This window comes from Rhipicephalus microplus, chromosome 8, assembly GCF_043290135.1.
Source record: "Rhipicephalus microplus isolate Deutch F79 chromosome 8, USDA_Rmic, whole genome shotgun sequence".
NCBI classification, from domain to species: Eukaryota; Metazoa; Arthropoda; class Arachnida; order Ixodida; family Ixodidae; genus Rhipicephalus; species Rhipicephalus microplus.
This window is the reverse complement of record NC_134707.1, coordinates 91,722,286-91,794,374: the sequence shown is the minus strand read 5'-3', so window position 1 is coordinate 91,794,374 and position 72,089 is coordinate 91,722,286. Positions and strand designations below refer to the sequence as shown.

Genomic DNA, 72,089 nt, shown 5'->3' with positions numbered 1-72,089 from the left:
AGTGATAAACGGTTATTCAAAAAACAAGTTACAACTTATGAGTATTTTCCAGGTCTTTGTTCTGTTTTTGTTCTAGCAGACGACAGCTTCCTACTGCTTCTACGACAGACGTAGTGCGGTTTCACGTTCGGTGCGTGTCGCCGACGAAAAGCTCTACAGTAGTGATATCAGAGTTATCAATTCTCAATGAATCATAGGATGGCCACAAAGCAGTAACATTTTGACATAGTGCAGTACGCAATCTTTCAAGGTATGACATTTCTTTGCTCTGAAGCAAATCGAAGCAAGCCGGCCGGCGCTATCAGCTGATGTCGCCACTACGCGAGGCATGGTCGTGCGCAATAGCGTCGCGCCCCGCACTCGATTTGTCATCAAGCGATAGAGCTACTAAGTGGAATACAGCTAGATGCAGGGATTAATGGCGTATCACTCTAATTCCCTGTGGTGGCCGACTCAATCGCAAGAGAGCCCCGGGAAACAACCTTCAACTGCTCAAGCTTGTGTGTGGGTGTAAAAATACTTGTTTGCATCCGCGGCGGGGCAGCAATCCATAGTTGAAAGACATGCGAAAAGCATGTGACGTATATAAAATATACCAACACATAGCGTGTAAAAAGCAAATTTATATACATAACTTAAAGCAACTGCACGCCCCAGCGCGAATAGCTCAGCAAGCTAACGCACTCACTTCACGTACGCGAGTACAACTGAGTGGCGCAGGTTCGAGTCCCGCCAAGTCAAATTTTTTTTTGTTTTTTTTTCAACGTTTTTATTGTACTGCTATCTATTCTAATGCCTTAGGTTCTAAAACAAAATAAAAGCAATATTGCGTTCAAGTACGTATGTGGGACTGTGTTTTTTGCACAACAGTTATTAGTATTTTTATTTTCATTATTAATTTTTTATTTATTTCATAATACAACAAAATTAAGGACTAAGGGGAACATTGGGTCTGCTTGATTGTGAAGGGACTCGAGAAGTGAGAAAACTCAAACCAAAAAAATTTATTTGAGAAAAAAAAACTGAGCATTTCACAGCCGGACCAGTTTCTTCAAGGGTAGGCCCTAGGTATGCGCGAGAGTTGCTATATGGCTCATCTCAAGCTGTGGCAGTTGAGGGAAGGCAATATCACCGAGAAGCAGTTCCAAAATTTTGTTTGATGTTTTTTGATTCAGCCCTTATTTTTGAAAATAAGGGCTGCACAATTGTGATCGAGCCAAACCAAGAATGGCGGGCACGAAGTCATGAGACAGAAAATGAATAATGTTGATTGTTTGAAAAATTGCCCTTAATAAAAGGAAGAGTTATGGAGTGCTACGTAGCTTAACTCGCAGTAGGAATTTTATATATACATATAGATAGTTTAAAATGGACAATGTTGCACACACAGACATTGGTTAAATTTCTTTGCAGCACAGTTGAAGCATCTATGTAGAACAGAAGCATCAAGAGAAGCTCACGCGTCCTCACTTTATGCGCTTTACATAGCTTGTATGCGTCCATGCAGCCATGATATGATATATTTTAAAGCATTTGTTTAACCTATACTCTTCTTATTTATTAAAGCTGGCCCATAAGTTGTGTCTTATGTAGCACTACAATTGAAGTGTAATCTGCATGGTGGTCTGAAACAATGCTTTTGAAAATCTCAAAACGACCCAGCTCTACACACGACCATCCGTGCATCAATGATAAGCACCATTATGTGTTTGTACATATCAGTTGTGCTCCCATACTTAATTATTTTTCTGACCACTCCCTCTGCCCCTACCTCGTTTCTGTCGGGAAGCTATGGCAAGTTGTGTATAGCTGTATTTATATTGTAGGAGCACATACAATCAATAAAAAATTATTTTTAGGCTACATGCCATTAGTTTTCATAGATTTTCATTTCTTTTGTCGGTGCTCAGGAGAGCTAAGCTCATGGTCGATATTTTAAAATGCCATTTTTCTTTGCCAATGTTAATGAGAACAATTTCACTAATATTGACAAGTTCATTCACATTGAATTTAGTTCTCATTATTATTGTTTCTACCAAAAAACGAGCCCTTGAAGTTATGCTTTTTCGCTTGATTTGTTTTGGTGTGACAGCATGCAAGTAAAATGACAGTTATTGTCATTCCTTGTGAATAACACATTTTCCGTGTGACAGACTTTAGCACCTGGTCATCTGCAGAAGTTGTATTCATTCTGGAAAAGGGCTAACAGCGGTGACTGACAACACAGACTAGCCTGCGTTATTCTTTTGTACTATATATGTCACTGTGCATTCATTTATAACTTTATAGAGCTCGGATTTCATGCTGAAAATGTGACAACAACTGTAGAGTTTCCACATTTTTGCAACAATCCACATGCCTTTCATACACTATTGCACATTTTCGTAAGCACCTTACACAATCTGTATATTTCCGTAAGACCTTACATTCTGCATTTTCCATATGCAAGCTTCTGTACACTCCATACACTTTCCTTATCCTTCCATATCTTCAATCATGAACTCTCCGTATGCTCCATAAGTTTCCTTATCTTTCCTTATCCTTCCATATACTCCATAAAAAGCTTTCCATATATGCCATACATTTTCCTTATCTTTCCGTATACTCCATAAAAAGCTTTCCGTATACGCCATACCATTTCCTTATCCTTCCTTATACTCCATAAGAAGCTTTCCGTAAATGCCATACAACTTCCGTATATTTCCATAAAACTCCATATGTTTTCCGTATGTAGCATAAGGAAATGTTACGGAGTCCATATACTTTCCGTAAGATTTCATACGGAACGTTTCAGTAGGGAGTCCACGCCGGAAAACTAAAAGCAGTGACCCTAAGAAGAAAGTTTGCGAAATGCCGAAGAGTTGATAATCTCCCATTATCGCTGCACGAAGCACCGCACATTTCGAATGAATCGACGAAAGACGAGATTGTCAGCACCGACATTACACTTTCAATTGACGGTCACGATATGACGGCATTGGTCGACACTGGTGCGGACTTTTCAATAAGGAGTGCAAATCTGGCCGACGGACTCAAGAAGGTGAAAATGGAATGGACGGGGCCGCAAATCAGAGGAGCTGGAGGCCAGCTGCTGACGCCTACTGTAAAGTACACCGCACGAATCAAGACCCGGGATTCATCATTCGTCGCATCTTTCGTTGTTCTTTCTGAATGTTGTAAACAGATCATCATGGGTATGGGTTTCTTGCGGGAGTATGGTGCCATCATTAATATTTCGGACGGTGTACTGACATTTTAGGCGGACCATAGAGCAGCGCTGCAGCTCAAGCCCATGCGCGTCATTGACGACATGACCATGCCACCGCTGTCATGCCGCTTTTTATATGTCACGTGCAACACGCAGCATACTGGAGAAGGTATCGTGGAACAAGTATTGGCACTTTTACTCTCTCAAGAAATTGCTATTACCAGAAGCTTCGTCAGTGTAGTGTCTGGGCAAGCAGAAATCCTGTTGACGAACTTCAGCAGGGAGCGTCGACACATTACAGTGGGTGCCACAGTTGCATACATCGAAGAAATTGTAGAATTTCGCGAGTGCTTCGCAGTGCAAATGGCAGAGACGCCGGCCGCTTCAACACCACTACCTGTCAACGCGAGCACAGATTTATCGGCAGCGCAGAGGCAGAGTATTCTAGATGTTCTGCGCCAGTTCGAAGATCGTTTTTCATCGACCTCAAGGGTAAATCAAAGGCCACTGACAAAGCACCGAATTATAACGGAAGCGACGGCAAACCAATTCGACAAAACCTATACCACGTGGCGCCGAAAGAACGCAAAGCAATCCAAGAACAAGTCCAGGAAATGCTCGATTATGACATCATTCAGCCATCATAAAGCCCTTGGGCATCACCGGTAGTGTTAGTTAAGAAGAAAGAGGGGGCAGTTTACTCTTCTGTGTGAACCACGCGACAAAGAAAGAAAATACCCCTTATCGCGTATTGACGATTCACTTGACAGGCTGAGGCATGCACGCTTCTTCTTGTCGATGGACCTGAAAAGCGGATATTGGGAAATCGGTGTCGATGTTCGAGACAGAGAAAAGACTGCTTTTGTTACGCCTGACGGGCTTTACGAGTTTAAAGACTTCGGATTGTGCTCAGCCCCAGCAACATTTCAGAGACTGATGGATACAATCCTATCAGGCCTTAAGTGTCAGATGTGTCTAGTTTACCCCCACGACGTCATTGTTTTCTCAGCAACATTCGAAGAACATATAGGACGGCTGCTATTAGTATTTAGAGCAATACGGTCCACTGGCTTAACACTGAAACCTGAGAAATGTCATTTCGGTTTCAAGGAACTCCGATTCTTAGGACATGTGGTGAGCCATGAAGGTGTTCATCTGGACCCCGACAAAATTGATGCCGTCCAAAAATTTCAAGTGCCAACGGATAAGAAGGCCGTGAGACGTTTTCTCGGCCTTTGCGCCTACTACCGTAGGTTTATCACAATTTCTCGCACATAGCGTCGCCTTCGACACGAATAACGAGAGAGGATGTTCCATTTTTATGGGGCGAAGTGGAGCAAGCAGCATTTGACGATTTACGACAGCGCCTGCAGACACCACCTGTGCTTGCTCACTTTGACGAGGACGCTCCTACCATGATCCACACTCATGTCAGCAACGTGGGTTTAGGCGCTGTACTCGTCCAGTGGCAAGACTCAGCCGAGCGAGGGATTGCATATGCAAGTAGGCCGCTTTGCCGTGCCGATTTACATAATTTCACAACAAAAAGGAATGTCTTGCTGTGGTATGGGGAGTTATGAAGTTTAGCCCATACCTCTACGGCCGTCCCTTCTACGTAGTCAGCGGCCACTACTCTTTTTGCTGGCTGAACAACTTGAAGGAGCCATCTGGTCAGCTAGCGCGATGGAGCTTACGCCTACGAGAATTCGATATGACGGTCGTCAAAAGTCGGAACGGCAGCACTCTGATGCCAATTGCTTATGCAGGTCGCCTATAAAGCAAGACGATGTCTCATAAGAGGATGACATGGCGTTTTTTAGGAGTGGTCGACACGGTCACCATTTCGTCTAAGCAGAAAGAAGACAGCGAGTTGCTTCCCCTTATTAATTTTCTTAACGACCAGTCTACAAGCGTTCGCAAGATATTTGCAAGGAGGCTGCCAATATTCTGCTTGCGCAGTGGTGTCCTATATAAGAAGAACTTTTGCTCCAGCGGAAATGCCCACTTACTTGTCGTCCCAATATCAATTCGTGATGAGATCCTGAGCGCTTGCCACGATGATCTTACCTCTGGCCACCTTGGATACACGCGCACATTGGCCAGTATCCAACAGAAGTACTACTGGCCGAAGCTTTCAGGCGCTGTAAAGCATTGCGTCCGCACGTGCCTCGATTGTCAGCGAAGAAAACCGCCGCCTTTAAAACCAGCCGTATTGTTGCTGCCAGTTCAAGTGCCCACCATGCCTTTTGCACAAATCGAAATGGACCTCCTTGGACCATTTTTGACTTCGCACACTAGAAACAAGTGGGTAATTGTCACTACCGACTATCTTAATGACTACGCAGAAACAAAGGCTTTATCAACCGGAACCGCAGTAGAAGCGGCACAATTTTTCAGTAAAAATAACGTTCTGAGGCATGGTGCTCCTAGAATTATAAGAACGAAGAGAGGTACCGCTTTCACGGCCATGCTCCTTAAGTCAGTGCTTGAGCTGAGTGGAACAGCGCATTGAAAAACCACCTCCTACCACCCACAAACCAATGGCTTAACAGAACGCCTCAACAAGACAATTGCCGATATGCTGAGTATGTGCATCGACGTATATCATAAAAATTGGGACGACGTTCAACCACACGTGACGCTTGCCTATAATACGACGCAGCAGGAAACTACCCCAAGCACGCCAATTAGTCTTCTTTATGGCCATGAAGTGACGACAATGCTTGAAGCCATGTTGCTGCACGACTGCGACGATTCAGACACGGATGTTCAAGCTTTTACTGAACAAGCTGAAGAGGCACGGCCGCTAGCACGCATGCGAATCGCCCGGCAGCAGAGTTACGGCGCACAACGTTATAAGCTGCAACACCGATACGTCACTTATCAACCAGGTGAGAAAGTGTGGGTCTGGAGCCCTATTCGCCGACACGTTCTTTCTGAAAAGTTACTGAAGAACTACTTTGGCCCCAAAAATACTGTAAGGCGCCTAAGTGACGTTAATTATGAGGACATCCCTGACAGTTCCTCGCGAACTCGCCAGCTGAAATCAGAAATCGTACATGTTGTGCGGATGAAGCCATATTGCAGTAAGCCAGTTGCATAATACGTGAACTACATACACCGCGCATTTCATAGCAGAGCATCATCCCGATGCTCTGCTACAAATCACGCGGTGTATGCGAAGGCTGTATTCGAAGGGAGTTCCTGGGCCCTTCCAGGAACTCCCTTCGAAGCTCATAATCTACAACGAATACCCGACATGTACAATTAGGTTTTAATGAAGCGATAGTGTACTTATCGAAGGAAGCATAATTTTTTCTTGGTGATCTAGCGCACTTGAAACCCTACTTTTGCCCTTATAGCACACGGTCGACTGGAGAGTGGAAGATTCTTTACACACGTACTAATTATGGTCGACAAATGATGTGCTACTCACTGTCACTAATATAAAAAAGTTGCGTGCAGAAAAACATTCCTACTTTTCGTTTCGTACGTAGTGTTTTGTTGCTATATTGTGTAATGACTGTGGCTGTTGCTTCGTTCTCTATAGGTGCGAAAGCCTCTATCGAGCCTTAATGGCTTTTTGATTTTATCCCACAGCATTACTCTTGTTTCTTTTGAAATGTCTCCCTTGATGATCAAATTTGAACTGTTGGGAAATAAATATGTGCAAATAAATTGAGGAATGCTTCGGGTAAGGTATAACTTATAACTAAACGCTGACAACTGGCCAATGTACTTAATACTCTCACTTTAGATATATATATATATATATATATATATATATATATATAGGAGTGTAACAATAAGTGAATTCTGAATGCTTTCCGTACCTTAACACACAAGACTAACTCTCTTTCCAGATTTTCAAAAGTGCGAAATGTACATAAGGAACAGTCATTTCAAAATGGGACCCACACAAGGTTGTAAGAAGTTTTTTGAGAAAAAATGCACAGGCAGACGATATAAGCCTTGCAATACACATTGTACCAATAAAGGCAACAAAAATATCTTGCTAAAATAAAAAAAGTAGCAATCATGCGTCTGCACTAAATCCTATGACATCTGATTGGTACACATGTTTTCCTAGCTGTGTTGCCCCACCTGTAATTTTTATTCATTTTATTTGTAGCTTTCCCCAGTGTTCAACACGTGCCCCGCCGCGGTGGTCTAGTGGCTAAGGTACTCGGCTACTGACCCGCAGGTCGCGGGTTCGAATCCCAGCTCCGGCGGCTGCATTTCCGATGGAGGCGGAAATGTTGTAGGCCCGTGTGCTCAGATTCGGGTGCACGTTAAAGAACCCCAGGTGGTCGAAATTTCCGGAGCCCTCCACTACGGCGTCTCTCATAATCATATGGTGGTTTTGGGACATTAAACCCCACGTATCAATCAATCAACCAGTGTTCAACATGCTATTATAGGATACAATAGAAATATACCGGGCCGTTGTGGGGCCCGCAGCACAGTTGTAGCGAAGGCTGGCAGAGTGGCCCTTCAAGAGTCTGTTGTAGACTGTTACTACGTCTTTATTCATCATAGGCTGAAACTCACAATATTCGTAACCTTCTGCTGAATCATAATAATTTTCATTAAGCAGAGAACAATCGCGATTGTCACTATTGTTTCTTCTGTGGAGAACACATTTTCAGGGAATCTGTGATCGGTTTGCTCTTCGAGTGGCTAATTACGTTAAAGAGTTATGGCTGAGCTTTCAGTAGCAGCAACCGACGCATTGCGCAATTCGCAGTTTAGGACAAATAGGGCAGAACTGGGCAAATCATTGATGGTGCAGTGTGAGAGGTATTTTTGTGTGCATTTTTATTAGAATAATATTCGAAGGACATGAAAGATCCCGGCAGATTGAGCAAGAAGTCATTTGATTCGGTGTTCAGTTGTCGAAGAGGCTGGTGTAAAAAGCGCCTGCAAAAAACCGAATTCCTGATTGGCGGAGAAGGTGAAGCTTCTTGAGAGTGTTCGCTGCCGCAAACTGATCAACGATGGCACCGCTATGTCAACGTGTGCCTTTGAGGCTTCCTGTATATTCGCCAGGCACTTCCTGTCACTACGCTAAGCAGTGCTTGAAAAACATTAAGAATATTCACAGTTGTAATACACTGCTTTTTGTACAGTTGAAGCTTTTCAAAGATAGATAAATCAAGAACACAGGCAGGGTCAACACTCGCACCTCGTGAAGAGTGGCCTTCGCTTCCACGAACATGGCCTGATTCAGGGGTGCAACGCATTTCACCAATCTCGATACCCTCACAAACCGATGATCGCCAAATAATTAGCTTCTTGTAGACCCTTATCAGTGCAATGCGCATGCTCCTAAGTAGCATGACGACCCCGTTGGCGCAGAGCACGCTGAATGTGCTGGACACGTTGAGCCTGGCACTTGACGCCTTACGATAAAAATATGGATTCCTACATGATATCCTTTTGAGAGGATGTTAAGAACCCATCTGTCTTTCAGTGGAATGCCAGAAGTCTTAGGCCATGCATGTCCAACTTCCGACAATATGTATTCACGAACGAGTTCTCCATAACTGCGATATGGGAACGCAACCTCTCAGCTCCCATGACACTGTCGGGATATGTGTGCTCTATGTCCTCCTCCCACGAAAAAAGCAGCAAGGTTGTTCTGTGTACATACGGCGCGGCTTTCCTTCACCGTGTACCACCTGACGAAGAGAACCAGTGCGTTTGCTTAAAAGTAAAAAAGAAAGACCACGTTTATAATAATCGGAGCATACTTATATCTAATAAGTCGTCCATACTGCTAGCGTTTGCGAGGAATGATCTTTCTAGCCGTGGTGGTAACTGGAGGCGTCAATATCCACTATTACTTGTGAGGAAGCTCCAGGGTCAACATTACAGGTAAAAAGTTGGTCTGCTTCACTTTGATTGTGAACTTGGTTTCATGAGTGATGGCAGCCATACTTATATGCGTGGATAAGCGTATAGAAGTTGCCTAGACCTTACTTTCATGCCATGCTCATTCGGCAGATGAGTGCAATGGGTTTCGCATTGGGAAACAAGGGGTAGTTACTACATCTCAAAATGCCTGAAAACTGACGGTTTTCTGAATATCAAGTCTTCCAGAGCCGTCCACCGATAGGCCGAAATGCAAGGTAATCATGGCAGACTGTGTTGGTGCTCACCCTTCTACCTAGAGGACGCAATAAAGAGTGCCCTACAGTCAACCACACATTAGCTGTCGGTGAGCTCACCACGCACCAATATGGACATTGAACTAGAAAATCTTCGAGCGATTCGTCGTCGTGCAGAACGATGGTATAGACGAACTAAGTGCATTCATGACTTGAGATCGGCCAGACGTACACAAAAAATTACAGATTCACACGGACAAGCTGGATAAGCGACAATGGGTATCTTTCTGCGAGTCGTTGGATCCAAGAAAACCTCTGTAAAATATCTGGAGAACTGTCTGTTTTCATACAACCGTTGGTCTGCGCTGCACACTTATATTTCTGATACTTCACATACGCTGCAAAGATTGACTTCGCAGAATCATTCTGCGAAATAATTGTCCGTGGGGCAAATTCAACTGGGACGAGAACGACTGTTCATTATTTTCACGTGATCTATGAATAGAGTTTTCATATTCCATGCAAGAACTGAATGCTGCGCTTGATTTTTGCTCACGTTCTTGAGCGCCAGGACCTCACGGTGTCACCTACTGCGCTTTGTGCCACCTAGTAGATCACGCTCCGAAAGCACTCTTCCTGCTATAGGACGACTCCTGGCAAACTGGCACTACTTCACATGAATGGAATTGAAGCCACCTGTTTCCTCTTTTCAAAGCCAACTAGCCACGTTTGGGCATTTCGACCTACCAGCCAATCGATCTCGCGAGCTTTGTGGAAAAAGTTTGGAGGAAATGATTCTAACGCGCCTTCATTCGTACATATATCCGGATGTCATGTCCGGATTCCGGTGAAGCCGATCATCTAACGACAAGTAGTTTACATCGACAGAGTCTCATAAGGCCTGTAAACGAATATCCGCTGCTCAGTTGCCTCACATAAAGGGTCTTACGACAATGTCACTCACGAAGCCATCCTCAGCGCATTACTAGTAGTAGGACGAGTTGGACTAGTCGACAAGTAGCCAAGAAGTTTACAACTTTCCAATTAAGCTGAATAAATCTTTGTATGAACGTCAGGTGTGACTAAATTTGATCTTCACTCTCGACTTCAGAAGGCAGTATCAGTGACATCGCACTATCTACGTATACAAGGGCTCAAGATCGCAAGTGTGCAGTCGTGGCGTTTACCAGAATTGCAATAACCACTTAAGGCTTATCAATTCACGGGCAATTGATATCATCCAGCCAGAGTCACGGGTTCTTGCGAGTCGTAAGTGACCGAGACCTGTCCTCGACTCCACACTTAAACTTCTTAAAAGAGCGGCTGCCTGCTATTTGTCACTTGTTTAAGTTCCATTCCGGGAAAGTCTGGGGAGTGTTCGTCGAGTCCATGTTACAGCCCTACAAGGTAATATTGCTTCGATTGCTGTGGTAGAACCTACCTGTAATATGTAACATATCACCCTGCGCGCAATCCAAAACCTACAAGCCGAGGCTCTTAGGATATGCTTTGGTTTACCCCGCGGTGCATCGACGGCTCGAACCATTGCTGCTGTGCAGGACTACCCAATCAAGACGCCCATCACCGTTGAAACGATGCCTACTTACCAAGAAAATATGCTAGGAACCATTCTCACCACTTGGTTAGCCTCGCCACTGAAGAGCCCGTACGGCATTTAGTTCAGTTGTCTTTGCACATCGTGCATGATTTGCCCCGCCGCGGTGGTCTAGTGGCTAAGGTACTCGGCTGCTGACCCGCAGGTCGCGGGTTCAAATCCCGGCTGCGGCGGCTGCATTTCTGACGGAGGCGGAAATGTTGTAGGCCCATGTGCTCAGATTTCGGTGCACGTTAAAGAACCCCAGGTGATCAAAATTTCCGGAGCCCTCTACTACGGTGTCTCTCATAATCATATGGTGGTTTTGGGACGTTAAACCCCACATATTAATCAATCAATCATCGTGCATAATTTAGGCTAGGTTACAGGCCTGCAGTCAGGCACCGCGATGCATCCTCCGTGGTGCCTGACCAATGCCACCACAAAAAATATTTTCAGGCCTGCTCGCTGCCGCCGTGACGTCACTCATCATGCCGGAACGAGCGCATGAACGGGAGGCTGTGAATTGATTGCATCCGTCGTCTCCCGTTAAGAGATAAAGCGTTCGCAGCGACTTTTACAAACTTAACATATTTATTCTACCTTCTGCGCCAAAAGTCACTGGTTAAGCAATGTATTACGCTTGAAAACGTTTGGAGATTTGTATGCGGGTCATTTGGTCTATGGAAATGTCGAAAAATGTGTGCTATGAAACGTTTGGTTGATCCATAGGAGCAAATTTGATGTACCAACAAAGTGACGAAATAAAAAAAGGCATACTTTATTCACCATTATTTATTTAAACACACACACACCCATGCACACAGACACTATCTGGAACACGCGGAGAAAGTGTTCCTACTCATTTGCAAAGTTTCTACAGTTTTATTTGTACTCCTTTGAACACCCGTTTTTGTAGACACGTTTTGTAGAACGCCCGTTTTGTAGAACACCCGTTTTTGTAGACACAGAGGAGAGCGTGTGCTTCTGCCACAAGTATGTTATTCAGAACAAAATAAGGTTGATCATTTCCGCAAAAGTAGAAACATCTTTTGTTTTACAAAAATTTTTTGGGACCGTCACAAGGAGCGGCTTTTTCTCTTTTGCTCTGGTTCCTCTCTCGCTGTTGCGTATACAGTGGCTAATATGGCTTAGGGCACTGAAAAAGTGTTAATGCTGAATCTAGATTGATTCGTGTAGCCCCCGTATGTACTGCTACTGCGCTGCTGGTACTTATATCTGCATACTTGATCGAGATTTTTATGTTTTTAGCTTCAAGTAGAACGAGAACAGCTGAAAACCATTTAAAAAAGCGGTTTACTGTAAGCGTCTTCACGAAATTCAATTTCAAGGAGACATATTAGACTAAGAGTCTGGCAAGGCTGGCCCAAAATTATAATGCCGAATGAAAGTGGTTTAAACACCGGTAATAAAATGTCATGCACAAAACTGATGCACTAAGCAATTCAACAGCATTCCTTCTATTTTTCTCAACGAAGTAAACGTATATGTAATACAAGAAGCCCGCAGTGCTAATTGGCACTAGCAATTTGTTTACCGACCCTGAAAAAAAAAACGCCTGTTCGGAAACTGTACTGCCACGCGCGTTTATTATTTTAATGCAATCGCTCTTAGGCGAACAAGTCAGAAGCACACATGACCTCTCCATTTATGTGCAAGTACGGAACATGTTGTCTCCACTATAGTGCCACGATTTAAAAATATTTAGTACGCACGCACGTACCTCCGTGTCACGAAGAAAACGGATGTAGACGTCAGCTCTACGAACGACACGTTCCAAATCAACACTCGCAACTTTCGTTCTTTTGCCGCGGCAATTCACTGCGCAGAATAGCCCAACCACTAAGATTTGCAGCCGTACAGATTACGAATATCCAAAACAAAGGCGAATTACATATCTACGCTACAGTTCACGAACACCGGAAAACGCGCTCGTGAGTCACCAACAATCGTGCCAGCACGCCACGAAAACTTTCATCAGGCTTAGTAATCCATGTCCGTCGAGCCACGATAGCAAGCGTAGGCTGATCTATGTAGCGAAACGCACCAGTTTAAACTTAGTTACGTCAGAGACCACTGCAGAAACAATGAGCAGGCCTGAAATTATCTAGGTGGAATCGGCCTGGCCGTTCCACAAGTACGTCGTACAATTCCAGGAATGCAGAAGAAGTCACAGTTGTCTTCGGCAGGTATAAAAAAATTAGTCTGATCCTCTTGCTCGAAATTTACAGTAACCGCGTGCACATATACTATGATGGTTCAACCACAACGTCTGGTTGTGGTGGTGCGGTGGTTATGACCGCAAAAGGATAACCCTGCGAACCAAGCTGTCACATGTTACTACATTTACGGCGGTAGAACTTGCAGCTCTGTGCAGTGCCCTAGAGTATCGCATCCCAGAGACGAAGCTAGTGGGCTGTATTTTCCACTGGAAACTGGCCTTACAGTGCATGCGCTCAGTTATTCGATAGGGTTGCCATGAATAGCTAACGTACGATATTGTCCTGCCGCGGTCGTTTAGTGGTTAATGGACACGGCTGCTGACCCGCAAGTAGCGGGATCGAATCCTGGTTGTGGCATCTGCATTTCCAATGACGGCGGAAACGTTGTAGGCCCGTGTGCTCAGATTTGGGTGCTCGTTAGAACCCCAGGTGGTCTGAATATCTGGAGCCCTCCACTACGGAACCTTTCATACTCATATGGTGGTTTATGGACGCTAAAACCTACAAATTGATCAGTCAATTAACGTACAATATTGTCAAGTTTTCTCAACACGTCACAAACACAGGTCACGAGGCCAATTTTAAGTGGCTACCTAGTCACTGTGGGATCAGTGGCAATGGTTCCGCACACAATGCAGTTCGCACAACTCACCAAGAAGAGCACAGCCTTGCGATTTCTTTATCAAGGACAGACGCTGCAAGGCAACGCCTGGTGGATTTCAGGCTTCTGCCAAGCACTAGTACGTGCGTTGAAGACTCCTTCCGCAATGTGCCGTTCGTATAGTGTTCTTCTTTCTTCTAAGCAGTTTCGTAAAATAGTGGTGCTCTGTAATCGTTCTATTGGCCGAGGTTCTATTGACAGAGGCTCAATGAACTAGCGATCGTAAAGCTGGAAGCTCTATTGGGATCGGGCGCAGAATCGAGAGAAGCAGGTTGCCTTCGTATACATTTGAGTGAGCAGAAAATCTGCAGTCCAGGCCAGCAACCATGGGAATAATTTCGATGCATAGTGCCACTTCCTCGGGGTTAGCCCTTTTGTGATTCCCTACTTCGTATTATTTTGATGCTTTGTGGGCATAGGAGAAGTGGCGTAGCCAAGGGCTGTCACACCAGACCCGTGCTCCCAACCCAAAACTGTTTCAGTTATGACATGCATACCTCAAGAAAAAAAAACCATTCGCCTGGCTGCTCACTCTGCCAATTTTGGAAGCGTCCCCACCTGTTCCTGATAATTTTTTGCATCCACTCCCCCCCTCCTAGAAGCACTAAAAGTGTTATAATACATAGAGACTTTATCGGAAACATGAATTTTTACATTCATTGCGGTAACACAGCATACCAACACATCCTGTACGTGTGTCGCCAGATTTGCTACAACATTGATTCTACAAATGTTTGGCGCCGTAATGTTCCTTAGAGGTAGGGTGTGCTGGCACCAAGCGCACGAGAAATACGTGCTGAATTCGTGATTCTTTTTACGTGGAGTGTGCTGCAATTGTCGTTACCGTAATTCTTCTTGATGCCTTAACGACGGCAACAAAGTGCTAGTCCATGATCGTACAGGTGGCCGACATAACGGCCTGACACACTAGACAGTTCACAGGGCTCCACTCGTGATCTGAGTGCAGTGGCCCGGTGAACCCAGTCAACGCTGGTTCACACCCAGGACGAGACAGCGATGTATGGAAGGAAGTGCAGAATGAAGCCGATAGAACTCTTTGAGGTCCACCACAGGATGCAAAGATGACCACCACAATGAATCAACAGCCGCCTTGCTCTACATCAGGACAATTTTACCTGCCTCTGTCATATCTTTTTGAGTCTGCAAGTCATCGAACAAGTACCACACTTTCACACACTACAAGCCTGACTCCCCCGTGAGCCATCGCGGACATTTCATCGTCTGGTGAGCCTGTCACATATTTTAGAGCAAACCTGTCCCCAATAAAGGCGGTCAGGTAACGAGAAGCTGATAATATTTTTATTGCAGCTGTTATTCAATTAGCTGTCTCGTGGAATGGCAGTCACGTATGCGACACCACGCACCACCCGGCTAGTACCCAGCAGTTTCCGCCAAGTGTGAATGATATTTAACACCAAGATGCTGCAAACTGCGTTCCAAATTAGCTCAGCTGATCTCTAATTCACAAGAACTTCTGATAAAGGGACGATGACCTGTTAAGGAAGTATGTTGCCGATACGAGATACTATTTGGTTAACAGAGGAAACGTTGATTTGGTGTGGTAAGTATCGCAATAGCGAAATTCACAACTGAATAATGCAATTCACTCTTGTTCCTTACGTAATATTTCACTGAAGTCAGAATTTTTTTCTGGAGAGTTATAATTAGATGTATTTTACTACTGTTTCTCACGTATATATTTGTTTGTATTCTGGGCTGCTTATCCTGATTGATTTGATTTAACCTACATGTTACTTTTTATCATCTATTATTTATCATTTGATCTGTATACTGCTTATTTGACCTTTAATTTATTATAACTTTGTGTGATGAATTTTGTATTTCCATTTGTACCGCTGATGCTGAATGCCAACCGGAGTGGGAGCCGTTTGTTAGGCCTTCGCAGCCTTTTGCTCCTGCTCCTTCTTTCTGTAATAAAACCACAAATAATCTTCACAACTGAAAAAAACTTCAAAACTTTATTTAGTGCCAGTGAATCATCATTTTCTTATGTTCAACAACTTTTTTAGACATTTATTTTTATCAAAAAGATTCCTGGTTGTGCTGTTGTCTTTCACAGTCACTCATGTTGAATTGCATGGGTTGGTCGCATTTGCACACCTTTAGGTATTGTTTCTTGCAGAACTCAGAGCTGGTGTTGAACAGATTGTTTACCCATAGCTCCCAGCTTGAAACTACACCTGTAAGAGGAAAAACAAATACATACTTAGCAGATTAAGTGAGGTTAACATGACCAATAAAATTATTTATTAAGCACTATAACATGTGAGAGGACAAAGCACCATAAAACTTCAGATAAAAATATCCGGATTTGAAGCACGCAAAACAAAGTACGAAGATTACGGTGCCAAGGTGCTTGTGATACATAACATCTATTGAAACCATCGGTTACGTCATCGGTGAGAGAAAAATAAATTGGCAGGTCCCACGAACTATAAGAACCCAAGTTATTTTGAGCCCGAAGAGAAAAGGTGCCTCTGATCGCAATTTTAGCCCTAGTGAAACGCCAAAGATGTGTCCAAATTATGCAGACATACAGAACGTACAGATATGCACGTTCAAAAGCCATATATGCTTTATAATACCAGTTGTTTACAGCTGCGTAACATTGCCGGCATCAACATGTGGTGCTTCCTTTCATAAATATTGACAGTGTACCTACAATTTCGTGCAGTGCGCGCTAGAATATCTAGGAGCACTCCACAATATTCAGCAACCATTTGTTATGCTTGAGCACGCGAACAAAATTGGCTGAATTCCTTGGCCTCCAGCGATATTGTTCTAATATTCATCGTCGCGTGTATGAAGTCCGATGCGTTTTAGCGCGGATCATTTTATCAATAACCGATGCTTTGAACCCCGATAACACTGACGCGCACTCAGAATAACTCGTAACACTGACTAGGCTACCACTCGCTCGCGAAGCGCACCGGCGGATAAATACAGGCAAGGGCTGCGCATGCGCTGTATACCTAGCGAGCAAGTTTATCGACCCAGTGCATCTGGTTTGGCGCTCTCTTGTTTCAAATGAGTAGCGCTCGGTGCTCTTCAGTGATGCGATAGCGAGGGCGGGACGGATAAAGACTTATTGCATGCCGCGCTCATTATTTCTTGAGTATGAAAACTTTTCAATTCCTTCTGGCTTGTTCTCATGATTTTTTGCATCAATTCTGGGAGACTGCGTGATAGTAAGGCGGCATGGCTGCAACTGTATTGTTTCTTCAGACCTCATTCTTCAGTTTTCATTCATTGTCCTTTGATCAGTAGTAGGATACATTGCTAGTCAGTGATAGTCAGTCTCAACTACGAGCACCATAACACTATATGGCGCTACATCAAAGTAGCTATATATTATTAAGAGGAAGAACATGGTTTATTTTCTCATACAAAGCAAATAATATAGACGTAGCTGTGTTTGGTCGATGTACTCATAGTTGCATCAAACAAAAACACCCCCATTTGCCAGTTCTGTCACAGTCACTGCCTGTAAATATCCTGATAAAACGTTAAATAAGGCCGCGCGTAAGAAAAAAAAAGAAATAAAAAATTACAGCATATCCACGGGGTGGATGATAGAGAGTGGGGCGAAGCATCAGTCCATTTATTCGTTCTTGCTTCCGCCCGTCCATGCGTCCATCCATGCGTCCACCCATGCGTCCATCCGCCCGTCCGTGCGTGCGCCTGTACGTGCGTCCGCACGTCCATCCATGCGTCCGTCCATGCGATCGTCCGTGCATCCACCCTGCGTCCGCCCATGCGTCCATCCGTTCGTGCAGCCATCCGTGCGTCCGTCCTTGCATCTGCCTGTGTGTCCATTCGTCCATCTAGTCAACACTCCAAGTACAACAATCTCACATCTTTTCATTATATATTCCGCATATAGAAGCACCGCCATCCAGCAGACATTCCAAGGACTAAACGAGAGGTGGCACACGCACACTTTCTTACGGCTGGCGCTTCGTGTCTACTTCCCACCTTTAACCACCTCGAGTTCATGGTATATACTAGTTCACTGTATTCATGGCACTGCGGCCCAACGCTCGCTAAACCTTTCTAAAACAAAGGAGGTTACGTCTAGCAAGTATAACGTAGCAACCTTTTCTTGTCAGATACTGCCTAATGTACATGCCAATGGCTGCTAATGGGGAATGAGAAACAGAAGTATTTGGCTTTTAGTTAACGCAAACGCTGCAATTTTTTATTGTTCAACAACGCACAGGAGAAATCTTCCACCGGCACCCCCTTGGAGGTCAAAGCGTAAGACATGTTACGTACTACGAGGGACGAACGGGTGCCGCTTTAAGGAGCTTCGCCCCTAAAACACTGACTCACACAAACACACATGCACGCTGCACGCTCAAAGGCTTGTGCTCTAGCGCAACACATGCAAACCCTGGCGTGCCCTCGCCTGGCAATTTAGCAAGGACATGACTGGAGGATAAAGAACAGCCGCACCAGCCTGCTTACTTTACCACAATTGTGAAGTTGACGAAGACGAAGTATTAAGTCTCCGTTTCCTCGTGCATGGCGCCCGCTAAGCAAGAGCCGCAGTAATCTTTTATGTGACGACGGCGTCCATGCCTCCCCGGCACCTATTCACTTGCCGCAACTGCCATCACTGTTGTGGTACAGCGTCTAGGCATCATCGGTGGCTCCACACCACTGCACCTCTACTAGTTCACGACAAGGGACGCCGTGCACGCATCCATAGCATTGAACCCCGCTGCCATGTGCACAAGGACCACCGCGTACTATACGAACTACCCCCACCGGGCACCGGGCACCTCATTTGACAATGCTGGGGAAACCATTCGTGTCCTCACAGTGCCATTTTGTCATCGCGACCACTTGTGGAACTCCAGGCTCTCGACTATCAATTTATTGTAGTTGCCTGTTTGGGCGGTACGTTTGTTCTGCGGCTTATGGGACGACATGTTTAGGTGAATTAAGACCGTCAACTCTCTCGCCACCCTCCATAGCTGTCTGAAAAATAAAAGATTGCTATTGGCCAGCAACTGCCTTCCGCTCGTGGATGGAATGATGTGCAAGACAGACAAGTGTGTTTTGAGCACTTAAAGATACTTGAGAGTTCCTTCTTGATGACCAAGCATCTGCCGCGCATCAGAGATGCTAGTCTCACAACTTCGGTGATGCAGCTCGGGTGACCACGAATCTGCCCCTCAATAACTATCAAGCTTTTGTTGGCAGCTCTAGATGTGCCATACATGCCCTTAAGCCACCCAACAGAGAGCTTTTCTGACTGCACTTCAAAAAACGTCGGAAGTATGCGCTGCTGCCCGCTGCATGTCTCCCTGTCTGTGCCCTTAGCAGACACTATTACGTCAATAAGGTTGAGTAGTTCGAAGAGTGGTACCAGGTTTACCATCGCAAGTAAACATGCAGGTATCGGCTCCTGTCGGGCTTGTCACTCCTCCAGTACAGTAATTAAAGAGCCCATACAATTGTCTTGCTCACCAACAATCTTGAGCCGCTTCCACGGCTTTGAGAGCTGTCTGAAAAGTAGTCGATGGCACAAGATCACGTCACGCTAGCGGCATGTTTTTTACCGGGGAAGCGCAAGGAAGTTTCCTCGTCGATAATACCACTACCCGTTTAGGCGCCCTATGAGTCCTCTATTATGACGCACAATTGACGCCATGAAGAGCTTCGCCCCTAAAACATGGCTACCTGCTGCGCTCATGATGCGCTCGCGGCCGTCTCACCAGCTTCACATATACCAAATTTCATGTTACGTGACGTCTATAGATGACGAAGGTAAATGACTGGTGCAAAATTGATAATCATCACATGAATGTTATGTAAGAAGAAGACTACACGCCACGGTCATAATGCGTTCACTGGCGTTCTCTAGCTAGACATATACCAAATTTGCTACTACGTGACGTGAATGGATGACGAAGGTATATGACTGGTGCAAAATTGATAATCATGACATTCATGTCATGTAAGAACGTAACTACACGCCACGGTCATATTGCGCTCACGGCCATTCATTAGCTTCACATATACCAAATTCGGTATTATGAGACGTAAATTGATGACGAAGGTGTATGACTGGTGCAAACATGATAACCATGACACGCATGTCTTGTAAGAACATGGAAACATGCCACGCAATATAATGTTGATCTCGCGGCCTTGTCGATCGCTAGCCTCACAAATACTAAATTTGGTATTGCATGACGCGAACAGATGACGAAGGTAAGGGACACGACCAAACATGATAATGATGACATGCGTTTTATGAAAAACATGACTACATACTTCGCTCATAGCATGCCCGCGGCCATTTCGCTAGCTCCACATATACCGAAATTTCTTATCACGTGACGATAATAGACAACGAAGGTATATGACACGTGAAAACATAATAATCATGACATAGAAGTCATGTACCGCAGACTTTACCACTACCTTGTAACGTTGTGCGGGTGTTAGTGACATATCCACCTTCCTTATTCGTGCTTCGTGTATTATCGATTCTCACTGTACGCGGGGTCTGCCTTTTTTTGGCAGAGAGAGAGAGCCGAAGGGAAAATTAATTTATTACGTTCGAAGAGAAAAGAAGGAGGTTTATACAACCAACTCCTGGCTTGACCTTTCTAGTGATGGGAAGGCTGAGCCTCTCCACCCTTTCACGGTCCTTCCGGTCAGTGAGGAGATGGACACCAAAAAAAAAACTGTACAGCTGCACAATGCACACTGATATCAAACAGAAACACGCTCGCCGTCTGTACTGAAGTGCCTCCAATGGTTGTTCGACTGATACCTATTCTTGCCTATCCAATTATTCGGCGTTTTTAGTGCTAGATATGACGCCACGCTGTGGTCTCGGAAAGTATATTTCGGCTGTTCGTTTTCTTTCCTCCTTTTGCTGTTCTTTGTGTATTGTAGTGAATTGGACTTAGTCTATTTCACAGCCCTACTTTTCTTATCTTCTTTCTTTCTCTCGCACTACAAAGAGCAAGCAGAGCAATTGAAATCATGTTCGTGTTTGTTCTAAGAGTACGTTTCCTATTGGACCGTGTTTTATTATTTATATAATGTTGTAATGACCCTTCTAGGGCTGACAGCACGACTAAAAACACATACATGCATGGCTGCACCACAAATATGGTCATAGTGTTGGGTACGTATACGTGTGCGTTTGTCTGCATGTCTATAGCAACTGTTTTCTGTGGAAATTCTATTACACTACAAAATGCTTTGGCATATTTTGTTGGTTTTTACAGATTTTACGTGGAACACCCTAAGCATTGCGTAATATTGGCCTTAAAAGCATTACCTGTTTTGTTCTTTTCTTTTTCCTTGAAAACAGTAGCGCAGTCCCTAATCACACGACGAAACGTGTAGTTAGTAACAGCCTGGGCATCTAAAACAAAGAAAAAAAACAAGATGGCATTTATGATAATATTCTGACCATGAATACGAGCTGCAAGGAGCCCTTTTTTATTTTTGTGACGACTTTTAATGCAGTCTGAACAACTATCACAGTGCAATGCACTAATGAATAACATGTACAATTTTACTGAACATGACATGATAAATATCAAGGAAGCTACTGATATATGATTGCGTAAGGTATACCTTAATAAAATTGAGGCTGTCTCATTCCTTTTAGTAGAACATTGACTCTCTCGATGATTGGCTACAACTACCTTCAAGAACGTTATCCTCATTTTGAGATATCGCTTCATAAACAAAAGTCTGCATGAATCGCCCATAGGGACATGCTTGTCAATATATTGTTGAATATTTAGCAATTGTTCTGTCAGGATTTCACACTCGTTGGTATGGCTTGATTACGAAAGAGAGGCGAAAAGTTGTGTCGAACTGTATGTGACGCTGAAATCTAATCTCAAAGACCAGTATAGACCAATGAAATGCTGAGCCCTTTCGCGTGAGAGACCTATATAAAGCTGTGCAGTATATTTATGACCCAGAATGAGATATACAATGGAGGTCTAGCTTCAATGTCTTATTAGACAGTATATTCCTGTTCACAGCGTATAGGTATCCATCAGAATAGAGGTTCACCGACATGTATGGTAGAAGTGACCAGGGACGAGTTTGAGAAGAGAGAGGAAGGGGTAATAAAATGATGCAACACGCAGCGCGAAATGGCTGGCTTAAATTTCTCCTTATCAAAAAAGGCTCGATCTAAAGTGACATGACACTACAATCTCAATAGCATGTAAACAACTGCTCAGGTCTGCAGCCACATTGAACATTTTCGAAGCCCCGTTTGCTTTTGATTATGCAAGCATAGGCAAAGTACGCTCACCTACATGTGCCGTAGAGAACTACATCGAAATGCTTTGGTACGATTCGTACTTGGTTGACGATATTTTTAAATGAGGAGCATTTATTAGTCGCTCGGTGTCACGCTTTGGCGACGGCGCCGTACACATCCCCTCTGCGCATGCACCTTCCATCTCGTGCCTCGAGCCTCGTCTCGTCTCTCTTTAACGTGGGCGATGTGTATATAGACCCTTTCACTGTTTACAAACACGCGCCTTGATGACATTCGGTTTCGTTCACTGGTGTGCTTATTTAGCATCGGTGGGCTACAACAGCTTTAGGAAATAGCCCGCTGATGTATTGCACTTTTCTTCCTCTATTCGGCAAAATATATTCGAATGAATGTTCTTTTGAACTACTACAAAACTATAAGAAGTTCAAAAACACAAAAAAAGAAGAAGTTAACTTCTTTGGCGCAAACAATACGGAAAAAGGAAAAAAAGAAGGCGAGGAAAGAAACAGATTGACGCCAAACTAACAACTGCTTTATTCTTCACACAGCAACGCATATATATGCCGAAACCACATACATTGCATGCGCACGCACAGCTTCGTATCGTATACGTAAAAATGAAAATTCCTTAAACCTTAATACATCACACCACACACCTGAAAGTACACGCGTGTTGTCAAATTACACTTGTAGAACACGATATCTTAACCAAGATGTGTACGCAAAAATTCATATTCGATGGCATGCAAAGAAACGGAAGTATCACTGATACAGTCAGCTCCGCTTTTCTTAATATGATAAGCCTCCAAAGCAAGTCTTGCATCTTCATTCCTGCTCCTGCCCAGAATCATCGTATCATGAAACCGTGGCGAACATCCAATGCAGGACTGCAAGTGAGCAACAAGATGTGCCCCTTTGTCTACCTTGTTAACTATTTTTTGCGCATGTTCCCTAAGACGCTCGTTTATGCAACGTCCCGTTTGCCCGATGTAGATCCTGCCACATACCAGAGGAATGCCATAAACCACACAGGTGATGCAAGAAATAAAGCAGACACCGTGTTTTATTTTGCACCCAGTTTTGCTACTACCGCAGGTGCGGGAGCACAACTTCAAGAGTTTGTTGGGCGCAGAGAATACCAAGGAGACCCCATGCCTGTTAGCAACTCTCTTGAGTTGATGTGTGACCTTATGTAAATAAGGTATCACAACAGGCCTGAACGTATCACGTTCACATGTCGCCTTCTTTCTTGTTTTCCTTTTCTGAAGCAGGGCTTCAGCTACGGCTGTAAGGAGCGTCATAGGGTAACCTGCAGCCAAAATACGGCGTACCTGATTTTCAAAACTCTCCTGCATTTTATGAGCGCACGACTTTCTGAGAGCTGAATCTATGCAGGTTGAGACTATTCCTCTTTTAACCACTTTCGAGTGGGCCGACTTAAAATGTAACAGCTCTTTCTGTACACGGGGACTGTAAGCCCAACACACATGCCGGTAACATACCTCTAGACTAAGGTCAAGAGCTTGTAAGACATTTTCCTGGGGCAGCTCATGCGTGAAAGTGAGCCCTTGTCCATGTTGCTTAAAAGCATTTAAAACATCAGTCACCGTATCACTGTAGTCAGAGCCAAAATTTAAAAACACAATAAAATCATCTACATATCTAAAAACTCTTAAAACCTTAAAAACTTTAAACACATTTTGTAGAGACCTATCGACATGGGCTAAAAAAATGTTGACAAGTACAGGAGCAACACAGGATTCTGGGCAGGAGCAGGAATGAAGATGCAAGACTTGCTTTGGAGGCTTATCATATTAAGAAAAGCGGAGCTGACTGTATCAGTGATACTTCCGTTTCTTTGCATGCCATCGAATATGAATTTTTGCGTACACATCTTGGTTAAGATATCGTGTTCTACAAGTGTAATTTGACAACACGCGTGTACTTTCAGGTGTGTGGTGTGATGTATTAAGGTTTAAGGAATTTTCATTTTTACGTATACGATACGAAGCTGTGCGTGCGCATGCAATGTATGTGGTTTCGGCATATATATGCGTTGCTGTGTGAAGAATAAAGCAGTTGTTAGTTTGGCGTCAATCTGTTTCTTTCCTCGCCTTCTTTTTTTCCTTTTTCCGTATTGTTTGCGCCAAAGAAGTTAACTTCTTCTTTTTTTGTGCTATGTACCAACTAGACCCAACGCAAGTTTTACTATAAGAAGTTCCCCTGAACTTTACGCCCGTTCCTTTTATTGCAAAAAATAGAGAAAGATTTTCCTTACTTTTGCAAAAAAAACTTGAGAACGTGCCATCAGTTTTGAAATTAAGAGGTAGTAAATGAGTTGCCCGGAAGTTTTCTGGGGTACTAGGCTTGTGATCTTAAAACCGCCTTCAAGCAGCGGAGCAAGCGTTCGGAATTCTGTCAAGGGCATCTTTGCTGACCTCTATCCCGCACACCTGCCCCGCCGCGGTGGTCTAGTGGCTAAGGTACTCGGCTGCTGACCCGCAGGTCGCGGGTTCGATTCCCAGCTGCGGTGGCTGCATTTCCGATGGAGGCGGAAATGTTGTAGGCCCGTGTACTCAGATTTGGGTGCACGTTAAAGAAGCCCAGGTGGTCAAAATTTCCGGAGCCCTCCACTACGGCGTCTCTCATAATCAAATGGTGGTTTTGGGACGTTAAACCCCACAAATCAATCAATCACTATCCCGTACACCTCTCTTTCTCGAATGTGGGTGGTTTGTATATAAGCGGCGGAGGGCACCTTCAGAATTCAATCAAGGGCGTCTCCTCTCCATTCAGTACAACGACAGCACCAAGAAATAATGACACAATTTATTTTTCATTCCATTCCTCAGACATAGGTTGCCGACGTCGGGCTTTGTTCATGGTATAGTATTTCAATTACCAATGTCCGTTCTCACCCTTCGTGTTAGAACTACCATTTGTATGCGGCGCAAAGCTATTGGTTACCCCCCGTGGTATACGAGTATGTGCCCGACGCATACGTCTAGAAGAGAGGGCTTTCACCTATTTTCTGATAAAATTTTGGCGCTATTGTTTGGGAACAATTGCTTAGCAAGCCAAGTGCACTTTTAATGCTTTTAAGTACCTTTCTGAGAACGTAACTAACCACCTACCTAAGCCCGTGCTCGTGGTCGTCTCTTTTATTTTACGGATTTTAAGATTTCCATGCAAGGGCATAGATCAGTGGTGAACATAATGAACAGGTCATGGCTTAAAAATTAGGAGGTACTTGTCGCATTAAGCAACGAAACGCGTATTTTTTTTATTGAGCGTGTGAACATATCTCTATACCATAGCTCATAGGACGAGGGTTGGGAGCCACAGATACTTGTTATCTCTTTATGTGAAACAAACATCTACGATTGTGTACTTCAGATAATGTGTGTTATCACTTTATGGGGCTTGAGGGCAGAAAATGTAGAGCACGCATTGCCAGTGTTTTGATTGATGATTGACTTGTGCGGTTTAACGTCCCACAACCACCATATAATTATGAGAGACGCTGCAGTGGAGGGCTTCGGAAATTTGGACCACCTTGGGTTCTTTAACGCGCATCCAAATCTGAGTATATGAGCCTACAACATTTACGCCTGCGTCGGAAATGCAGCCGCCAAAGCCGGGGTTTGATCCCAGAACCTGCTGGTCAGCAGCCGAGTACTTTAGCTACAAGACCGCCATGGTGGGGCAGTTTTAGCAGTGTTTTTGGTGAGACTTTAATTACGCGAAGAAAGATTGCAAATCAGGATTAGAGCTGGAATCAAAACTAGGCATTCAGCGTTGCAGACAAGTATTGATTCACAGAGCTATATTTGTACTTCAAACTGCTTGCGAGAAACATTATATTGTATTGTCATATGGCGGTCACGTGAAGAGTACTTACAGTGTTCACTATCAGCAAAATACCAACGTAATAACCTGACACTTAACTCCAATCTCAAGCCAAACTAGGACAAATTGCCGTTTAACGCACAGCATTACCGTAAAAAACAGCTTCTGGTGATAGACTACCAATATGAATAGAACTTTCCTTCATGATGAGCCAAACATATTCGTTTAGTGATCTCACCATCCCATGCTGATTCAGGCCTGTACAATAGTAACGAAGCTATCATTAGATAGATAGATAGAAATATAGATAGATAGATAGATCGAAAGATAGATAGATAGATAGATAGATAGATAGATAGATAGATAGAAGCATCTAAATTGTCCCTAGATTGCAAAGAAACAGTTCGCACATAATAACGTGACAAGCTTATCCCGCATCTTAAGGAATGCTTTCCAGAGATTGCTCGTCATTTGGGGAAATGCGACGTACTCCACTGGTGGGACCCTCGAATACACTGCGGCCTGGTTCCTCCACTCTCCCACAAGCTGCAGAAAAGGCAGATTCAGCACCATGCGAAAATTATGAACTTTCAGGCCATGAGGGAAAAGTGCACTGACCGTTCAACCACGCCTGCCTGCGATGCTAGATCTATCAAACAAAAAGCACAAGTCAAGTGCCCGAGTAAACAGCCGTTTGCCACAACAGTACATCAAACTCTTGCGCAAGCCTGAGAGCATAAGATGTGAAGAGGCACGGCCTAAAATAGGTGGGCTCAGACGGGCATTGTGCTCGGGTATGTCACTGGCCTTCGGTGAGGACAGGCGGGGTCAGTGATGCCGGCTAGCATGACCTGTGGCCTCCTGGTATCGAGTCACTACCCGGATGAAAATCTGCACGCCGGGAAAGGTTGTCGCGTGGTTTGCGCTAGACAAAAAATGGGCATACCCAAGTACCCTGGAAATCATTGTTATGGGAAGCATGCGGAGGAAACGTAAGTGTCTTGTTTTTTACTGTGAATAATACCTAACGAAATTACTCCATAGAGATGTACTCCCGCCTGAAAAATAGGTCACAGAGCTTGAGAAATGACCGTAATTCAATAAATCTGCATCGCCGCGCCATCTTTAGTCGTGAGTGCGCACGTGCGTTCTTTCATTTGTACATTATTATTTTTTACTCACTGGCAGCGGGTTCTAAACGCGTTCGTGACGTGCTAGATTCGATCCGTTATGCGCTCGATCCGACAAGGGCACGGTGGTGGTGAAATGCGCGTGGCTCGCTTGGCGGATAACGCAGGGCAGTGATTAACGCGCTGTGTTAAAAGCTGCTATCGCAGAAATTCTGATGTCGGCATCTACGTAAGCGTTGTTAGTAGAGCGCGAAAAATCAACGTTTTGCGCTAGTCATAACGCAAGATAGATGTAAATAAATAAAATGAATATTATGAGTCCTCGCTGTGATCAAACCAATGCGTTGTGCGTAACAAGAATGTGTTCGGTGTTACGTGCACAGGCGCTCTTTTCCTCAAGGCACGTGTCAAGAAGAGACGTAATGATGTGTGTGGCACTGGTTCGGCACTGAGAAAAGAGACGCTACCTTTTTAATCAAGGCATAACGAGCCACATAGTCTTCACCACTACCGTGCCCCCGCCGAATTGGCCGCGTCACAGATCGAAAATGGAAAGCGACGTCTGGCGCACAACGCTAGATGTAAACACTTGGTGCGCTGCAAGGAAGTAAAAAGATATGACTGTGAAAATGAAAGGTTGCGCATGCGCACCCACCAAGTCAAATGACGTTGCGATGTAGTTTTATTAGACTGTGGTTATCGCTCACGTTCCCCGACCTATTTTGCAGATGTATATACAAACGTAGTACGCACATTCATATACGCGTATGAGTTTTATAACCAGTAGCATATAGTTGCGTGAAAACGACAACAGCAACATGAAGTTAGCAACTCTTGAAGCACAAGCGTTATATGTACCACTTGTGCTCGAGATGACGTTAGCTGTTGACATTGCTACGTAAATCTACTTCATTGGCTGGCGCCTAAATAAAGTAGACGCTAACCGCACGTGACGACTGTATCATCGGAGTACATATGTGTTATTGTTCACTGGGTAGTCAGTAGTGCAACCACAATTGCCGCTTTATGAATGCTGGGTTCATTTTCCAAAGCAGTTTCAAAACCTGCCGGGGATCTCTGCTAGAATACCAGACTGCCACGCATTATTTTAGGCTTCCATTATTGCAGAAAACGGGCACTTATTTTTTGCATTAGTCAAGTCAGCGCTGCCACTGACGGCTTTTTTTAATGGCTTAATGCCATTACCTAACGGCTTTTTGAAAATGTTTCCTGTCACTACTGGTGGCCTCTCGGATTCCTCTGGGCTACTACTGCTGTTTTATGTATCATGCTGGTTGTCTGGGCTACCGCGCGGATCCCTGTAGAAGTCCTTCACTTCAAGAACTTGCCTATTGATATTAGTTGTAACATTGAATTCTGTTTTCATAAATGCTTATATATATATATATATATATATATATATATATATATATATATATATATATATATATATATATATATATATATATATATATATATATATATATATTATGAGAGCGCGTCCGGTACGGTAGTTACCAGGTTATTTTTTTGCAATCCAGATGTACGAGCCAAAGACCCAGCCCGCGTGACATACGATGATGATCACTACAATGGTTTGGTCATACAGATGAACATGAGTAAATAGTCAGCGCTCACACTATTTTTCCCCTTCGCGAAAGAGGGCAGCAAGTTAGAAATGGTTGGGACGCCGAATATATTGTTTCAGTCGAGGGACGTGGGCGATCTCGATTCGGCGGTGACGGCGATCGGGAGCCGCGTTGACAGGAGCAACGCGATAGCTGACTTTAGATTTTCGTTCCTGGACAGTGTATGGACCGAGATATCGATGAAGGAATTTTTCGCAGAGCCCAGGTGCACGAACAGGTGTCCACAAAAGGACTTCGTCACCTGGGTGGAACAGGACAACTCGACGCGTTGCATCAATGTCAATTTATCTCGTGTCCTGGATAGTAGCAGTGTTGGCACGGGTGATTTCATGGCAGTGGGCGACGCGAGTGGCGAACTCTTCCGGGAGAGATTAAGATGGAACGGAAGATGTGGACAAATAAGTGGTGTCCAGAACAAAATTCGGTACGTGGCTATACATGAGAAAAAACGGGCTGAAGTTTGTCGTACGCTGTATGGCAGAATTATATGTGAACGTGACGAAAGGAAATATGATGTCCCTGTTTTTGTCATCCGGTTGAACGTCCACAGAGATCATGTTGGACAAAGTTCGGTGAAAACACTCAGTCAGACCATTAGTTTCTGGGTGATATGCTGATGTGGTCTTTTGGATGGTGTTAAAGACCTGGGGGATTTCAGCAACGACATGTGAAAGAAATGTCTTGCCATGGCCACTAAGAAGCACACGCGATGCGCCATGTAGTAAAATAATGGTGCGAAGGAAAAAATCGGCGACTTCAGAGGTAGCCCCAGACGGAAGAGCTCCGTCTCTGCGTAGCGAGTAAGGTGGTCCACGGCAGTAACAATCCAACGGTGACCGGCTGGCGTAAGCGAAAGAGATCCGTATAAGTCTATGCCCACAAATTCAAAGGGAGTGGACGGACACGGCAATGGTTGCGATGGCCCCGCGGGAAAAGACGTGGCACGTTTTTGGTGCTGGATGACGCGCAGGAAGCGACGTACTTGGCGACAGAAGTGGAGAGGCCAGGCTGAAAGCACCGAGTCTTGAGGCGGTCGAAAGTCTTGTGGAACCCAAAGTGGCCAGCTGTCGCATCGTCATGAAACGCTTGTAAAACTTCCAGGCGAAGTGAGCGGGGAATGACGGGAACCCATTAGTTACTGAGAGGATGGTAAATTTGCCGACATAATGTTCCATCCAGAAGCTTTAAACGGGCAAGTTATTGTCTTAGGAGGCTGTTCGGAGCACGCAATAAGCCAGTGAGCCGATCGATGATTGTGCTGCAGTAGGTATTGGCATGTAAAGCGAGACGAGATCTGTGGATGAAAGAAGGTCCGCCGAGGCAACGAACTGTTTCTAACCAGCAGCTGTCTGCTTGGCCACTATGGTGGGCGGTGACGAACAGATGGAAGGTGACACTTCGGCACTTTGCGAGAGCGGGCAATGTGACAAAGCGTCGGCATCTTGGTGCTGTCAACCCGTCCTATATGTGGCGCTGTAGTTATACTCTTGCAATCGTAGTACCCAACTGCCAAGGCGTCCCGACAAATTTTTGAGAGACTATAACCAACACAGAGCATGATGTTCAGTCACTATTGAGAATTCCAGCCGTGTAAATAATGGCGAAACCTTTGTACGGACCACACGATGGCGAGACATTCTTGCTCAGTGATACTGTAGTTTCGCTCAGCAGGTGACAGAGTACGGCTCGCGTAGCCCACGACTTGTTCTTCGGAAGCGTGGTTCCGCTGAAGAAGGACAGTACCGATGCCAAGTCCACTTGCGTTAGTGAGTAGCACCGTAGGCGCTGTAGGGTCGAAATGGCGAAGCACTGGCCCTGATGTGAAGCATCGCTTGAGGGTGTCAAAAGTGGCTTCGCAGTCATCCGACCAGACAAAGGGTGTGTTCGTAGTCAGAAGTTTGTGCACAGGAGCCGCAATAGTAGCGAAATCACGTAAGAAGCGGCGGAAATACGACGCCAAGCCAAGGAAGCTGCGGAGGTCTTTGGGTGTGGTTGGTGAAGGAAAGTGCAGTACCGCGGCAACTGGCAACTTTGTCGGGATCAGGCTCAATGCCATGTTTACTGATGACGTGACCTAATACCTTGATGCTGTGACTGGCAAACCGACACTTCGTAGTGTTGAGCCGGAGACTGGCCTTAGCAAAACACGTGAGGACTTTGTCTAGCCGTCCCAGGTGCGGTGGGAAGCTGGACAAAAAGATGACATTGTCGTCCAGGTAGCAAAGGCAGTTCTTCCATTTTAATCCCCGCTGTACCGTGTCTATCATTCGTTTGAACGTGGCTGGGGCGTTGCATAGGCCACAAGGCATCACATTGAATCCAAAGAGCCCGTCTGGCGTAGCAAACGCAGTCTTCTCTTTATCAGACTCGTGCATCGGAATCTGGCGATAACCAGAGCGCAAGTCGAAACTTGAAAAGTACTCGGCACCTTGTAAAGCGTCACAAGCGTCGTCAATGTTAGGCATTGGGTAGACGTCCTTACGAGTAATTTTGTAGAGTGATCTGTAATCAATGCAAAAGCGTACCGAGCCATCTTTTTAAGAGCGAAGCTCCGTAAGGCGTGGGCTGTGCGTCCCCTGTAGGTAGCCACCTCTCGTTCAGTTCAAAGTATTACGCTAGCCACCGCCCGATCTAAAGGGTACAGCCATATCCATCCGTCCATCCGTCCATCCGTCCATCCATCCATCCATCCATCCATCCATCCATCCATCCATCCGTCCATCCGTCCGTCCGTCCGTCCGTCCATTTGTCCGTCCATCCGTCCATCCGTCCGTCCGTCCATCCGTCCATTCGTCCATCCGTTCGTCCGTCCATCCATCCGTCCATCCGTCCGTCCGTCCGTCCGTCTGTCCGTCCGTCCGTCCGTCCATTCATCCATCCATCCATCCATCCGTCCATCCATCCATCCGTCCATCCGTCCGTCCGTCCATCCATCCGTTCGTCCGTCCGTCCGTCCAAAAGATACAAGACGTTATAAACTAGACGGCGGTACGTGTAGTTGATTATGAAAGATGCGAGGTGTTATAAAATAGGAATGATGCCACATATGGCGCGTGTCATCGTTCGATATAGTGCGGCGACGTACGCTAGGGGGAGCGTTGCAATAAAGTCGAGTGGGCAAAATGTACGGAGGATTCATGGTTTACCAGGTTTACTTCCGGAGCTTCGCCCACTCATCATCATTCACTTCGTGGATATGGCGGCATTTTTTTTTTCTTGACTAGTACGACAGGAGAAGACCATGCGCTTGTCGAAGGCCTGATGACGTTGCGTGTGAGCATGTCGTTTACTTGCTCTTCTATGAGCATGTGTTCAGAAGCCGACACGCGGTAAAGGCGGTGGCGAATGACATGGGATCCGTCGGTGTCAATACGATTAGCAGCCACTGTTGTTTGACCCAGACCTTCGGAACAAACTTCAAAGCAAGTATTGTTCTTCAATAATAACGCTAGCAAGGCATCAGTTTGCGTTGGGTTGAGATATTTACAAAGAGTGGCCTTGAAAGCGGAAGATGAATCTTCCGCTAGCATACACTTTGAGAATGACGAAGCAAATGAACCAGTGATGACACAAACCGGTGCTTCTTCATTAATGCAGGCAACAGTGGTCTCCTCTGGCAGAAGTAGTGGTTATGGCGTCTTGTTGCATGTTGTGATGCTTGCACAACCACGTGAGAACCACACTAAACAAGATACGATAGTGATCCCTCGAAAAATGCAGCGCTGCCAACGAATAACCACAGCGTCACCATCTAGAATGTCTCGTGACTTGATCGTAACGACACGTTCTTGTCCAGGAGGCAGAAGGAAATCCGCAGCTGTGACAAGGATCGGTGACGAAAGATCGGCAGCAGAAGAAAACTCAGTGTCCGGTATACAAATGAGGGGCCGACCACACGAAAATACAGTAGATGCAGCTGAGAAAAAGTCCCAGCTTAAGATTATCTGACGAGCGCGCAAAGACAGCACAGCCGATTGTATGTGATGACGGATTCCATCGATGAGAAAACGAGCAGTACACAATCCGGTCGGGCAAATCGGACTGTCATTAGCGCCACATAACATAGGACCGGCATAAGGAGTTTGCACTTTACGCAGGCAAAAACACAATTCATGATCAATTATCGAAATGGCGGCTCCAGTGTCTATAAGGGCGTCAACAAAAACGCCTTCCGCACAAACAGGCAGTAAATAAGCTGGATGAGACGGAGGAGTTGTAACGTTTCTGCAACAAGCGGTTTCCCCTCGGAAAACTGCACTTTCTAGTTTTTCGAGTCCAGAAAAATCGGCGCGGGACGCAGGGGTGATGACGTACGCCGAAACGGTGATGAAGAACGGCGGCAAGATGAACGAGAAGGATGAGGCCCAGCTTGAGACCGTGGTGGGGAGGGCGACCGACGGGAGGTAGACGCATACGGAGCGGGATCATGTTCATCGGGTCTACGGGCAAAGTGTCTCTCGCAGGCTGGATGACCACGTCAATTACTCGGCTGACGACGGCGGCAGAAACAGGATCTATGACCCCTTATGCCACAGTAGAAGCAGATGAGGCACGGATGGCGCCATGTAGAATAGTGGGGTGGCCTTGGCATTTGCGTTGCCATCGCAGCCAAATGGTCGCATCCGACTTCCGCAGGCACGGTTGGAACTGGTGCAGGGGTCCATGTTGCAAATTCTGCGTATGAAAGCGCTGGAAAGCGCACAGGAGACGGGGCATGAGCAGTGCTTGTCATTGGTGCCAGTTCGTCCTTGATTATCTCACGCAGGTTGAACGGAGGTGTGCAGACAGACTCAATGATTGGGTTGCCTAAAATGAGGCCGTGAAGTCACTCTCTAACAATTGTGCGGATAAGGGCTCGCAATTCATGATGTCCGGTAAAGCGAGCGCCGCAGGAGGCGCGTGGAAGGTGCATGGAATGAAGCGCGTCCAGGCGTTGGCATGTGGGGATGACGTCCCAGACGGTAGTAGGATTCTGGGTAACGAATGCATTGAATGCCACGGTGTTGATACTTTTTATTAGGTGTCGGATGTGATCGGCCTCCGTCATGTCATTTTGTGCTCGGCGACAGAAAGCCAGAACACCTTCAATGTAGGACGTATATGATTCGTCGTCCTCTAGATGCGGGTTGCGAGCTTCTGTTTCACTACCGCAGAGCGTCCTGCAGACGTGCCAAATACCTGACGGAGATGCCCCGTGAAGGCCACCCAATCTGAGAAGTCGCTCTCGTGGTTGTAATACCAGGACTTAGCGACGTCATTGAGGTAAAAAGGAACGTAGTGCAGTTTGTGCGCCTCGTCCCAATAATTGCAAACGCTGGTTTGATCAAGTGGTGTGAAGATTGGTCAATGAAATTAAATAGCGATAAATCAGTTGTCATGCATATAACAAATAAGAAACACCGTTTTAAATATACGTATTGTCTCAACAACTGTCCATTGACGGAGGTTAACGAATATAATTATTTGGGTGCCACCATTACAAGCCACCTAACATGGTCAAGCCACATTGATAAAACATGCTAATCTGCTTCTAGAAAGCTCAGTTTTTTGAGACACAAATTAAAAACACCGCTTTCAGAAATCAAAATGTTGGCCTACAATGCTTTTACGAGACCAAAGTTAGATTATGTTAGTGTTGTTTGGGACCCACATACAAAGAATGATGTTAAGAAGCTTGAGATGGTGCAGCAAAAGGCGGTTCCCTTTATCTTTATTGCCTACCACAGAAATGACTCGCCAACAACAATCATGGCCGTTAATGATATCTCTACTTTACAATACCGAAGAGCTGTTGCCCGGCTGAAATTTCTACACTCACTTTATTTCCGTAAATTAAACAATTGTCTAGAAAGTTATATAAGAAATTGAATCTCAAGACAAACTCGACATACTCACAGCTACACTCTCGAACCTTACTTCGCACGTACTAATCTTTCATGAACTCGTTCTTTCCTCAGACGATCATTGATTGGAACGCGTTACCTTTTGAAGCATTCTGTGATAATGGAAATCCTGACTTTGTAAACTATGTATCTTTCCGTTTTTATCCACACAACTCAAGATCTCGGACTGTCTCACGTTGTATTTGATTTTCATTCTCCGGTTGCGATTTGCAATTTCTTTCTGTCATTTAACTTTGTTCAAATGTTATCCTGTGTTCTACTGCCTTAACATGTTTTATTGCTTGAACTTTCTGTTTATTTAGGTTACATTGTGAATCACTTTTTATTATGCCCCCTGTTTGTTCTTTTGGCCGCAGTCTTCTGTAAATAAAATAAATAAATAAATAACTGTCCAGCCATTCTTCGGCATCTTCGCCACGAAGGCCGGAAAATACCGGAGGCTCTCGGTGAGAGGTACTCACAGTGTAGTGAAGCCTAAGTGGCTGAGAAGGAGCGGTTGCAGCAGCGGACGCGTTGGGTTCTGCCATCGCTGTTGCTTGAGCGCACAACCGTCGACCAGATTGAAGCTCCAGGGGTGACGGGTAGAGCAGGAGGATGTGCAAACCAAAGCACGCTCCACCACTTATGAGACCACGTCCGGTATGGTAGTAACCAGGCTATATTTTCTAGCTAGATGCACGAGCCAAAGAGGCTCAGGCCCCGTGACATACGATGAAGATCACTGCAATGGCTTGTAGTGCTGGTGGTTGCTGCTTGCTATCAAAGAGCAAGCAGCAACCACCAGCAGCCAACAGCAGGCGTCTACAGGCAAGCTCGTCACGGGAGGCACAACGGGATGGAGCTCCAACCCAAACCAGGTACGACCTCCGGGTACCTTGCGGCTCTATTCGCCGCGTCTGTGCAATGTGACATACTGGCTGTGCGAGTGGGCAAACACCATCCGTTTCAGATGAACTAGGCCATAGAACGGGTCCGAATTTTCTTAAACTTAGAAAAGTTATTGACGAAAGAATACGGCATGAACTTCACGTGCAAAACCTCGAAAAATATGTACTGGCGGGTACGGCTCCGAAGGGGCTGCGCTTGTCGATAACACCATCGATGCATAACTTTGTCGAAGGGGAAATGAAACGGTTGAACGAAATTCTCGATCACGCCACACAGGAGCTAACTAAGGTCACCATCGAACACTGTAGAAAGACTCTAAACGCACTGACAGACGAGGAGCGGTATATAAGAAATAACTTTTCTCTTTCAGAGTGGGAAGCTAAAGAACTCGACGTATTTGAGCACGAAAAAACGAAGGAAATTGAAAAACTTAAGGGGAAGAAATTTCCGCGGGACAATGTGTCACAAGCTATACCCACTGCTGCTTACAGAAAAAAATACCAAACCATCTCACGTTCAAAAAAATTTGCCACCACACCCCAAAGAGCCAAACGTTATTAACCTTTCCGATAAAGAACTTAGCAAAGAAGAATTGAGTATACTATCACGTGGACTTACATTCTGCTCTGGCAACGGAAGGTACTATGAATTCACGCTCCTAAAAGACCTAGGCAACTTCGCACGAAATTTACGATTGGAGGAATATTTCTTTGATAAACCCGAAAAGGATAACGTACTTTTTCGTGGGGTGATCGGACGGCAATGGACCCCAGACGCCAACAGAGATCGACATCTGGATCTCTATATAGACGCGGTTCAAAAAGATGTTATACATGCGTACAAGGCGCACAAACCAAGCATGAATAACATATCAAAAACAGAAAAAGAGGTACTCTTCTCGTTGAGCAACTGCGAAGATCTCGTCATTAAACCAGCAGACAAAGGAGGTGCGATTGTTGTTCTGAATAGATCGGACAACATTGTGGAAGGCAAACGACAACTAAATAACAAACAATTCTACAAACGCCTCAAATTTACCCTACCACGGAGCACAAAAAGATCACTGTAATAACCCTAGAGGATTTACACGTGAAGGCGCCATTGATTCAAAGCTTAAAAAGTCACTCATTACGGTACATTCGGCGCCTGGTCATTTTTACATACTGCCGGAGATTCATAAAGAGAATAACCCTGGCAGACCCATTATATCAGGCACGGGAACGTTAACGGAACCCATTTCCAGTTATATTGATTGTTTAATCAAAGACATACCACCCACACATGAGCCCTTTTTGCGTGACACAAACCATTTCCTTCCGGAAATAGCAGACGTGAAAATTCCAGACGGTGCATTTCTCGTAACATTGGATGTTAGCTCACTCTACACAAATATCCCACATGACGATGGTGTAAGGGCGCATGTTGAATCGTATGGCACACACAACCCTGTCGCTTATCCAAGCAAAAAAGTAATTGAAATCTTCACAAGACTTGCACTCGAATTGAACAGCTTTGAATTTACCAACCAGTACTACCTTCAAATCAGCGGCACGGCAATGGGTACAAGAATGGCCCCAAACTACGCTAACATATTCATGCACCACATAGAGTCCAATTTTCTTCCATCTTGTGATATCAAACCATTATTGTATAAACGGTACCTAGATGATATATTCATAATTTGGACACATTCGGAAAATGAGCTCCTCAAATTCATACAGGCATTCAACCAGGTACACCCCTGCATTTATTTTACACACTCCTACTCTAACACTGAAATAAACTTTCTTGATATACTCATTCGAGTTGACCATGGTGCGTTGGTAACTAGCGTATCCAGAAAACCTACGGACAGGCAACAATACCTGCACTTCAAAAGCTGCCACCCGCAACATTGCAAGACCAGCATTCCCTATTCCCAAGCACACACATTCCGACAAATCTGCTCCCGCACCGAGGACTTTCACAAAAACAGCACACATATGCGCGAAGTACTGTTTAATCAAGAATACCCGCCAGCTATCATTGATGACGCCATCAAAAAAGCTGAAAATGTGGACCGCCAGATTCTTCTCAACCACAGGAAAAACGCCGACCAACACCGCAACAAAAACTTGCTATTAACTTTGACGAGCAACCCACCGAACATAAACAACCTACAAAGAAAACACTTTAACATATTGGAACAGAGCGTGCGACTATCCAAAATTTTCACTTCTCCTCTTTGTGTTGTATACAGACGGCTGAAAAATATAAAGGATCATTTAATAAATTCAAAGATAGGTGTGAAATCTCAAACTGGTTGTCACCCTTGCGGACAAAGCAGATGCAAGGTATGCAAACACATGCAGACAACGACAGTGGCGAAAAGCACCCACTCCGATTTTAAGCACAGGACAAGAGGTGCACTAGACTGTGACTCAGACAACGTCGTATACCTCCTAGAATGTGGGGTATGTAACAAGCAATACGTGGGCTAGACAGACGCTCTGTTTAGAATTAGATTCAACAACCATCGGGCACATGTACGAATCTCTGCCAGGCCTTCCACTTTCAAAAGACTGCACATTAAAAGACCGCAGCTTTGAAGACATCAGGGTTACACTACTAGAAAACAACTTTTGAACAATCAGAGAGTGGGAACAACGGGAATCTTATTTTATCTACAAATTTAACACGATAAAATACGGAATAAATGAACACCCAGGCACTCTGTCAGCGTTACGACCGCTAAAAGGCGCAAACACTTCTCTCTAATTAGTCCAGTTTCATTACGACAATAATATTACCCGCTAACAAAGCTTTTAGCCTATGCATCTGACAACATAGAAATGATTTGTCTCATTAAGCACAGCCGGTACGCACAGATAAGTGGTCCCGGATGTCGTATGGTCCCCCCCTTTTTTCTTTTCTTTTCTTCTTTAAGTTTTAACGCACATTCTGTTCCTTCACTGACAAGAAGCTGACAGCTAGGTGGTTTCGTGAACTTTTTCATACATGTGCGCATGTCTTCCCAGTGAGCCGCAACTGTGTGGTGACTGTTCCGGATGTCGTACAGTCCCCCCCCCCTGTTCTTTTTTTCTTCTTTAATTTTTAACGCACATTCTGTTCCTTCACAGGCAAGGAGCCATTGAATATAACAAATATCAATGGCGGCGCCTCAATCACCGGCTTTTTCATTCCTCCGAACGCCAACAGCACACACCCGAAGCGCTTAAGCTCTCCCCAATAACTTGTCTTAAACTTCAGGGAGAAAGGAGCCGCCAGCGGACTACACGGAAAGGTGAAATACAAGGACGGTGGCCCACTGCCCACTTGGCGAAGAGTGGGTGCGGGGGAGGTATTGTTGACAATGATGACAATGCTCATCTACCTCTGCCCTACTCTGTTGAGATGCTGCCCCTTTCTAAGTACGCCGTGTCGGTCTTGCTTCTTCTCCTAGATTTTCTATATTTTATTTATTGTTTCTCCTCCGTTTCGCTGTTTCTTGTTCTTTTCTCTCTCTCTTTTCTTTTTTTCTTTTTTTACTTCTCTTTTGACCCCTTCCCTTCTGTCTCTACAGGCTATAAGAAGTCACGGAACATGTGAAAATATTATTATGCCTTGAAAAAAACGGGGTTCCCGTCGAAACGTCGGCACAATAAACAGTTATGTGAAAGCGCATCTACTTTCATATATATAACCTTACGGCAACCGAAGTTATTCTTCTGCATACATACATATATATATATATATATATATATATATGAGAGAGAGAGAGAGGTGAAAACAGAACACGATCAGTAGAGAGTTAAGACATAAATATATAGAGTAACAAACAACGGTCAGATTGCCTGCAGTTGCCCAAGAAATACTTGGCATTCAGTTTTACCGCTCACTAGCATTATCGCAGAGCTCCCGATGTTGCGTGGTTCCGTTTGGTTCGACGAGTCTGTAGGTATGTACGTATGCCTACAAGGGGCACACATCTCTTAGTTAGTAGAGAAATAACGTTTGAGGAGTAATAAAAGTTAAACCAGAAAAATCTGCATCATTACTTGCCTTCGTCGACAGATGTGAACTTCCTTGCACGCCTCGTACTATTCGAAATTTCATCAAAGAGTGGTGTGTACGACGCATTCATACTATGCCTATTGTAAGAAAAAAGGTTGAACATAAATGGATGCAGTAAAACGTCGTTTTTACGAAACGTCTAAGGAATGACTAACAGCAAGAAACTGGATTATTATAGGTGAATGTAGCAGCTCACTCTCTAGCTTCTGGACTCGCTTAAAAAACGCTGCTTCAATATGGGTGTCACGTATAAATAGCGGGAAAACGACGGCACGTACCGCCAAGCACTGGGAGACGAGTGAGAGCGCGGGAACACGTGGCTCACTCATAGTGTTCGGCCCAGGCGCTGTTCAATCGTAGGCTTATAGACCGAGCGGGACGTCCTGCCGGGCGAAGACTCCCTGCATGTACGGCTGGCCATGGAGTCAGTTGAGGTTCAGGGTGTCCGAGGGTGCGAGAATCCTGGGGCCAGGATTGGAGCCACTGGTTGAAGGATGGATCGCGTAGTGGTGCCGAGGCGAGCCGGGTGACGCGTTAGACTTGTACGTGGGCCACTGGCCCGTGATCTTCTGCACCCGATCTGTGCCTGGCGTAGCCTTGGTCGAGGTGAGGAACATCGTTGGTTGAGCTGTCACACCGCAGCCGTATTGAGCAGCATTCCAACTACGCACAGGTGGTACTGTGTTTGAGTGAACTCCCACGTGGAAACGCCCCGCCTTGGTGGGATCGAGACATTTGAGGCCGCGCTGGTACAGGCCTCCCCTAGGCGCCCTTACCACTGTCTAGAAATCCTTGTGCACGTCGTTAGATGATTTGTGCAGGGCGAGTTCGTGGTTACCACCCCCCCGGCCCATGCGCTGCGATCACACCGAAATTCTGCATGTTTGAAAAAAAAAAAGACTCAAGGTCACATGGCGCGAGTGACGTTTTCGTTACCCTGTGCCATCTCTCTTTGCTTAGCTACGAGTGCTTTCGCCGGGACTAGAGAAAATAAAATGCAAATACAGCGTGGGGCAAATGTTTGCAAATCTACTTATGCTGGACGTAGTCTAGAAATTTTTGTAGAGGTAGATTTCTGAGGCACTAGACTCTTGGCTACATGAAAAATTGTTGCAGGGCCCCTTTACAATGTATCTCTTGTGCGTGGTTACTTTTTTGTAAAGGAAAAGTGTAGCGGGTGTATTTCCTGCCGCGCAGTTTGGTTCAATATGGTATGTCACCAAGAAACTATCAATGTTCTCCTGAAATAAAAGGTGCAAGTCTGATGATTTCATTTCAACAGTTCCTTTGTCAAAACACATGTCATGGTCTTCACATTTCATTCTACCATGTTATTCTAAGCTGCATGGCTGAGGAGAGCGTGAATTTTTTTCTCGCTGTTCATTCCCAAGCACGTTAACGGAGAGGCAAAACATATAACTGTCTGTTGCGCTTGTGCTCAATCGTTAATCAGCCAAGATTGACTTGTGCACCCGCTGAGTGCTGTAGCCACTATGCTCCGTGGTGGGTCTATTGGTCGTGTTTTGACGAGCGGATGCAGTCAGCTGATCTGGTAACACATTTTATTCAATCTCGCGGTGTCATTTTAGCCAGCACGCAACAACGCTCTGGTGAACTGTTTAAAGTGTAGAAACTCGCCATGGTAGTCAAATGGTCAAGGGACTCAGTTATTGGTCCGCAGGTTGCGGGATCGAATCCCGGCCACGACGGCTGCATTTGTGACGGAGTCGGAAGTGCTTGAGGCCCATGTGCTTACATTTAGGTGGACGCTAAAAAAACCCTAGAGACAAGACATTTTCGGAGCCCTCCACTACATTGTTACCGATAATCAAATGGTGGTTTTGAAATGTTAAACCCCTAATATTGTTATTAAACCCCAGCAATTATTATTGCTATCGCAATTTCATTGGCACTATCCACTGGATTTTTCCACTGGTGCAGACGTCAACATCGGTGTCCCCGTTGGTCACCGTATGTGTATTCGTATCGATATGCATGTACACGCAAGAACGAGAAATACTCGCGGAAAATACTCCGGCACGCGGATTTATACGAGGGACTTCTGAACTGTGACTGCGAGGCATTCACCACTGAGCCAGGGAGGAGCTTTTTTTTCTTTATTGTCTTCTTGACTGCAGGTCAAGTTAGTCTGACAATCACACATTACAGGTATTTTGTGTGTGTTATTGCATCAAACGAAAATACCGCATCTTCAACGTAGTCGGTAGTTTTATACAAATCTCGCACTTTTTTAACAGCTTCCCCGAAACACTCATGAACAGATATAACTTTTACATCACGGTGTCTGTACAATAGCATACTACAACAAACATATTGAAGACTAAATAAAAAAAATAACGTCCAAATGTTGCACAAAACTTTGACAAGGCAAAAGAAAACGTATTTGATGTGGAGTAAGAGGTTTTTTTTAATTTTTCTGTTTAATGTCCAGAGAGAAAATGGCAAAGTTATTATCAATAAATACGTGTTATACTTTTTACACAGGCGACAGCTGCTACCCTGTGGTACATACATCCCTTTCTCGTAAATCCACGCTTTCACTGACAACATTCCCGTATGAATCTTGAGAAAGAAAGTTGTAACGTTGGGTGGTGTCCGCAAGTTCTTCACTTGTTTTAGAACGTCTTCTCTCAATAATTTCTCATACACTGAACGGTAAAAGGGCCACAGGAAGAAGATTCTGTATTGAGCCTTTCATAAGGCGTTTTCTTTTCCCTTTCGTTAGGCGATTCATCAAAGACCTTGCCCTTAAAAAAAAACTACATGAGAACACAACTTCGCGCGAAAACGGTGAAAAGGTGCATGTCCTCCTGTAACTCAGGATACGAAAATGTCAGGATTGTTGTTTAATAACACTGTTTGTAAAACAAAGAACTTGAAAAAGCGTCTCAAAGACAGCTATCTTTGCTTAACACGCCGAAGCAAGTTCGTTCTAGAGGTCTCCTCCCATGTAGAGCTCCTGGTGAACGTGGCACATATCCTGTGAATCTTATGGATGCTTTTACACGTACAACTAAGTGTTTGTAAAAGGTGCATAACTTTAGCAACCAAAAGCATGTTACAAACAGCTGACCAGGAAAAAATTGATAAGCTAAGGCCGCCCCATCCTTGAGTTGCCTCACGCTGTTCCTCCACCTTTTCTAGCCAAAACACTTCACTGTCTTAAGCCCCAAGAAAGTCGCATGAAGAGGCCTCGCTGCGCCCAGGAAATGAAGCGAAAGGGTACATCACCAACTGGCATCGAAGACATGAATGCCGCTGAACAGCGGACAGAACTACTGGCAAATGGTATTTCTACCAAAATCAAATCAGTATCAAAACTGCGCCAGATGCTTCAGAAGAATAGCAAAGCAGCTCAAAACTTGCGAACGAACCAGTGACTGGGAATGCCGCTGTCTCCTGGGATAATGACTTGACCAGTGACTACATGTGGGTGATCACAGCTGAGTGTCTTATTTTGAAAAAAAAAATGTTCAAGTTTCATGACAAACGTACAAGCTAATTTCACGTGGTGTTCAATTATTCACTGATGTTCTTAAAGCTTTTATAATAAATTTCTGTAACATAGCCTACACAGTAAAATTTTTTACACCCAAAAGGGTGTAAAAAGGGTACTTTTACGAGAAAGCACCCTTTGTCACACCCTTTAACACCCATAAATGGTCGATTGAAAAAAAGGCACCCATTTGTTTGGGTGCTTGCCTCGATAGCACCCTGAAATAGGCTCTAAGGGTGCTTTTGTGCTTGAGAAGGGTGTAGGTGACGATTCATCCGATGGAATATGCAGCATAAGAAGAACACATAATTATAATATTTGGTATTTTACGTCTCAAAAACGTCAATATGATTATGAGGGTCGTCGTAGTGGAAAGCTTTAGAGATTTTGACCATTTGTTGTTCTTTAATGGGCGCTGATATCGCACAGTGCACAGGCTTCTACTTTTTTGCCTCCATCTGAATTCGACTGCCACGGCCGGCATCGAACCCGCGACCTTCGGATTGGCGGCCGAGCAGCGTAGCTACTGCACGAGTATGTGGACCTTGCGTTAAATGACGGCCTAATTGACTTAGAATGTGTGAAGGTGCTCTCCGAATACAGCAGAATGCCAGCAGAAGCAAATCGCGTTTCATCTATAATGGCAATTAACTGCAATCCACGTTACGAAAGCTCACCTTAGCGTTGGTTATCAGCTACATGTTTGCTGTGGATTATATACAGGAACATAATGTTCGCCCGAGTATGGGTGTGTGTGCGTGAGCCTGCGCATGTGTTCGCGTGTAAGCGCGATTGTGTGTACACCCGTGCATGTGTGCGTGCCGCGTGTATGTGCGAGTCCGTGCTTGTGTTAAGCGTGCCTGTGCACATGTGTATGCCCATGCATGCGTGCGTTTACGGTCGCGTGTGTGTGTTGCCGTATGTGTGTATACGTGTATGTGTGTGCGCCTGTGAATAAGTATGCGTGTGCATCAGCCCGTGCGCCCTCAAATTTCGTGTGTGTGTGCGGGGGGGGGCACTGCTTCTTAGTGTTTAAGGTCCCACACCGGTTCAGACTGGGAGTCTATATGGGAGGTGGCTTAAGAAATGGCGGTGGTCAAAGCACTGTACACTAACTATTCAGTACATGGAAAACAGCTGCACATTTTCGTACCTCATCATTGCTTACGAACTTGCTGTGGTAACTGATTAGCTCCATTGAGGCGCTTCTACGCTCGAAAACGTGGGTTATGACCAATTCACACGGAAAGCTGTCACTGCACTTATGCACAACCATCGTTTATATTAACAACGTTTAACAAGAACGTGCACTGCCTTTGCTACAGGTGCTTAGCTAGCTCATTGGGCAACCATATGGAATATTGTGCTGATCATGTGGTCAGCAAAAAGTTTGTTATAACAACCTCGCCACGTTTCGTGGTGCATGACAAGCCTTCTAAACATCCGCTACTGTGGATTAATTTGTTCCAGCTTCGACTACGCATTCAGTGTTTGCGGCACCATACGCCGAATCGCCTGACACAGACAATGCAAAAAGAAATTTCTCTGGAAAAAGGTGTAGCGATGCTCTCCCGCTAATGCCACCGAAAACGAAATAATTATTGTTTCTGGCCATTCCATGGTGCGCTTTGTTTTGCGCAAGTTTTGCTTCACTATTTTTCGCCCACTGCAATCGCATTCCGTCAAAATACTCAAAGAACCCGAGGCTGGTAAATAACCTGCGTCGCTGGGCGACTGGCTGGAAGGAGAGTGGCCGTTTACAAGGAGTCATTCCGCGTTGACCGGCCGTCCGCCGTATGCGCCATAGCGTTTGCCTTTCGGCGCCGTCTTGGCGGGTTTGCCGCTCCTCCCCCCCCCCCGCTCAACCCGGCCAGCGTTGCTCCCACAAGGGCGGCGTAGATAAGCGAAGAGTTGCGTCACCGGACACCTGCGTCGACAGCTGCGGCGCCGCCACGCCGCCGCCAGTGCCTCCTCCTTCTCTCTCTCAGTGTTGCCCTCTCTGTCTCATCAGTCTTTCAAATGCGTTGCGTTGGTCGGGGGTCTTGGTCGCTGTGCGTGTTCTAGCGAACAGGTGCATATTCAATGGTGGTCACGCATGACACCGTGTTCGAAGTGACGCTCGGATTAAGGAATATTCATGGAGTGGCGGACACGGACAACGTGGGCCTGTTAACGGTGAGTGTACTGTTTTCATAAATAGTAATCATACAGCGCTAGCTGGGCGCCTGCAGCAGCTCTGCCGAAGTAGGCTGCCAGCCATTTACAACAGCATGCGTTCGCGGGCCTGTTGCAGATGCCCGATTAAACGTGGGACTTAACCAGTTCACACTGCTATGCGCGATGTTGTGTAAGTGCCTGCATCACTCATACAGTGAGTGATGTGATCACTTAACAAGGGCGGGATTAGTTGCTGATCGCACATTGTCTCTACACTGCACAAAGTGATTGATATTGTTTTAAGATGTGCTTTGGGCTACATCGTAATTACATTTCTATTAATACTCATATGTGCAACGTGCTTCTGTAGGTGTAAGCGCAAAAAAAGAAAGAAAAAGCAAAAATTATGTACAAAGGCGCACTGTGCGAAATGGCTTTTTTTTTTGCTTAAAGACGGTATAGTTGGAGGTGCTGATATGCCGCGATGCTCCCAGCACGTGTGCCTCGGTCTTTTAAGCTATTTAGGACAAGTGCCACCAGCAACAGGGAAAGATCTAGCAGACTTCCAAAGGCGCGTTGTTGTGGCCATCGCCGTGCGTTGTTTTCCCTCGTTTCTGTTTGCTGTTTTCGTGCTTCGCTTTCATCTGCGATAATGTTCGGCGTTATAACAGAATCGAGAAAGTATACGTGACTGTTGGAGCTATGTGCGGTTTCTCTAGCATAAGTCATGGCTGCTGCTACGTAGTCGGCGTCCGCGCGCGTTGGTGTCGTTCGAGCGCTCTTACTTGCGTGATTGTGTTTAACTGAGTATTTAGGCACGGGTTACGTTTGTAAATCTCGTAGTCAATAATCGCTAATAGCGTGCCCCTGATTGCCATCAGAGGATGGGCTTGGTTGTCGAAATATGCCAGACGCTTTTTCTGAAAGCAAGCTTTGAATTTTTTTTTTAAAGAAGTACTTTCATACGTGCAAGGCAGTGCCTATTGCAGGCCCGCAACTCTTTAAAAACTGGACAAGCTATCACATCATTTATCAAATTACAATGAATTAAGATTATTGAATTATAGATGACGAATTTCTGTGCTGGATTAGGTGCACAAAACACATCTTCGCAGCCCTACGTCTAGAAAGCAGGCAAATAGGAAGCACAGCGTCAAATTTGGATTAGATTCCATTGACGGAGCGTCTTGTGAGAGTAGAAAGAACAAGAAAATTGTTCATTTTTGATGCCCTTATAGAGGCAGTCAGAATTGCACTGATTGGTGACTTGTAACAATTCCTCAGATTGTTAGAGGCGTGATTTAAGTAAGTAAATCTTTTACTTTTTTTTTGCAGACCTCTTCGCTAGTGCCACGTCAAGATAATTTGTTCTCATGTAAAAGAGAAAGCAGAGATGTCTTCACTGTTTGTACATGAAGAGGTAAGTTTCTTGTGCGTTTTGAGTAATGCTACATGTTCTAAACGTTGTACTTTAAGAATTGTTTTTCACACTGGCTCACTACCCTAGAAGGAATTTGATTCTTAAGTGAGTTCAGGCTTTCGTAAGTGCCATTTTTGAGCTGTAGTCTTACACTTCACCTCATTTCGGGAATTCGCTGTATGCTGGAAAACTCTTATCTTTATCATACGAAATTATTGGAATGTATGGGTTGTATGCTTCGAGTTCAGTGTAATGTCAATTACACGCCATTTCGAAGGATACACACTACACATTCTTTATATATGGTGCTGCCAGAACAGCACGAAAATTTTTTATGAGAAGTCATATTTGCTCTTATTACAGGATTAGAGGGTGCCGCTGACGTCCTGCGTAGTCTACCCTGGACCCAGCCTAGAGCAAGCCTACTTCCTGAACCTCCACATGGATAACCGAAAAATCTTCCGTGTCAGTAATGACGAAGAAGGAAGGAGTGACAGCACTGATGAGTTGATTTTTTTTTATTTTCAACATTGTCTACGGCCGCAAGGCCTTTAACAACCACCGTGATTGAGCGGCTTTTTCTCGGCGTGAGTTTGGAGTTTATCAAAGAAGTTGTTCAGGCAGTACGACGCTGAAAATTTTAGTGTCACAATGCCTGAACAACTTTTTCTAGTGTGTTCATGGTAGATGAACAAATATTGTTATTTGTGTAAGTTATTTTGCTTAAATATAGCTGGACCATTCCATGCCAAACGTCCCAGCCACTTTGGCGACCATCTGAATTGTATTTGAAAAAAAAATGTGCTGACTTACTGCGTTGAAAACAGTGAACTGCTAGAATACTTCAGCGAGAAAAAACGTTTTGTTCATGTGGCTGGCTTATAACTTCCTGGCATAATGCCGTCTGTGTGCTGTTTGTGGAAAATTTTGTTTTAAAACTACCGCTTATTTTTTCTAAAGCAGAATCGGTCTACCTGTTAAGTAAATGTGCTTCTGTAAGGTATTTGAAGCTCAATAATAATAGTGCAATTTTTTTGCCACATACGCTTCCAAGAATAAAGCCAAAATGTGTTATGTTTGCATTTTTCATTGCAATATTGCACTTTGTATGAATATCTGAGCAGTGAATACTTACTCCACAGAAGGTATATTCTGAGGAAAAATATCTTTATACCTCTCAAGCTGCTGAAATATACGAGAAAATATGACGAATTTCACAAAATCGTGATTTTTGTCCGTATTGAGATGCAATTTGCTCCATGTTGTGATACAATGAAAACTCATCATTATACCTAAACTGTAAGAAAATGAAATTCTTTTCTGTAATAAAGATCTTATCGCAAAAAGGACAGGAAAGAGCGCTGTCAAATGAATTTTATTGAAGGTGCTACGAGCGTTTTTATACTGAGCACAAGACCAGGGCTCATCTGCAACAACACATGTGTGACCATGACAAAATAATTTTAACCGAGAAAAGAATACTCTTTTTCGGAAAAGATAAGTGAAGGTGTACTGATGCATTGATCCTTGGCCTTCCTGATAAAGAGTTCTAAAATCTCTCATTTTTCTGCTTGCTTTTTTTTCAAAAACCGTGTTTTATGAAACCTAGGACTACACTTACATTCTTTACGGTGTCCGGCCATGAGACTACTATAGCCCTTCTTAACATTTGAAGCATGCTGTCTTGCTTGATCATTGAAGCATTGCCCAGTTTGTCTTATGTTTACTTTTCCACGTGTTAGCGGTATCTCATACATATTAGATTGGCATTCAGTAAACCTATTCTAGTGACGAATGGTGCAAGATTGACTATTCCTGTTGCTGTAAGTACATGCACTTTTGAAAGCTTGCAAGGGGTGGAAAACAACAATGTCATATCTGCTGGCTCTTTTCCTAAAATTGTGAGACACCTTATGTACGTAGTACCATGTGACATGCAAAGGTGATTGGTCATTCTCTTTTTCTTTTGGTCCTGTTTCCTTTAACTTTACTTTCTGCAGGAGGGTTTCGCAAACAAGTGTGATGATGCTGTTGGGGTATTGGCTGGTGCTATCAGCCCAGGAGTGCTAAGAATGTTCTGCCTTTTGATAGTGGGCATTCAAAATTAATAGAAAGAGGAATTGATACCACATGTATTCAGGCCACCCTTCAGAAGTCATGTTAGCACAAGGGTGAGGTCAGGCTTAAAAACCAGATTAAAAGACTAAAAGATGCTGGGTATCCCAACAGAATCTTCACACCCGTTTGCAAAACCCTCCTGCAGAAAGTAAAGTTAAAGAAGACAGGACCAACAAAAAACAATGACCAAAACCTTTGCATGTTATACCACATCACGTGTCTCACAACTAGAAAAATAGCCACCCACCAGATATGACATTAGCGTGTTCTTTTCCACCCCTTGCAAACTTTCAAAAGTGTGTGTACTAAACAGCAACAGGAATAGTCAATCTTGCCCCATTCGTCACTAGAATAGGTTTACTTATTGCCAATTTAACGTTTGTAGAAATATTTTTTATCAGGTAAACCAATGATCAGTGCATCACTACACGTTCACTTATCCTTTCCGAGAGGGAGTATTCTTTTCACAGTTAAAGTTATTTTGTAGTGCTCACACGTGTCGTCGCGCATGAACACGGTTCTTGTACTCCGTATAAAAGCGCTCGTAGCACATTCATTAAATTCAGTTGACAGTCTGTGCTCTTTCCTGTCCTTTCTGTCTCTTCCTAAAGCTGTCGCGCTGTGACTAGCACACAACCACGATGAACCAACTCTCCCAAATTAGGCTCTTGTTACGTAACACGTAGACGGAGTTTCGTATGGAAAGAAGGAGCGGTGCTTTTAAAATAAAATTTTTCACATACAACACCTAGACGGCATTCCAGAAAGTTCAGAAGGCAGCCACGTGACCAAATATTTTTCCTCTCCTAAATATTCCAGAAGTTCACTATTTTCAATGCAGCACGAGTTTTTCGAATACATTTGAGATGGTTGCCAAAATGGCTGGGACATTTGGCATAAAGTGACCCAGCTGTGTCATTAGCCATAAGTATGCATTACCTCTTTTGTTTTTTGTGTGTCCTGACTCAGTTTTGTGTTCGTTTTTAGCATATTGTGTTTCTGATCATTGTATTGTTTTCTTAAGTATTCGCTAAAGTTATATGTGCGAAAACCCGTATATGATTGCATGTACATCATTTCTCATAACCAATTGTTATACATCCAGGAATACAAAGCTTAAACCACTGTGATTGTATACATTTGAAAACACTATCCATATATATTTTTGTTTGCATCACTTCTTGGGAACGATTGTGTACATGAAGGCGTATATAGTGAAATCATGGTGATTGTATATATTTGAAAGAATCATAAGTATATATTTGCCTGTATTTCATTCCTATTAACCGATTGTGTACACGAAGGAGTATTAAACTGGAAACCACTGGGATTGTAGAAACCTGAAAGAATTATAGGGATATATCAACGTGTATTTCATTTGTAGTCTCTATGTACTTGAAGCAGTATACTAAACTGAAACCAGTGTAATTGTATGTTGCAAAGAATTGTTAATAAAGTGAAACTGAAAAAATATAATAAACATTTGAGGTGTTGCATGTGTAGTGTACGTATACATGAACGTATATCTGGTGAAAAAGTTGTGTGGCAGAAGAAAAGTTTATGTTTTATTTGCCTATTAAATAAACGCAATATGCAAGGGCAGCAAAGCTTCATTTTCTGTAATGCACATTATGCATATACACTGAAGTATATATAGATCCAGCACAAGTTCATACACGATTGTACGCGTTTATATTTTTGCCCACACGTAATGAATGGAGCTCGACAGGTGGTGCACCATCGATAAACAGGACCACTTTCTTCAAGTAGTGTTTAATCAGTGCATGCTGGTATCTATTGGTGGCAGTAGTTGCCACCCCTGCCATGGGCACTCAACACCCTTGTGCACCCTTCTCGCACCCTCCTCAAAGGGTGCTAAAAAAGTGATGGACATCGAAGGCACCCTTTCTTAAGGGTGTTTTTTTAACACCCTACAGTTTTTTACATGTACACCCTATTCTAAGGGTGCATGGTAAAGCACCCTTTTTGGAAGGTGCTGAATTAACACCCTTAGGGTGTCGTCCACGTGACAAGCTCATTTACACCCTTCTGGGTGTAAAAATTTTTACTGTGTAGGCTTTTGCAAACACAAGTAATTTTCATGAAGCTTTCATCACATTGTAGCTGATTTAAGCATTTATTTCAAAATGGTCCATATTTATTTACTGGTTTCTTTTTTATTTGTTTGCTGTACTCTTTTCAAGGGGAGGCTTTACTGTTCCTTATGCATGCTGGTGCATCTATTTGTATGTGTACGTGTACACAAGCACCCCCCCCCCCAATCCCAGCATTGCCTACGCCAGAATTCTGTGCGATTTTTGCAGCTGAAGTGAGTAGTGGCAATGTCTGGTTGGTGATGGGCTCTATCTCATAAAGAGAAAATTGTTGCTGAGCCTTGGTAAGGACAAGAAAGGAAAGTACTTGTGAATACTTTATTTTTTACCTTCTGTTTGAATGTATACAAAGTGCATTTATTACTGAATACTGTGCTTGAACATATGTACCTACCTTGTGTTATAATCTTGGCATTTGCATCTATTTATAGGTATAGTTTGTAAATTATTGCGCGCCAGAATTTTTTATATTCATAACAGGATATGTATATAGGTTTCACACATATTGTGGTGGCTTTCATGTTTGATTTTTCGCGCATTCATTTCAAATGTGTGCACAATGAATGTCTCACAATATTTGTATTTGTTAGACACGTACATTGCGTAAATCGATCATAATACAGTTAAACAACATGATTGCTTATAGCAAACAAGCTGTGTTGTATTTTGCGTGTGAATGTTTTACTATAGACTACATTCTATCGAGCTTATCACTCTACACAGGTACTTTACTTTATTACTGGAAGGTAGGGGAGGTAGTCCCACTTCTCATATCAGGTAACAAAAGCCTAACAACCAACTATCGCCCCATTTCTCTTACGAGCACGTGTTTTTTCTTAAAATTAACACCTTCTTTTAACCTCCACAACATGGTTTTAGGAAATCATAATCATGCGAGACTTAAGTACCCGATCTAATTCTTGATCGTTCATTATCCGCTGACTGCATTTGTTTTATATTTTGCAAAAGCATTCGATCAAGTGTGTCATAAACTTCTCATCCACAAGTTACGGAACCTAAATCTTGACATTAACCTAATAAAGTAGGTCGAATGCTTTCTTGCTAATCAGTTACAATACGTTACCGCTAACAGCTACAATTCATAAATGCGCCATGTTGCCATGAGAGCGCCCTGAGAGTTGGTCCTCGGTCCCTTGTTGTTTCTATTATATATAATTGACCTAACCTCTGTAGTAATTCTAACATGCATCTTTTTGCTGATTGCGATACTTTTACAGAAATTACTTCAAACGACTATTGCAATCGCGGCCTACACTCCAATTTAAATATAATATCTAACTGGCGCAGCTTGTGGCTAATAGAACTAAATAATAATAAATGTAAAGTTATACATGTATATAGATCATCTAACTGTTCCCAGGTATACTACATAAATAATCTTTCTTGAGATCAAGTAACCTCATACAATACTTAGGAATTCATGTCACAACCAATCTTGCTTAGACAACAGACATCAATTATAAAATTAACAATGCTAACCACACCCTTGGCTCCCTCAGGCGAAACTTTTTTGATGCTGCTGACTTTTTAAAATTATTACACTATAGACCAGTATACGTCCAAAATTGGCATCATCCTCATCAGTCTGGAACCTTAATAACACTAATCTCGTTAAAGCATTAGAACTACTTCAGAATAACGCCGCCTGTTTTATTCTTTCTACTTATAACACAACTCCCAGCGTAACAGCCATAAAACTAGCCTATCACTTTCGTCTCTTGCAGCCCGGTGTGAAATCTTCATTTTACCATTGTTTCGAAAAGTATTTCACCACACAACCTTGCATGTCACGCATGGTCATTCATAATACGCACTATGTATCGCGTTGCATCGATCATTAATAAGTTTCATGCTCTTTTTAGCAGCACCAACACATTTTGTCAATTATGCATTTCTCGCACGTCACTACAGTGGAATCACCTTCCCAAAAATATTTTATGTATTAGTGAAAACTCCTTGTTAAGTGTTGCACTAAGCAGCATTGCTAAGTAGATTGTCATTTATTTTGCTGCATATTGTGTATGTTTGTTTTTCTTGCTTTTTTATTCATTGTATAACTTATCTTGATTTAATACTTTGTAATGGTATATTCACTTTTTTCTCTGTATTGCACATTTATGTTTTACCTATGCTGTGCAAACTACTGATTGTAACCTGTAACGTACACCTCTCCTAATGCCCTGTTTGGTTCTGACGGTACAATAAATAAAATGAAAATAACCTATGAAAATATTTCGCTCATTCCGGAATATTTTCGTTCTATCTAGGACTCAATTCGTACTAAAAATTGGGCGAGCTGGATTTGATACAAGGTGGACGGTAAAAACCGCACAAAGAGAAGGTTACAAGAAAAGTACTATTGACGCATGCACTGGATTTATTTCTATAGGCTCATTCATATTGTTCCGCAAGTCCATGTATTTGCGCTGTTTTATACCTTCTACCTCACAGGTGGTCTCACAGGGACGTGACTTGAGCAATGTTGGTACAAGAGGAAGTCATAGTTTTGTTCAACAGCATTTTCACGCGTATTGTTGACAGCTATGACGTCCTGCAGTGTAAACTAAGAATGTACTAAGCGCAGAGTGCTCTAGAAACTGCATCGGGGACTTTATTCAGGAACACGCACTTTAATGAGATCGCTTTGATGCATTAATTGTGTTTGTTCACATTGAAAACTTTTTCAGCGCGAATGGGACGGAGCACAAATAAGGAACTACACAACACAGGCGCTGGCTATCAACTGAAGTTTTATTGAATTAAAATTCAAATTCAATGCATTAGGCTTACGTAACTCCCATTCTGAAAGGCAAACGGACGGCTCAGATATGCAAACATCTCCCGCATCTTTTATGAAGTACGCTCCCGCGAGTTCTCGTGCCATTCTATCACTATGCTTGTGCATGATGGCAGTATTGTCAAAGAACTGCCCTGTTCGCGTTGAAAATTTTTCAATTTACATCAGTTCTGACTCGCCCACCTATCTATTTTACTGCAATTCGTTCACAGTATCAACTTGCAAGACAGACACGCATTATGGACGAATATGCCATGAACACAGATCTCAGCAGTTCATTTGAACACATTTTAAATCGGGTACAATAGAGTTTCCACATTTAGCGTGCAATTTTACGCAGTAGCCACGTTAGGACAACGAAGCTTGGACGTTGTGCCGTATTGACTAATATGCTAAATATTTAAAATAAATCTCATGGGGTTCCTCATACGCTCACCTAAGATGAATGACAAGCGAAATTAGTCTTACTTCTTCTCACCCATTGTACCCATCGTCTCCCCTCCCGGGTATTTCTATATCAAACATGGTTCTCTGACTGCCTTAAAAATGCGCTAAACTGCGAGCAATGAAAAATCAAAGACGAGTGAAAAAAGAGGGTTCAGCACGACCGAAAACCACTTAACATTGCTGTTGCTTTTCGCAGTCTCTAGCGCAGAGACTCCATGGTGTAGAGACTAGGACGCTAGTCTTGCTAACTTGATAGGCAAAGTAGAAGGTGCTCTGGAGGCTTATACTAGAAGCTGGATTATATGAAGATGCGTGGAGCAAGAAACCATGTTACCGCGATACTAAATTAGTGCCGGTGCTCCAGCGCTTTGCTTTGTGTTCTCCTTTGCCCCTTCGACGCAGCGGGTGAACAGAACAAAGCGAGGAAAGCACAAAACAACGCAGGGACCGACCGACTCTAAGACATTGGCTGAACTGACACTCTATGTGATAAAAAGTCACGCTGGCCGCCATATTGCAGAACACCTGTCTCTGACATCAGATAAAAACAATGTACAATATCAGAGCCCTAATTACTTGGTTGCCAAATATATCATTTAGGCCTTAAATAATCATCGAAGCGGAAATTATAAAGTTAATATATTACCAGTTAATAAATACAAAAAGTATTATTGGTTGGGCGTGACTTCTTTGTGTACTATAGGTTCTCCGTGAATGCACATATTTAAACTGTTAATGAAGTCACGAACTCAACTGAGCTAGAAAAAACATTTCTCAGCCTGCGAAGCCGTGCATGGCCGGTCCAGATTATATATAATATGAGTGGTCATTCATTAGAGGAAAAGAAATGCGAAGACGCTTGTTCGTGCCATTCGTATTGGGGTCACGGCTTAGCGCTTTGTCGAAAGGCTATAAAGGGGATATGAAAAGAGAGAAGGAGAGGAATTAGTAGGTTAAGACAGAAGTAGTCCACCCTGGCACGGGCACAGAGGACTACTTGCTGGCCCACCGGCCTACTCCTGAACCGTTCATGAGTCAGAAAGAATAGGTGGATATAAAAACGGCGCGTCGTCTGCTACAGCACTTCCGGTTGAAGGAACCTTCAAGGCTCAGCTCTTCACTGCTTCAAGTTGTGTGCGATTCAGTGTAATCGGGGAGGAGGCAAGATAACTGGTAACAACCGCGTCGCAGAAAGTACGTGTTTACTCCCGATTACACTGAACGGCACGCACCTTGAAACAGCTTAAACAACTTAACACCTTAAAGCAGCTAAAAACACCCTAAATGCCTTAAATATTTTAACAGAAGAGCTAGACATCGAACTGGAAGACGTCATTTGGCTATCTACCACTTCAGAGGGGAAAGTGAGGAGCTCACTCACCACGATCAATATTGCTGGTGGCAGGTGCGCTATTCTTGGCCTCAATGAGTGGTTACAGGAGAGAGAACAAGGTGTATCGAAAACCAGTGCCTTCTCTACTCTCAGACGCATGGCACGTCGGCCGCTGTGTTTTTCCGGCTTTTGCGCCGGTTTCTCTAAAAGGGCTTCAGCGCTTAAATGCGGGAAAGATTGGCAGAGCTCAGCAGAGTGAAAGTATACAAGTTCTCAAAACGAAATGAGAGCGCAAACAACAACACTATAGCACAATATTTATTTACTGCAGCCCAACTGCCCGCTAAACTTCATGCTGAAGGTAGTGAATTATCACAAGATTGTAATAATTATGGGATTGAAAATTTCTTCAGCATCCAGAATTGAGAACAACCTACATCAATACAAACACGATCAAGTGGGTAAGAAATTGTGAACAGATTTAGAAAAAAACATTGCCACGTGAAAAAATTCAGTGACGCCGACCTCTATACTCCCTTCTAAGGCCCGTAATCGCTGTGCGTTTATTTCCTGTGCTGCACCCAACGCCCCTCTGTTTCTAGTTTAATGCAGCGTGTCTACTTTGCTGGTTGCTATGTGATTAAGAAGTGAAAAAGCAGCGCTGAAAACGGGAAGACAAAAGGACGTCTGTCATCCTTTCAACGTCCAGTGTCCAGCGCTGTTTCCTCACTTCTTAATATATTTTGTTTTGTTTCTTTTTTGTGCGTGTTCACCCCTCCCAGCGCAGCAGTTAGTTTTTCATGCGGCGCGTCTCTCCCTCATCATGCCTCAATGTGTATTTTTTTTTATTCTTCCCCCGACGGGGAAAAGGGGTTGAGGGCTCGGCGGATGACTCCGTGGTGCAGTATCCGTGCTGAAAGGGCAGGCATTGGGAAAACCTGTTCTGCACTCTGCGCGTTCCTCTCGTAGCCCGTCTGCTTGGTAGTGGGAGGAGAAATGCGAGAACGAGTGGGAGGGTTCAAAGTCATGCGCCACGTGGTGGACGTTTCGCGAACTAGCCTCTCATGAGCCGGAATACCGCATGTTCAACATAGTCGGTAGTTTTATACAAATCTCACACTTCTTTACCAGCTTCCACGAAACACTCATGAACAGATATAACTCTTACATCACGGTGTCTGTACAATAGCATACTACGCCAAACATAATGAAGACTAAGTAAAAAAAATAACGTCCAGATGTTGCACAAAACTTTAACAAGGCAAAAAAAAAAACGTATTTGATGTGGAGTAAGGGGTATTTTTTTTTAATTTCTCTGTTTAATGTCCAGAGAGAAAATGGCAAAGTTACTATCAATAAATACATGTTATGGTTTTTACACAGGCGACAGCTGCTAACCTGTGGTACATACATCCCTCTCTCTTAAATCCATGCTTTCACGGACAACGTTCCCGTATGAATCTTGAAAAAGAAAACTGTAACATTGGGTGGTGTCCGCAAGTTCTTCACTTGTTTTAGTACGTCTTCTCTCAATAATTTCTCATACAATGAACGGTGAAAGGGCCACAGGAAGAATATTCTGTATTGAGTCTTTCATAAGGCGTTTTTTGTTCATATATACCGGAGCGAAATTTTGTAATGGCATACCGCGTTATATAAAAAATTCCCGGAACATTTCCAGATCATTGAAAAAATACTACTTTGAAGCAATTTTCTGTGCTTGAGTTGACTGATACTTTAGGTTGTAATTTTTCATTATGTACATATATTGCTATTTATGTGTTTAGTGTTTTCTTTGAAAGATGTTTTTATTATGTATATATATTGCCCTTTATGTGTTTAGTGTTTTCTTTGAACGATGTTTTCTTTGAAAGATGTTTCAATACCCTTGTTCTCTATATTAAGCCATATAAGAGAACTACAATTGATACTTGCAACTACAAGTATCATTCTTTAGGTCTGTACGCCACTAGTCAAATATTTGTGTTTACTACGAGTTATGTACTTTTCCTTTTTTAATGTTCAATTGAATTCATGTGACTGTTGCTAGCAGATAAACATTACTTCTTGTATACCGAATTTGAATTGTTTACTTCTTTTTATTTTTAATTAGAACTATTACAGTTTCACTTATGTATACTTTCAATGGGACCTGCACTAGCCTTCGGCTATGGGATCATACAGTTTGTGCTTATTTTGTAAAAGATATGAGTGCAATAAAGATCATTCATTCATTCATTCATTTACTTTCGTTAGGCACTTTATCCAAAACATTGCCCTTAAAAAAAACTACATGAGAACACAACTTCGCACGAAAACGGTGAAAAGTTGTGTGTCCTCCTGTGTCTCAGGATACAAAAATGTCAGGCATGTGGTGTAATAACACTGTTTGTAAAATAAAGAGCTTAAAAAAGCGTCTCAGAGACAGCCATTTTTGCTTAACACGCTGAAACAAGTTCGTTCTAGATGTCTTCTCTCATGTAGAGCTTCTGGTGAACGTGGCAAACATCCTGTGAATCTTATGGATGCTTTTACGCGTACAACTAAGTGCCTGTAAAAGGTGCATAACTTTAGCAACCAAAAACAAGTTACATACAGCTGACCAAGAAAAAATTGATAAGCTAAGGCCGCCCCATCCTTGAGTTGCCTCACGCTGTTCCTCCACCTTTTCTAGCCAAAACACTGCACTGTCTCAAGCCCCATATTCAGAAATGCTGTTTGACTTGATATTGACTTGTCACGGATTTCACTGCAGCACAAACGCGTTTCGAACGCGCTGTCTTTAGGCCGTGCAAAGGTAACACAAACGCCGAGACGCGTTGCGAATGCGCTCAATCGAAGGCGATTGCAAGTGAAGTTCAAGTCAACTAGCGTTTCTGAATACGGGGGTTAATACCTGTTCAATTACACTTCTAGGTAACGACTAGGGGTCGTGATCCGCTGTATATTTCCGAAGAAACTGGGCCTAAGGTCCCAATTACTCTCCCATAAACTCACGCTTTTGAATGCGGCGCATTTTTCAGCAAACTTCAGTGACAATAAGCGTATCTATTTATCTAGCCGATTAAGTTTGGGTGCCCTTGTGGTCACCCCCTCAACTTGGCGTGAACAAAAATTAGCATGGGAGGGTACGATGGTTTGACGAATATGATGCGCTGGTCAAGACATGAATAGTGACACGATTCGGTAATGTACGCCGTCAAACACTTCCCGCCAGACAGTGGCACATGGCCGTGGACGGGTATGTGCCACAGTTGATTGACACTTACTATCTACCCACGAACGACGAGAACGTACTTAGGTAATTTTCACGCGCCAGCGTCAAGAAATACCCGACATTTGTAGCGTCAACCCGACGAATAGAAAGAAAAAAAACGTCAGGGTGCCTTCTGGAACAAAACCCAAGTATCTGCATGGGAGTGAAAAATTTTACCTCAAACCTAGGCCAGGTCACAAAACCACTTTTCAAAAAACACGCTTATCGTCGTGAAACGTCAACAGTCATTGTAGTGCTGCCTACACAAGTTTATAAACATTACATATGTACTCCATCGATACAGCCATCACATCGTGTTAGCGTCAATTGTGTTTAAGTACTATGCACTGAGGTTGATTTATGTAGCAGTGTATGGGCCAGCATCTTCAGGAACATCAGCACTTCATATCAGATTGTGGTGTCGTTAATACGCATGTTTCAGTTCACATAGTTGCGCAAGTGCAAACAACTGGTTATATTAACATATGGAACTCTTCAGCATATGTCTGTGCGTGAAAGATTTGTATATATATTCAGCTTCATTTCTTGACGTGTCGCTCAATAAAAAAATTGTAACACGTTCACCTTCCCTTCGCATGCTTCGCATAACGTCGATTCCCAGGCACGTGGGATTTGCCGAAACGTTTTTCTTTGTTTAATAAACCTTCACATGTGTCGCAAAATCTTTCAGTGTTTCTTCATAACTAAGTGACACTTTCTGTATCAACAGCAAAAACAAACAGGCAATATCATCTGCGTATGCCAAAACACGCGCTTCACATGACTGCAACTTGAAAATATTCATCTCAGCATGGTAAATCACTTTCTTACACAGTGGTTTCAAAAATATATCAAAAAGTAAAGGACTCAAAAGACACCCCTGGCAAATGAAGGAAAAAACCTGTATGCACTGTGAGAGTCCTCTATTCACAATAAATTTGTAGTACAACTTTTGTATGCCATTCTAATACCTTTTCATGTGATCGCATCAAGAATTACGTGCTCAGCTAGATTAAAGGGTATACTGTGTAGAACATGTGGAAACCTTCATTTATATCAATGTGTAGCATGGCTACTTTCTGATGTGCAGCGTCACAATACTCCAAAATACTCCTGCCAACATGAGTATTGGTGAATACTCTCCTACGCTTGATGCCGCAAGTCTGATGCGGCCCGATCAATTTGTGTATCACTCCTTGCCGCCTCCTAACCGGCACTTTCATTACTACCTTATATTCAACGTTTCTTAGGGTAATTGACCTGTATCGCGTTGCTTTGCGTAAAAGGTGTTGCTATTTTCTTTTAGGAATCACTACAGTGTGCGCACGATTAAATGATAGAGGCAGAGTACCTCGACCTAAGACTCTAAACAAACCTTATACAATGCTGTGGCCATATGCTTATTAAACGCTTTTTTTAAAAGGCGGTAATAATGCCATAAGACCAGGCTACTTGCCCATGCAAAGATCTTCGATAGCCCTCTCATTGTGTCCTATACTAATAGACATTTCTAATAGATTTGTGTTCCCAGCATTACGTGTTAGCATTTTTATCAAGACCTCCTGTACAAAACCCGGCTCCTTTGCTTCACAATAAGCGAAAAATTCTGAAAAGTACTATAGCTTTCAAAAGCATTCATGATAACTTTATGTATCCTAAATATTTTATCATTCAATAATATCTCTAGTAAGTTGTGAGCTCGAGTGTATGCGTTTTCATCTGACAAGGCTCGTTTTGGCTAGCCTTCACCAATAAGCTATTTCTCTGCTCTTGTGCGCATTATGTTTTACACAATTGACCCTTTATATTTACTCTGTTCAAGGCACTCAATTTTGTTAATTGTGACCTGCAGTTTATGTGTAAATAAGAGCGGATTTTCTGTTTTAATTTTCAACAAATACTTTAGCTCTACATGGACCTTGCATTCCTGTTTTCGAGCTTGATACTAGCGACAACACTCAATCGCCATCATTTTTATCTTTGCATAAATGATTCTCATCCTTTCGTCGCACTCCTTTCTGCGTGTTTTGAAGAATACTTGATTTCCTTTTTTGTCTTATCACCAAGCTTTTCATGAGTAAATGTTTTGGTATTCAGTTTTCGTGTTTGCTATACAACTTTTTTCACTTTTGTTCTATCCTAAACAAGACTAAACAATTATCACTGAAGGAAACAGCATAAACTTCATAGCTCTGACGTTTGCCAATTCTCAGATCAAACATATGGTCGATCTGGTCGAGCGTGACTAGAGCCTTGAAAATGTGTGAAGTGTTGGCGACTACCACTCTTCATAAACGTTTTGTGTTGTTAAACTCCCCATATAAATCACTCTTCGTAACCAGAAACACGTAATGCAAAAATAAATTGTCAGGGCTATCTCTAAGAAACTCAACCCTTTGATCACTTACTTTAACAGTATACGTACGATCATCTTGGCTGAGAACACAATTCAAGTCACCCAACAGAATCGCACATCTCTGACACTCAAAGCACGCTTACAATTAAAAAAAAGACATCTGTCTCTCATATCTGTAGGTGTTTATACACACATATCTTTAATTTTGTGTTCCAGTAACAGTTGTCGCACAAAACAAAACACTCGTGTAAGCAAGTTATCACTTCTACTACAAATCCAAGAGAGTGCGTGAACAAAAAAAATTGGCAGATCCCGCAAGTTACGTTCCGTTTGGTTCTTCCACTCGCCTCTCGCTTGTTGAGCGACATTTGCTGCTGCCGCTAAGGAAGCCAAAGACGAGAACTTTTCATCTGCTGGCACCTTGAGGGAACGACCGCTCCGACATCATCTGGATATAGAGACGTTTATTCGTTTCTCTTCTCCCCTCACTGTCCCTGCACCCCTGGTTTTATCCCCTGTCCCCCCATTCAACCACTCTTACAGTCCAATCAAAACACACCACTCTTATAGTCCAATCAAAACGCACAGATGTGTCTCTCCTCGCCACAACCTCGAAGACCCACCGCCTCTTGCCCACTCATCGGTTCTCCGCCGTCGCTCGGGTTTCTTTCACACCGGTTCCCGGAATGGTCGATGACGGGTGTTGCCAGGTCGTGGAAAAGCGCCTGCGAGTAAATTCCCGCGATGCCGGGTGACAGGCCATCAATACAATTGGCCCCTGCGCCAATGCCGTCGCCTCCGCTGATTCTCATTGTCCGGCGGACGCGTACGTGTACCGGCCACGTGTACCGGCCACCTGCAGCCTGGCTTCGTCTTCTGTAAGGCGCCATAATTGAGCCCGACAGCCGCAGGGGAGTTGTCGCGTCCTTTGTGGCCAGCAGACAGTCATCGTGCCGCATTCCGGTGGCCCTGCTTCCTTGTTGGCGAGGGGTCGCCGGCCGCTGAGTGGGTAACATAAGGTATTCGGGGAACGCACGAAGTTCGAGCCCTACACCTCCCCTCCAACTGTGTTGCACTGTATCTATGACATGCGACACAAACACAACCACATATGCACCCATGTTCACTGGCTCGACATGTGAGGCACCAACTGTCACTCGTACCTCGTTGATTCCGTCGCGCGCACGCGCTAACAAAGCATACACCCCCCTTAACTCGCCGTCCCTTTTCTGCGTCATCGTTAGGAGTCACTAACCGCGACATTGCGTCGGCATTAGCGTTTAGACACCCCTTTTTGTGTTCAATTTCCAGGTTATACTTCTGTAGTGCCAACGCCCAGCGTGTCAGCCTAGCGCTCTGCGGATTGGTTAGAGTCAGAAATTTGAGTGGGTTATGATCGGTAAACACCTTGATTTTAGCGCCAAACATCAAACTTCCCCAGTGCCCAAATGATTGCATAAGCTTCCTTATCTATTGTGGCCCCTCGGGTCTGAGCCGGGCTGAGCTTCTTGCTCAGAAAAGCGATAGGGCGCTCCTTGCCCACCAGATCCTGCTGTGCCAGGCACGCACCAATGGCGTAATCGGACGCATCTGTGGCGAGGATAAATTTTTTCCCCGGGTCTGGTGCCTGCAACGCCGACGCCTGCACTACACAGTTTTTCACCTTGTCAAAAGCTTCCTGCGCCTCTGTATTCCAAGTTAATTTCTGCAGAATACGTCGGCCAGTTAGGTTAGTCAGAGGCATAACGACTTTGGAGTACTCGGGCACGTTGTCCCTATAATAGTTGGCTAGCCCTAAGAAACTACGAAGCCGTCCTTTTGTTTCGGGAGCCGGGATCTCCTTTATCGCCCTGACCTTCTCTGGATTGCCTTCGCATATCACTCCTACAGCAGTTACTCGGGCGTGATATGCGCGAAGCTTGTTAGCGTGAATGTTTCTGCGTGAACCGTCCTCGAGCTCAACTAAATAACTGTACGGTCGCAGTTTTTCGACCACTGTGATCGGTCCCTTCCACTTCGCCACTAGCTTCCCCTCTCCTTCCTTCTCGAGCCATAGTACTTGGTCTCCTGTGACAAACTGTTTGTCTGTGGCCCTCAAGTTATAGCGTCCTACGTACTCCTTCTAAGTGACTTCACTCTGTCGGGCGGCTCCTTCGCTAGCTTCTTCCAAACTACTTCGGAGCTTCGCAAGATATTCCGCTGCTGGCATACCCAATGATACCGGCACTTCCCAGTCTCCTGACCAAGTCCTTTTGAGAATGAATAGGGGCCCGTTCGGCACCCGCCCGTACATGAGCTCGAACGGTGACCGCCCTGTAGTCGCATGTGGGACCTCACGATATGCCCATAACAAAAACGGAATCATTCTATCCCACTCGCGTCCATGTTCGCCAACTATGTGAGAAAGCATTCTTTTGAACGTGCCGTTCCAGCGCTCGACTAAGCCGTTGCTTTGCGGGTGATTGGGCGTGGAAAATCTCGGAGTTGCCCCAAGTCTTTGCAACATCTCCTGTGTCAACCTCGACGTAAAGTTGGTGCCCTGATCTGAGCGAATTGTCTCTGGCACCCCGTGTTGAGAAAATATCTGCTCTCCTAAATGACCTGCCCATGGTGAATCGTGAGCCATTTTCAGCACTTCTTTGTGCCTGTGCGATGGTAGCACTAACTGTTTGCAGATGCTACCCGCGAGGTGTTCCTGATGATACAATAGCTCGTCTTGAACGAGCATGTCATGCGTTCCAGCCTCTGCCTGCGCCCAAGCATTTCGCAAAGCCGTGTCTGCTTCCTGAGCCTCACGAAACTCCTGTCGTTTGCTTTTGACCGGCTCGGAACCTTCGCTGTTGCTCTCCGTGGTTATGACGCCTGCCATCGCCCGTTGCTCCTCGCATGCCTCATCTGACAGCTCTACTATAGCTTCGGTCTCCTCGACTGCTGAACACTCGTCTGACACTATGTCACGTTTAACCCTTCCCTCGAGAAGCTGTGCGTAATCGTTGGGCGTGATCAGCGCGTCGGTGCCGTCTAGCAGCTTATCTGTGATTGCACAAAGCACGGCCGGCTGCACCGCCTCGGACATCACGTAAGGACTTCCTTCAGTAGCTATGAGTGGCACGTAAGCCAACTCAGCGGTTACCTGTTGCCCGAACGCTCCCGTCAACTTTATCTGCGAACCCGTACCATCGTACTGAGGTACCACTGCCTTTCTGATGACGCTCACCTCCGCTCCTGAGTCTACCACGGCGTTTATTGATCGACCTGAGCTCTTAAGCTTTACAGTTTCCAGTGAGGGTTGTTTCTGCTCTTTACGCTGCCACAACCTGTCTGTCATTGCTATTTCTGACCCGAATGCAGAAGCCGTCACCCTCGCGACCACTGGACCGTTTTGTTGTCCTGCTGGTCTAGTGCCTTGCCTTGCACCTGAGCCCTTATTGGGGCAATTCCTGGCAATGTGGTCGGCACCCTTACACTCAAAACATCGCCTTTTTCCGTTTCCGTTCGTGGTAGTATCTACCGCTGTTTTAGCTTTCTTTTGCCACTCCTCTACATTTGCCTTCTTTTGTGCTGCCTTGCACTTTTCGCTCTCCTCGAATCTCTCCGCGAGCCTAGCCATGCCACTGGGCAGTAAAAAGGACTCCTGTTGATTACAAATGACATGCGCTCTCGCTTCCGGGCTCAAACATTCTTTCAAGCGATCCGCGACGACTAGCTGCTTGAGTTCCTCGAACGTGCCTACCTTTGAACTCTGGACATAATAGTCGAAATAATTCTCAAGGCGTACGGCAAACTGATCCCAGGACTCCCTTTCTCCCTTTTCCGATCCCGCAAACAGCCTCTTGTACTCCGCCGCCGAAAGCCTGAGACCCTCCAAGATGCTTGACTTAAGCTTAACATAAGCTTTGCGCTCCTGTGCTGTAAGCCTGCACAGCAGCCCGCGTGCGCTTTCACTCAACTGTGGCAAAACTAGCCCGGCCCACCATTCGCTCGGAACTTCATACGACTCGAGCGTTGCCTCAACATCCTCGAACCACATTGGCACCAGCGCCTCTTGGTTCGGCATTTGTGCCAGTACACCTTTTAACAAGCTTGCAAATTTCAGTCGCCTGTCTTCCTCTGACCTTCCGCCAAGCGCTACGCTGTCATCGCTCTCGTTGGACTCTGCCCCATTACGGGCTCCTAGCCGCTGGCTTTCCAGCATCAAGCGCTGCTTCTCCATTACCGCCTCAGCAATTTTTGATTGAAGCTGGAGCAGCACTAGCTGCTGTTCCGACGCCGTATCTGCCGTGCCACTACCATGACCCCCCGTGCCGCTGTCGGCGACTCCCAACGCCTGCAAGTTTCCTACCCCGTCCCCGTTCATTTCCGAGTTGTCCCTTTCTCTGTCTCGCAAGTTGTAATGCTTTGTCATCGCCTGCGCCCAACAGAAAATCAAGAGGTACCCGCCTGAAGTAGCCTTGCGGTGCGCTCTTCCTCCTCGGAATCCGGTGGACTAGCCTTGCTTCGTTGATCCCGCAGCGTGGTAGTCAGTTGAAGGTGGTTGTCGTCAGTCTCGGCCGATGTCGCTCCCCGCTGTCCTCCTCAGTTCAGCCATGCAGATCCTGCTCGACTGCGCCAGTTACGTTCCTTTTGGTTCTTCCACTCGCCTCTCGCTTGTTGAGCGACATTTGCTGCTGCCGCTAAGGAAGCCAAAGACGAGAACTTTTCATCTGCTGGCACCTTGAGGGAACGACCGCTCCGACATCATCTGGATATAGAGACGTTTATTCGTTTCTCTTCTCCCCTCACTGTCCCTGCACCCCTGGTTTTATCCCCTGTCCCCCCATTCAACCACTCTTACAGTCCAATCAAGACGCACCACTCTTATAGTCCAATCAAAACGCACAGATGTGTCTCTCCTCGCCACAACCTCGAAGACCCACCGCCTCTTGCCCACTCATCGGTTCTCCGCCGTTGCTCGGGTTTCTTTCACACCGGTTCCCGGAATGGTCGATGACGGGTGTTGCCAGGTCGTGGAAAAGCGCCTGGGAGTAAATTCCCGCGATGCCAGGTTGACAGGTCATCAATACAATTGGCCCCTGCGCCAATGCCGTCGCCTCCGCTGATTCTCATTGTCCGGCGGACGCGTACGTGTACCGGCCACGTGTACCGGCCACCTGCAGCCTGGCTTCGTCTTCTGTAAGGCGCCATAATTGAGCCCGACAGCCGCAGGGGAGTTGTCGCGTCCTTTGTGGCCAGCAGACAGTCATCGTGCCGCATTCCGGTGGCCCTGCTTCCTTGTTGGTGAGGGGTCGCCGGCCGCTGGGTGGGTAACATAAGGTATTCGGGGAACGCACGAAGTTCGAGCCCAACACCGCATATACGCTGGGAATCGATAATATGCGAAGCTAGAATGAGAAAGGTTGATATGCCACTTCAAAATCAGCACAACGTTACGAGATGGAGGTAAATGATGCCGTACATACCTTCCGTGTCAGGAATATTATGTTCGTACTTGTCGTTTACTTTCGTCATCTATTCACGTCACGTGATACCGAATTTAGTGTACGTAGAGCTAGTGATACGCCCGCGAGCACGCTGCGTGGTATGTTGTCATTTTCGTATAAATGACATGCGTGTCAGGATTATCTTGTTTGGATTATCATTATCATGTTACGTGACGTCAATGAATTATCATCCATTGACGTCACGTAACACCAAATTTGGTATATATAGAGTTAGCAAAATGGCCGCGAGCGCATCGTGAGTGTAGCATGTAGTCAAGTTGTTACATGACACGCATGTCGCGATTATCATGTTTGGCTGGGTCGTTTACTTATGTCATCTGTTAGCGTCACGTAACACAAGATTTGGCATATGTGAAGCTAGCGAAATGGCCGCGAGCACATCATGAGCGTAGTATGTAGTCCTGTTGTTACATGACACGCATCTCATGTTGATCATGTTTGCACCAGTATCATGTGTTACTCGTCCATTCATGTACCGTAATACCAAATTTGGTATATGTGATGCTAGCGAAACGACTGCGAGCGCATCATGAGCGTGGCATGTAGTCATGTTCTTACATGAGTCGCACATTATGATTTTCATGTTAGGGTCTGTTGCTTTTGTTCGCCACCCAATCTTGTCATACCACAGCAGTTTAGCAACATGCCATGTGAACAAAATCACCGGAAGAGCTGCATTGACATGAAATCACGACATTCATGACATACAATTTAAGATTTTCGTATTCTGACTAATCGAATATGTTGCTCGTACAGTCTTGTTACGCTATACCAAGTTTAGTATTGATACCATTATCGAAATTACCAGAAGAGCTAAAAGTCGTAGGCGGCTAGATAGATAGTACGCTCAAAGTTCGCTAAGAAATTCTTCGCATTTAAAAATGATACATCCAGCTGATGTTCTCACCACATGGCTCGTACATGCATTTCACTAGAATGAAAATTGTGATACCCAGGTATCAGTCACGTCCTCAGTACTAAATTTTGTCTCCTGGACCGCGAGCAAGTCAAGGTCGTTTTAGTGCATCAGGGATTTCAACTGGTACTGTTTGGGACGCGCTCCTAGGCCACATACATTCAGAAGTACCAATGCGTAGAAGCTCAGTCATGCTAGTCACTTTGATGATAAGGATGAAACTACCATACTGCGCCTACCATGTCTCGTATACCGTGCAGTGAGAAAACCGGGGTTTCACGCGTCTTGATTCTGTCCCCGAACCGCGAACCGATGACGATGACAGCGACCAGGTTTCTAGGACATATTTTTCACTCATAGAGCCCGCGATGCGATGCCACAGACGCTCCGGGCATTTCAGGTTACCTTCCGTGCTTTCCACTCGGGTGCGCATTCCACATCTCACGGTCGCTTCCGTATACCTTGCCCTGACTTTTGGTGTACCCATCTCGCCACTGGTGCCCGTGTCTTCTTTGACTGAATATCCTGCTCGCCGGCTGTTTAAGCCAACTCATCTGCTTCCTTCGTTGAGTCCTTGCCACCTTGCGTTGGTACGTAGTCTGTCTCTTCTCCAGTCGCCTGAACGTTTGCGTCACATCCCATGAAGTTGCGGGCAGAGGCCAACTTCTCAACCTCCTCGAAGTGTATTAAATTTGCTTGGGCGTCGTCTGTTCGCAGTGAGGTGTGTGTTACTCTGGCATGACGCCTGGCGTAATCTTGACTTTCATGTCCATACAGTCGCCACCAGTGTGGGAAGCCTGGCAGTCTCGTCTTATATGTTCTTGCATGTGACACCTTAAGCAGAGTGGTGCCCGACCCGGGGCAACAGGAAGGGCAATGTTCCAAACTTAAAAAAGTGCAGCAAGTCTTCTAGCACCACGCCTTCCTTCAATTCCTTTTTTCCGCGCTGAGAGGACGGTGATGGGCGCTAACCCGCTTGCGGTTATCTAGAGGGGGGGGGGGGGGGTCGTACGCTATGGCTGCTCTCCAGCTTTCACTGGAAGGATGTTTTTTAGTTACTGAACGCAAAAAGGTCACTGAAATCGTTGCACAGTCTCCGTTTACGAAAAGGCACACTTTTCAGACACAGTGAAGCAACAGCTGACACGCTGATTAGCGCTCATCTGTACGTGTGAGTAGGTTCTGTGCGTAATTTGTGCGTGAGAAATGTGGTGAACGTTTCGATGTGCTTGCCATTCGGGTGCGTGACTTTCTCCTTTGTTGCTATCGCATTTATTGCTTCACCTTGGCGGCAAAGTTGTGACTTTTTAGTGGCAGTGGCGGTGAACGATCAGCTTATAATTCACGAGCAGCGAGTTGCATTTCGCGTCTTTTGTGCGTTCACGTTTTTCCCGCTCATAAGCCACAATGGTTGTATTTAGTGTACAATATCCTTCAGTGAGCTCAAAACAGCCTCGCAAATGTGGTCTAGTGGCTAAAGAACTCGGCTGCTGACCCGCAGGTCGCGGGTGCAAATCCCGGCTGCAGCGGCTGCATTTTCAATGGAGGCGGAATTGTTGTAGGCCCGTGTGCTCAGATTTGGGTGCACGGTAAAGAACCCCAGGTGGTCGATTTTCCGGAGCCCTGCACTACGGCGTCTCTCATATTCATATTGTGGTTTTGGGACGTTAAATCTCACAATTCAATCAATCCATAAGTGAGCTCAAAACAAAAAGCATGTTTTTGCGCACTGCATGTGTCCCATATACAGTGGATATTACGAAGCGTCGCATGATGCCAACACATTCGAGCTCACGCAGCAAAGCGAAAAGGTTAGAGCAACGAAAGGTGCAGTTACGACTAAAGTCCACGCCTCTTGGCTAACTTTCGCCTTTCACCGGTACCGTCCGAACGACGTTGTCGTTCAACGAATTTTCATTATTTAACTTCGCGAAAAGCGTACGCGTGTATTTCGATATGCTTGTTGTGATCGCGCTGACGGCAACTGCATCATTCGTGTGCTGTAAATTGCACACTGTTAGATTCTCATCATGGCTGTCCCACAAGTGCTTGCTAATGGGAAGTTCACTGCTTGTGTTGCGTTGTATAACCAACTTCATGGTGCTCAGAGCGCAAATAGTGACGACGGCGTAATACGTTTGCAAACTATCGTATGGTGTACATTCGGTCCCGTGCAGCTGCGATGACGCGCTACTCGCTAGTGGCCAATTTCTCGGCAAATTCATCAGGCAGGCTTTTCACAAATAATCTAGGAGTGCCGTTCAGTTCGTACATCAATTCGAGTTCGCACAGTTTTTGGTAGCACGTGAAGAATTACACAAAGGGTCGTTGCTTCACGGTCAATCAGCTGAAACTACCACCCTTCGCACTACGGCAAGAAAGAAGGTTGTGATTATTTAGTAGTTAATATCGTTCAGTAAAGCACTCTGGTGCAATATACATTCATTTCATGATCCGGTGAAAGCAGCATGGGGCATACGTCCGTGCGTCCTATCTTTTCCTATGCGAGTTCACGGGTTGTTCTTCATTCGGCAGCCGTCCTAGATTGTACGTTGCGCCACCTATAGCCCAAGGGCATTGCGAACACTGCTGATTCCAGACATGTGCAGGTTGTGCTCGTTTCGCCAAATTGCTATTCTCACACACTGTCCCGCCCATGGTTAGTTCGTGCGATGAAGATGGTCGGCACATTTTTCCTCCTCTTTAGCGTAAATGGCCAACAGCGCTGCCCAGTTTTTACTCACGTTTCAATAGAAGACGTTTGAGCCAATTTTGTGACTACAACTAAATCATGCGGAGCCTTAAAGAGGCTTTGATGTTCACTGTAAAAATAGCTGGAGTGTTCATCTAACTATCTTCGTAATATGATATCATGTTTTCACCGCACGTTTGAAGCATTGAGTCCCGCGTTTCTTTTTTTTTTTTTCTTTCATAGATAACTTGACTACAAAGTTGGTCACATAAACTTGAAGGGGATCGAAAAGACAATGGTTAAGCATATTTCATTATTAGAGCTCACCAAATGATGACCTCCCCGATCGCCATCTTGATAAGGATAGTCTGTGACAAAGTTTGAGCAGTCTTGTTCTTCAACACGGGTTTCGCTCGGATGCACTCTATGTCTGGCCAGTCCAGTGTCGTTAAGTTCAAGTAGATATCTTTTGAATTCATGAACTGAATAATTGGAAATGTGAAAAAGTACTTTATATGTGTGCATCTAAAGACAATTGGGCTGCTCTTAGGTACAATTGCTAAGCAAATGGCTTTTATATATCAAGCTAAAAACGTTTATTATAAATTTGAGAAATAGACGAAAATAAAAAAATAACTGAAAAAAATGTGAATTAAAAGCCAGTGCAACAATCCCTAAAACTAAGAAAACTTGGGTAGCGAACACTACATAAGGTTATTTTGGAAAAACATAATTTCTCAGTCATAAAGTTTGTCATCCTTTGTTGACTATTGTTACGCCGCAAGCAAATGGTAATTTAAAAGGTCGAGATAGCAATATTCATGCATTAGGCCAAATTTGTAATAGTGTAATTAGCCCGGCTATGCAGTTTCATTCTATTTAACCACTAGCAACAATAGTCTAGTTTCCATGGTGAGCGACTGCTCACACGGAAGTAGTAGGATGCAATCACGGCTATGGCGGCTGCGAGAATTACTTAGACCACTATACTTATATTGAAGTACACGTTAAAAGATTCTAGATTCTAAATTTGGGGGGACCCTACTACTTTTCGATCCACCGCATCTCATAATCACATTGGACTGCACGTATCTTGTTTAAAACAATATATTGATCGGTCTTTCCCCAACGAAAACTCTGTCACGCGCTGTGCAGGTCTCGTGAAAATTTTGCGAAAGCTTCGCGCTTCTTTGAGATTACTGCCCCATCGCGGTGGTGTAGTGGCTAACGTACTCGTCTGCTGACCTGAAGGTTGTGGAGTTGAATCGCGGCTGCGGTGGCTGCATTTTCGATGAAGGCGGAAATGTTGTAGGCCCGTGTGCTCGGATTTGGGTTCACGTTAAAGAACCCCAGTAGTCGAAATTTCTGGAGCCCTCCACTGCCGCGTCTCTCGTAATCATATGATGGTTTTGAAACGTTAAACTCCACATATCAATCAATTATTTGCGTATAATTTGCTGAGATGACACACAGAACGCGAAAGGTCATGTTTTATCCAGAATGAGCTTGGGTCCCAGGAACAACGCTAAAAAATTTGGTGTACAGTGTATAAAAACGGCATGGTACAGCGATGATCACTTTATCACCGGCGAACGTTGAGTTAATGATTATCATTGTACACTGCATATAACTGTTGTCTGACTTTCCATTTGCCGGCCACAAGTTCGGCCAAATAAACAGTTTCATCTTGGAAGCGCTGAGTGCTGCTCCGTCAACGTCTCGATACCATATTATGTAGTGGACGGGCAGGGCCGTTTTAATTAGCGATAAAAGTAAAAAGCCGGCATCGAAACCTTCAACGCTAATGCAGTAAAGCTCAAAGGTAGAATAGGGCTAGCG

General features: G+C 44.5%; 1 protein-coding gene across 2 annotated transcripts; it reads right to left on the bottom strand.

The window, feature by feature from the left end:
• Positions 1-15,797: 15,797 nt before the first annotated feature.
• On the bottom strand, positions 15,798-70,728 carry LOC142761671 (uncharacterized). Of its 2 annotated transcripts, none has more exons than XM_075872323.1 (4): positions 70,578-70,728; positions 39,594-39,682; positions 21,165-21,251; positions 15,798-16,038 (listed from the first exon to the last, which is right to left on the bottom strand). In XM_075872323.1, exons 1-4 carry the CDS (start codon positions 70,601-70,603, stop codon positions 15,881-15,883), a joined length of 360 nt encoding a protein of 119 aa, XP_075728438.1. In that variant the 5' UTR covers positions 70,604-70,728; the 3' UTR covers positions 15,798-15,880. The 2 variants fall into 2 exon arrangements, with proteins under 2 accessions (XP_075728438.1, XP_075728439.1); XM_075872324.1 differs by lacking the exon at positions 70,578-70,728 and adding an exon at positions 55,578-55,813.
• Positions 70,729-72,089: the final 1,361 nt, after the last annotated feature.

Coding starts and splice junctions, on each gene's coding strand:
- LOC142761671 (XM_075872323.1), bottom strand. CDS start 70,603: ATGGCGATCGGGGAGGTCATCATTTG. Junction 39,683..70,577: donor ATCGGGGAGGTCATCATTTG/GTGAGCTCTAAT, acceptor TTCTTACAATAG/GCATAGTATGAATGCGTCGT. Junction 21,252..39,593: donor GTTCACATCTGTCGACGAAG/GCAAGTAATGAT, acceptor TCTTTGTTTTAG/ATGCCCAGGCTGTTACTAAC.